The following is a 72,089-nucleotide window of genomic DNA, read 5'->3' on the forward strand; positions in this document are numbered from 1 at the left end:
GGGAGCTGCTATCTGGTTACCTTCCCATTATTCTGTTGTTAGGCTGCTGGAGGGGGAGGGGTGATATCACTCCAACTTGCAGTAAAGCAGTAAAGAGTGAAGTTTATCAGAGCACAAGTCACATGCCTGGGGGCATCTGGGAAACTGCCAATATGTCTAGCCCCTTGTTAGATTTCAAAATTAAATAGAAAAAAAAATCAGTTTGCTCATTTGAAAAAAAAGGATTTCAGTGCAGAATTCTGCTGGAGCAGCACAATTAACTAATGCGTGTTTTCCCACTACAGTATCCCTTTAAATAAATAATATGGTTTTGCTTCCAATAAGTATTAATTATATCTTACTTGGGATCACGTACAAGATACTGTCCTATTATTACAGAGAAAATGGAAATACTTTTTAAAAATTTCGATCATTTTGATAAAATCCTTTCCCTAATTCTGAGCTTTCTGGAGAACGGGTTCCACATCCAATACCTCTATAGGAAATTGCAACTGAAATGTCTTCACTGCAATTTAAATTCAATGTAGTATTTATAACTTAGAACTGATGATAAATTGCATTCCTTTAGGTGGGTAATTAAGTATCTGTACAGTGCCATGGCTAGTGTCACACTCCAGTGGCCGAAATGCCCCTCCTGTCACTGCTTCAATGGGCCAATGCCATGTAAAATCGTTTATGCTTTTAAAACAATGTATAAAGCAGTATAAAAATTATGTTTTACACATATTTTACACAGTGATATAACAATCAGACAGTGATGTACATCACGTCTGCTGTTTTTTATGCAGTTTGACAAATCGGTATGTTAAGGGGACGTGACTGATGTATACGGAGCATTTTGGTGCAAAGGTCCTCCTGTCACTTTTTCTGGCAGGCAGAAAAAGCCATTTTGTCGGCTACTGTTTTCTCCTGGATGGCTGTGGCTGTCCCAATTGCCCTAAATAAATCTAGAACCTCTAACATGAAGATTAATAAATACATTGATGCATAGGACAGTCATTTTCCTGAGAAACCACAGAACAGTGCAATAAGAATGATGCAAATCCTTAGAAGGCAGAGTGAATGTGTGTGGCCCTGCAACTGATTTTATTTGTGGCTCCCATCTCTCTAAAAAATGTTGTATTCATTTAAAAGAATTTGTCTAAAAGGCACGCGGGTAGAAAGGATAACTGATCCCCTTCATGGTGGAAATTAATCATTGTACACACAGTTCATTTGTCTTCTTCATGTGCATGTAAGACACACTTGTGACACATCTAAAGGGAACTAAAAGGAAAGCAAATGGCTTAGCAATTGTGCAGGTTTGCACTGGGGCCGATGGTAAAGTTGTGAAAGACATATGTATAACCTTCTGCATGCATTGTAACCTGCGTTTGACCTGACATTCTGAATTACTTCCAAGTACAGGTCAAACTGCTAACCATATGGGTGTAAAAGTCACAAAGCAAGACTAATTGCAAGTGAAAAGCACACGAAAGTGATACCGTATATCACAATACTTGCATGTGTAATTGCTTCCCATTCACAATCCAAACACATTGTCAAGTACTATATGTGTATTAGTATGACTTTCATATACATGCCTCCACGGGCTAAAATAAACAGGGGACATTAGGAGGAAGAAGCCAAATAAAGCCCCAATGTTGGAGGGATGTATTGCATAATGTCATATTTGTTTATTTATATAGCACCACAATATACACAGTGCTCTACAAGTCTCAGTACACAGTTGGAATGTGATACTTGCTCCAAGGAGCTTGCAGGTAGAGGACAGACAAAATCATAGTTTAGGAGAATAAATTCATAGATGTCGGCCGTTAGGTTTTTGGGTCAGCAGTCAGAACTGAACAGCAGCTGCAGGACCATTTCAGTAATAATAATAATAATACAGGTATAGGATCTGTGATCCAGAATGTTTGGGACATGGGGTTTTCCAGATAATGGATCTGTACTTAATTTGGCTCATCATACCTTAAGCCTGTTAAAAATAATTTAAACAATAAAAAAAAACAATAGGATGGTTTTGCCACCAATATGGATTCATGCAGCTTAGTTACCATCAAGTACAGGTATGGGACCTGTTATCCAGAATGCTCGGGACCTGGGGTTTTCTGGATAAGGAATATTTCCATAATTTAGATCTCCATACCTTAAGTCTACTAAAAAATCATAAAATAAGATTGTTTTGCCTTCAGTAAGGATTAAATATATCCTAGGTCGGATCAAGTACAAGGTACTGTTTATTATTACAGAGAAAAATTATATCATTTTTAAAAATAAGAGCTTAATTAAAATGAATTCTATGGGAGATGGGTTTGCCATCATTTGGAGCTTTCTGGATAATGTTTTTTTTGGACAAGGATACCCAGGATCCCCAGGTCCCTAGCATTTTGGATAATAGATCCCGTTCCTGTATTAGACTTAGTGAATCTGTGCTGTTTCCTATATGGCTTACTGCTTTCAGAGATTCTCCCTGTCCTGCAGTTTGTCTGCAGCATCATGCCGGAGAAAAGTATCCAGACTCTCAGCATCATGCCGGAGAAAAGTATCCAGACTATCAGCATCCCTTGGATTCCCCAGCCCTTGTGCCATTCAGATCCTGTTAAAAGGGAGCGAGGGAGAGAGAGAGAGAGAGAGAGAGAGAGAGAGAGAGAGACGCCCACTTAGGGAAACTAACTCCAAAATGATCTGCTGGTCCCTCCTCCTTGAACACACACACCACAAAAGAAGGAGGGAGTGGGGCATCCGTCCTTATTTGAAGGTTCATGCTACTAGAATTAGTTATTCCCAGTTTTGGAACATCACTTGCATATTTTTCGCTGAATGCTCCAAGGTCCTGAGATGAAATTTAGCTTTCGACAGCCCAGTTTCAATTCTTGCAGAGCCTGAGTGCCAAGCTTGAGTTGCTTCTATCTGGAACACTTTCTGCAGGGAAAGCTGGATGCATTTTCTTGAATTCATTTCAATGGATACCCAGTTTAGTTTGCACAGATTATCTGCCTGCTGCTGCTTCTTGATGTGGATATAATACGTTTTACCATGAAAAGCAGGAAGGATTAACAGTTGCAATATTTCAAAGAAGAGACATTTTTGTATCTGAATTCACCTTCTGCAGAATTCACTTGCGCAGCCTGATAGAGTGTTGCTGTCACATTCTTCATTGGACGTTATGATTTATTGGCAGAAACCTGAAGATGAGCTGTAAGACAGAGCTGTAACTATTTCTAACTATATACAGGTACAGTGCAGAAACAGTTTCTTCTTTTCTTTTTCTTTATCCGAATCCTAATTTTACTTCTTTTCCCCAATTATATTGCTTTGGATCAACTGCAAAATGTAACTACATGTATGGGATCTGTTATCTGAAAACCCATTATCCAGAAAGCTCCGAATTATGGGAAGGCCATCTCCCATAGACTCAATTTTGTCCAAATAATCTAATTATTAAAAAAGTATTACCTTTTTCTCTGTAATAATTAACCAGCACTTTGATCCCACTCCCAAGATATAATTAATCCTTACTGGAAGCAAAACCAACCTATTGGGTTTACTTAATCTTTAAATGTTTTTCTAGTAGACCTAAAGTATGAACATCCACATTATTCGGAAAACCCCGGGTGCCAAGAATATTGGATAACAGGTCCCATACCTGTACTAGCTTTAGACACTAAAGATATACAATAAAATCCAGGTGCATGATCTTCCTCCTTAAAACTGTGGCAGTGGGTGCTGGGAAATGTAGTCCAACAAGGGCAAGAAGGCTGCAGGTTGAATAAACTTGATTCAAATGTAAAGAGATGAAATAGAAATGACATGCCAGTACAGAAAAATGGAATATATGCTTCCTTTAATTGGGGTATGTATTAAAAGTAGAAACAGCATTTTAAAAGGAGTAGATTATTCTGTTATTGTACAGTAAGCAAACTAATTTTTTTTATTAATCTTAGAAGGATTTGGCAAAAGCTGAAAAGTAATAAAAGAAAACACATGCAGGGACTTGTGAATGGAAACAATCATAAAATATACATAAAAATTGAGCATTTTTTATAAGTATTTCCAGTTCTGCCCCCTCCCTTGCTGGGCTGTGTCTTTATTCATCCCAATAGCGGGGTTAATAGTGTTCATTAAAGTTCAGTTAAGTAGCAGAGTTAACTAATATGAATCATATGTCATTGGAGGAGATATCAGGCAGGGGGCAGGTGTGTTCACAGTCTATAATCTCCTTCCAGACGGGGAGTTGGGACCTAACAGGGAAAACTGGAGGAGGAGAAAGTTTCCTCTGCTGCTCATGTAGCTGGTTAAATCATCAGCGCATTGATGTGTTACTGTATTTTACTCAGTTGGAGAGCTTTCTGGAAATGTTTGCCAAGTCATTCCGCCTCCTACTATATTAAATCAAATGCCTCTTAAAGATGTCAGGCTTGCATGAAAACAACTCGACATACAATGTACAAATCCATAAACTGTCATATAAATAAATAAATATATATATATATATATATATATAGATATATATATATATATATATATATATATATATATATATATATATATATATATATATATATATATATATATATATATATATATATATATATATATATATATATATATATATACACACATATAACGATAATGCAGATGATACCCGCACTCCTTCACAATATGCCGTTTTCCGGGTGCTTGGTCAAAATAGTATATAAATAATTGTGAAGAGGACCAGCACTCCGTTTCCAAAACTCAATAATTTATAGTAATATCACAGTGTCTCCAATGTTTCAGCCCACTTTATCCTTGATAAAGGCCCCAAAGTGGGCCGAAACGTTGGAGACACTGATATTACAATAAATTATTGATTTTTGGAAACGGAGTGCTGGTCCTCTTCACAATTATATATATATATATAATTATTATTATGTTTAGCTTCATGATTTTGCGTGTACATTTATTTTATAAAAGTGGGACTGGGAATTTAGATTGCAAGCTCTACAGGAGATGGAACTGCGTGAATGATCTGCAGGCAAATCACATTTTTTAACCGTTCAGAGTAAGGGTGTTGGTCTCATAATGAGAGAAAAGCGTTCATGTAAGGGTCGGGGGAAACACCGGTGACAAATCTCCTCTTCCTCGGGGCGACTAATCTCCCCAAATTGCCTCCCGCCAGCTAGAATGTAAATCACCAACGAGATGGCACTCGAATCGCTTTGTTTTCCTAAGATACCTCACGAGGAAACTTTGGCCGACTTCAGAAAATTAAGCGTTCCGGGTGCCATCCCGCCGGCGATTTACATTCTAGCTGGCGGGAAGGCAGTTCGGGGACATAAGTCGCCCCGAAGAAGAGGAGATTTGTCGCTGGGTGGCGAATCTCCCCGAATCTGAGCGTGTGCCCTGGCTGATAGGCTAAAGGCTAAGCAAAGGAACCATACCAATGTTGGCGCTTCAATATATGGTCCAATAAGAACTGAAAGTTGATCCAGTTTGTTATATTATAAGAACTAATGAGTAGGGTTCCAGATTCAGCTTACAGCAAAGCTTTGATGTTTAAAATCCCGTACGTTGAAATATATGCATTCACCAGTGCAGCATAACTATGTGTTAATACTTCATGCAAATCGGGTTTCAGTAGAGGTGCTGTGATGCTGAAACAGCAAGTAGGTGTTGATTTTGTGATGGGAACACTGACAGTTCCAACGAGACCAGCAAAACACAGAAAAACTACTGACGGCAAAAGCCTTGCTGTCAGCTCCCATTACCAAAGCAATAATTGGTACTTTGGGTGAGACGTATAATAGCAGAGTTTGAGTAAATCTGGTGTAAAGGGGTTTCTTCTAATGTATCCTCCTACATTGTCATAAGTAGCATGAGTTTGCACTAGAATGACACCACTTTTGCATCTTATCCCTTGACTTTTATGAAATCTGCATTCTGAGATATGGTTTATCAATTGGTGGAACTCACTATAATATAATGAAATGCTTCATATTGTGTGTGTGTTGTTTCTCTTGCCATTGCCATCTGTTTACAGAAAGCTCCAGTTAAAGGAGATGGTGTGCGTGGAGGTGACCATGATGGGGCAGCCAATGAAGCTGTGAGTCCAGTATGCCTACCATAGGACCATTATGAGAAACAAGGAACTTGTTTGGGTTGGAATAAATTAGAATAATAATAGTAATAGTACTATATTACTAGTTCGATGGGCTGTGAATTCTTGAAATTATTCTCAAGGTAACCAGAAATACAATGGTGTGGCCAACATCGATTGCCTGAAATTTACACTCATCTTAACTCCAATTTATTTTTACCCTACCCTAAACCAAAATGAGTTATTTTGTGTCAAATAGTTGAGTAGCAATGTTTCCCAACAATCTTTCTGAAATTGACATTATTTGCCAAGTAAGATGGAGGAAGTAAAACCAAGTTTAAGTTGTCCTTAGTTGGTCTAACAGATTGTGTGACTCTTAAAAGCCTCTCTTAAATCATACAATCGGTGCACAAAATGAATACACTTTATTCTGAGACCTTGACTGAGACTTTTCTGTTTTTATAACACAATTATAGCTAATTTTATTCTTGTTTATGCTAGCTTTGCTTAACTCTACCTTTGTGAATGACCTATGAAGAAGAACATCATTAGATAATTGGTGAACTATTGCAGTAGTCTCTCAGGGCAGCATCACACTCTGAAGGGGCTTGAAGAACCTGAGCCACAGCATCGAGGGGGTTGCTTAGGGGGACATAGATTAAAGAACAAGTTATAGTGTGTTTTTTGGGTAGAAAATGTAACATACTATATTGAACAGCAGTGTGCAGGATAGCTAAACTGAGACCCCCAGGCTTCAACTCTATACCCAGTGTCTCAACAACAGGGGCTTTAGAGAACTGTAGATCAACAACAGCCTGGTGGCCATGTGTTACATATCCATGATTTATATATTACAGACAGAGACCACCTGTTCACTAAGTCTAGCACTGATCACTCGGTCCTTTACCAGAAAACTGGTTTATTTTTTGGTTAATTTTATTGTTGCAGCCCATAATGTCTATGGTTTCAAATGGTTTTAGCTCTAACATATTTCACTGATTAGTAAGCTCAAAGCAACAGGTTCTGCATTCCAAAGTTTAAAGATAGCTATTTACAAGCAGATGCATGAAACCTGACTACATTCATGCCAAATTGTCAACTGATTGTAAAAACACAAGTTTATATGGGAAGAGCGGGTTTAAAAAAGAAAAACACCAGCACATTTGTGAACCTTCCTAGGAAATTAGGCACAAATGTCTATGTCTTCATAAAAATCACAGTGTGTTTTTTTAGCGCCTTCTAGAACAAACAACCCGAAGCTAAGGAACACTGGAACCTTGTACAATAGTTACAGATATATATTGTGTATACAAGAGCCATGAATATCCTACAAATTATATCCTTAAAATACACAAAATCCATGTAAATTATATCCTTATAAACGGTGAGTTCTGATGTCATCAGTTATAAACAGTGAGCTCTGATGTCATTTCTGTCACATGACTCACTGAAACGTGTGTATTATAATAAATAAAGTACACCCAGTTGCAAAATATGAGGATAATAGAAGTTACCTCGGAGTTCCATGACCTGTATAAAAACATCTTTAGCCTAGTGTTTTTATATGGTCATGAAACTCCTCGGTAGCTTATCCTTATAATTTACAAGAGGGGGTAATTTATTCACTATATAAATGATGTATAGTGATGTCACCGTTATAATTAATGCTTAGTGATGTCATTTGTCACATGACTCACTGAACTTGAGTATTATACACTTTGGGGGTTATTTGCAAAACTCAATTTTTTAATGGTCAAGGTTTTTTGGACAAAAAATTCTAATTTTTAGGGAAAAAAAAACTATTCAACATTTATTATACCCAGAACCTGCAAAAAGTCTGATCTCTAAAATCTGCTATCTCAAACCTGTTTGAACAATTTGGACATATCGTGATCTGTGCTGGGTTTCATCTGATAATCCAAATAATTCTGGTTCCTATAATAACCTGAAAAGATGGAGCATTTCGGGCGTCAAATCCGACAATTTATAAGATTCAGGTTTTCGCTCGATTTTCTCGAGTATTTTTCCCCACCCGTAGTTGTTTTATTGATTAATAAGATCAAATCATGGATGGGAGTTTGGTTGAGCTTTGTTTAATAAAAATATTAGATACATTTGTGTTTTAGTAAATAAACCCATTGATGTACCCCATACTGTAAAATATAAGGAGATTAGAAGCTACAGGAGAAACCTCTCACTGCTAATCCCTCTCTACTTGCCATTCAGTCTGGGCTTTCAGGAATATAAGGAATATAAGGTAGCATCATTATCTATGTAGTTCAGACATATTTCATAGCACCTTTCAGAAATTATACCACATTCACATCAGTCCCTACCCCAGATTTGGGAATCTATTTAGTAAGGAGAATACCCAAGAATGCACTCTTTGGTCCAGTATAGAAAACCAGGTCAGATTCATTATACAAAGCTGATGGCATTTTGCAAGAACTGTAAATCAAAGTGAGTGTCAGTGCTATGGGAAGCACATTTACTGTCCCAGGGGCAGAATATGTAGACAAAGGAATTTATTATAAAATCCTCAGCTGTGGTTGATCTACAGTTTCCCTAACCGCCTATGTAACTTGTTGCTGTAGTTCAACAACATATCAGTGGTCACCGGTTAGCTACCTTTGTCATTTTTTAAATCCAGAATGGTGTATTAATAATAATTGTACAGGTATGGGACATGTTGTCCAGAATGTTCAAGACCTTGAGTTTTCCAGATAAGGGGTCTTTCTGTAATTTGGATAGCCATATCTTAAGTCTACTAGAAAATTATTTATTAAATAACCCAATAGGCTGGTTTTGTTTCTAATAAGGATTAATTATATCTTAGTTTGGATCAAGTACAAGGTGCTTCTTCATTATTTCAGTGAAAAAGGAAATCATTTTTAAAAAATTTGGGTTATTTGGATAAAATGGAGTCTATGGTCTATATTTCGTAATTCGGAGATTTCTGAATAGCAGGTTTCCGGAGAACTGTAATGTACAATATGCACAGTCCTTACTCACTGTTGAGCCAAAATTGGGTACCCAGTTGGAGCATTACTACAAGAATTAATTAAATATTGGTCCCCATATCATGGATTTTATTAATTATTGTAGATGTAGATATACAGTTATAGTTATGATAGAATTACAGTTGCTGTACAGTTACAGCTAGTAACTAGATCTCATTAAGCTTAGGCACTGTGCTAACTCATGCCAGGTCTTTCCCACATCGTCAAGAAGGTTCCTTTTATAAAGACAGGGGTGCACTAAATTAAAAGAACCTGGAAGAAGTGTATAGCAGAAGAGATCAGGGCATCTTGGATTTCAGTATCCTGTTTTCAACTGCAATGAGGTTTACAAAGAACTACTAAAACATTTACAGTATATTCATGTATAATACACAAAAGCTATGAATATCCTGTAAATTATATTCTTATAAACGGTGAGTAGTGATGTCATCAGTTATAAACGGTGAGTAGTGATGCCATTTCTGTCACATGACTCACTAAAATTTGTGTATTATAATAAATAAAGTACCCCCAGTTGTAAAATATGAGGATATTAGAAGTTACCTCGGAGTTCCATGACCTGTATAAAAACACTCGGCCTTGTGTTTTTATATGGTCATGAAACTCCTCTGTAACTAATAATATCCTTATATTTTACAAGAGGGGGTACTTTATTCACTATATATTGGAATCTTCTTAGAATTACTTTTTCTTTTACTATGCACAAAAATCAGTTTTTGAGTGTAAATCAACCTTTAAGCTTCAGATTAGTATGTGTGCCTTTGCTTTCATGGGATGGGGGACTGTTGAACCCACCTCACCTTGATGTTATTGGCAGAAAAAAGAATTCCAATGTGAAGTGAAATTGTTCTATTGCCCTTTCAATGTTCAGTAGCTATTAGGAAGCCATGGAATGTCCTGTGCTCCTGCTTTTAGCAGCATTTCAACTTCAGAATTCCCATGCAACTGAAGTTCAGAGTAATGCACCCATAATGCTTCCCTGCTTGTTTAATCTGCAGTGTGACCCTTAATGGCTGGAATACCTGGAATGTGTGTGTCACGTGTTTTATGACTCTTGTACACAGTCACAGTTGTCTCCAGAGCTTAACTTGGAACCATGCTGCTATAGACATTCTGTTTGCTGTCACTGTGCAATGTAAAGACTTGCACCTTTCAGTCATCTGGACCTTTAATTAAATCACTATTCTAAGAAAAAGACAAAAATAGTGCTGGGGCCCCAGGCAGCGCGGGAAGGCTGGAACCTTCACTTCACTTCCAGAAAATAAAATATATATGTATTTTTAAAACCCTCAATCTGTTACATAGTTAAATCGGGTTGAAAAAAGACAAAGTCCATCAAGTCCAACCCCTCCAAATGAAAACCCAGCATCCATACACACACCCCTCCCTACTTTCACACAAATTATATATACCCAATTCTATATACCCATACCTATACTAACTAGAGTTTAGTATCACAATAGCCTTTGATATTCTGTCTCTCCAAAATCCAAGCCACTCTTAAAGGCATTAACTGAACTGCTGTCTTGACAATCAACTCTCAGCAGCCTTTTGGCTGCTCTTTGTAAACCAATCGGGCTTTTTGATATTTTCCAGTGTCCTCTAATCCTTTACACAATTCCCAGTACCCCCTGATATCCTTTGCCATTTGGGGGAATGTAGTGCGTTGTTGAACAATGGCTCCAGGCCCAGTTGAAGTAATATTATGTAATCTGCCATTTTTTTAGCAGCAGTTAATAGAAATGAGCAACTTTTTTCATCAGGTTCAGTTTTTTATCAAAAGTTGTGGTTTTTGGGATATTTTTCAGCAATATATAGTGATGGGCGAATTTGTCCCATCTCGCTTCACCGAAAAATTTGCAAATTTCCAGAGAAATTTGCCACAACAACATTTTTGTGTATCTGCTCTAGAATATTTCCATGTGGTCTGTTTTGAAAGAACAAAATGAGGCTTGTTGTCTTGGATAAAAAATGCAGCTCTAATTATTCTCTACCCCTTGCCTTCTACATCAATCAATGGGTTCAGAATCCCCCCACTTCTGTCTATCTAAGGGGCTCTTCAGGCACCATGTTTGGAAGTAATTAGCAACGTGGGAGCCATTTTTTTCCCTATAAGAATAGTTATAGCATAGTGGAAAGGAGCTTCTCTACTCACAAGCATTAACTGGTGGGTGATGCTAGAAAGGTTTTTGGGATATTTTTCAGTAATATACTGTAGAGTGATGGGTGAATTTGTCCCGTTTCGCTCCGTCTAAAAATTTGCAACTTTCCCGCAAAATTCACGAAATGGCAAAAAATTTGCACAATGCTTTGAAGTCATTGGGCATCAAAATTATTTTGACGCGCATCAATTTTTATACACGCACCTATTTTGTCCAAATGCATTAAAGTCAATGAGCGTTCAAATAATTTTGCCGGCTAATTTTCCTTGCAGGATTTCTTCGCTGGCGGCGAAACACGGAAATTCACCGTGAATTTGCCCCTGCTAAGTTTATTCGCCCTTCACTAGTAATATACTAGTGTTAAAAGCTAATTTCTCCTTTATTTAAAGCCATGTAATTCAATAGGAAATGCTTGTCCCCTTCAAGAAGTCATATAGACTAAGACATACAGTATCTATACTGCCCATATCTTGGAAAACCAGCATTAAATTTGCTTTTCTAAGAGGAACATGGCAAATCCCAAAAAAGGCTCGGCTAATAATGTGCACCTATTGGACTAACATGAGACAGTAATTCTGGAAATAGTAGCACGGAGCTTCCATCTGGTAGATAGTTTATAAGAATATATTTCCACAGTTAGCAGTATGAGCTCTCCCATTGAAGGTTAGATGTGGCAGAGCTTGTGGTTGGCCAGTCTAACTATGGGAAACACAGTGTAGGAAGCATCATGGCTGGAAAATGAATTTAGCTTTCAGTGCTAATCCATGAAGAGGTGAGAAAACCTCCAGAGGAAGCTTTCTTTATGCAGAATGATATAACAACATGTTGCTGTGTTTCTGTGACTTTAGCCGGATCCCGTGTATATCAGAGAGTCCGTTTGCTGTTGTTGGAGTTATGCCAGTTGTGTGCCCCCACCAATACTACTGTTCAAATAAAAGGGACCAGGAATCTATAATAATCATGGCTGCTGCCAACAAAATCAGCAGAGGGTTATTCTCTCCATATGGTTTACAGTGCAGGTATGGGATCCATTATCCAGAAATCTCTTATCCATAAAGTTACAAATTACAGAAAGGCCATCTCCCATAGACTCCATTTTATCCAAATAATCCAAATAATTATTTTATTTTTTAATAGTAAAACAGTAGCTTGTACTTGATCCCCAACTAAGATGTAATTAATCCTTATTGGAAGCAAAACCAGTCTATTAAGTTTATTTCATGTTTACATGATTTTCTAGTAGACTTAAGGTATGAAGTTCTGAATTATGGAAAACCACAGGTCCCAAGTTTTCTGCATAGGATGTCCCATATCTGTATTAGAATGAGTAGGATTTAGGATTATTGGGCAGTTCAGGTTTAGTGATTTTTGGGAACTGAGTAAGGAGCAGTGAGTTTTGAAGGGATTGTACCCTCCTAAATGGGCTGTATAACTTGCATACAAACAAATACATATTTATTAGTGTTATTATTTGTGCAACTCTTCTACAAATAAGACTACTACTGTATTATGATTTTTATTTCTGGTTAGCCCTGCTAGTTATACACAGTTCTACACTAAGTAGTTGATTTATAATTTTGAGAAAAACTTTTTATGCCACAAGAACAAATTGGTGTAAACCAACCATAATATGTTACAAAGGGTTATTTTTTATAACAGTGTGCTATTGTTCTGATCAGCTCATTGGTTAATCTGTTGCTGCATTGCTGGTTCACTTGTAGGGGGGCAGCACTTGGCATAATAGGCACAGGCATTAGAGCACAGAAGAGGACACTGTTGAACAAGACAACTCTTCCTAGTGTAAATCCAGGGCAATGGTAAATGAGCCCTATAATGTCTTACTTACAGAGGGAAACCTCCCAAAATATTTGCAATTCGCTATCCTCTGGCAACCGCATGCTACGAAACAGTTGCAATGCTCCTGTGCAGATAGACAGATGTGTATGGGTTTGCTTCTATCCATACCAAGGGATTGTCATATATGATATACCTGTAACTAAAACTAAAGCTAAAGATAAAGTGGTATGAATCTTTGCTTCGTACAATTTTTGGAACGTATGTGAACCTTCCCGACATTTTTCCTATCATGACGATCGTTAGTTTAGTCGATCAAACAGGTTAGAATATTTCTGTCTGCTAACGATAATATACGACGATATCAATGTGTGACTCTACTATTTGTCGGACTTTTGTACGATCGCTGTTTTTGAATTAATGGCAAGAACATTGTCTGATTTGTTCTTTTTACTACTTTATTTAATCTAAATGGTTAGTGGTAGGTCAGGAGATTGCATGAAGGATCGTGCATGAGACAGAAGGATATATCTGCATGTCTATGGCCAGCTTTACGTTGCCTAGAGTGACATTGCCCATATAGATTCATTTATTTGTCCAGGAGGTTTATGTATCTGCTGGGACATTACTGACATGTAGTAAAACAGATTTTTATTGTTGGTACAGGGCTTTAAAGTCATAGAACTCTTGCAACACAAAATACAATCCTCCCCAATACATTTTTCAGCTTGAACGCTGGTTGCTCTGCTTGTCAGTGATTTGCCTTGATGTGCATGACTTGCCATGGCAACCTCAAATTTAAACCATAGCTTCTTAATTAAAGGCAAGTCCTTAGGAATTATTCTTGCTCATTGACTTGACTTTATCATATTCTTATTATGTTTATTTGCAGCTAATCAATTGTATTCAAAGGTCTGCTTGAGAGGTGCTAGAGCATTGCTGTACATTTCACCGTTTTTGGGCCCTCGTCTGTTTTTTGTAGCAATAAAAAAAAACAGACAAACTTGTTTTATTGGATGCTCTTTTAACAATACTTTAATGTATATAATTACATTTTTTTGTATTCAGAAATTTGAAGCATGTTGCAGGAAACATGCAATATAGATAGGCGTTGGTGTAATATGAAGAAGATTGTCTATATAGGTTTGGATTTGGTTGTCTTGTACAAGGTATAGGGAATCATTTTCCCAGTAAATATAGAACTAGGACAATAAAAAGGAATACAATTAAAATCTCTTTTTTGACACTCGCCGCAGTATAAAAGATATATTCATTACCTAAATTCGAAATGAAAATTTGTGCCATAAAAGCCATGTGTAATCCATATCTTTTATAGCTAAATATATTGTATATGAAATTATATATTGTATATATTGTATATGAAAGTACGTACCTTTGTCTTCCCTGTCTACTTTTCTGTACCGTTAAATTATATAGCACTAGTAGTGCTTTATAAATATAGTTATACAGGTATTTGACCTGCTATCCAGAATGCTTGGGATCTGGGGTTTTCTGGATAATGGATCTTTCCATAATTTGAATCCTCATACCTTAAGCTAGACAATTACATATGGGTTATTTATCAAAGTCAGGATTTATCTCAATATCCTCTGCTATAAACTCCGATCAAATACGCTCGTTTTTTTTTGCGTTTATTTATTATTAAAATTTGTTTTGTGAGAAAAAAATGTTCACTTTTTTTTCATATTTTTCATCCGATTTTCACGATTTTTTCATATTTTTTACCTGAAATCTCTGAAAACTTTGAGTTATTGCACAAAACCCAGCGCACATCAAAAAATCATTAGGACTTCTCCCATTGACTTATATGCAACCTCGACAGGTCTGAGATGTCAGATTTTCTGATTTGATCTTTTCCATCCTCTGGGTTTAATAAATTCGAAAGAATAAAAAAATGAATAATAAAATAATGCATTCTGAAAAATTCATGATTTTTTAAAAGTCCAATCTCAAAAAAAAAAAATCATGATTTTTGCATTCAGAGTTTAGTAAATAACACCCACAAACATTAAAAAAAAAACATTGCTTCCATTAATTATATCTTAGTTTGGATCAAGCACAAGGTATTGTTTTATTATTACAGAGGAAAAGAACATTTTTAAAAGTTTGGATTATTTAGATAAAAATGGAGTCTATGGCAGATGGCCTTTCCGTAATTTGGAGCTTTATGGATAAAATGTTTCTGGATAATGGATCCCATACCTGTACATACATACATACCGAGCTCTGTGGCCTCTCTCCTACAGCCATGGAACTCCATAAGTGAGTTCTTAAAATGGTGTACATTATTGTCTCTATTTATATACTGTATAATGGACAGAATTAGTGTGTTGTTCTCTCTATCCTGTTTCTATCCTTCTGAATGACCTTCAGGCAATGCCTATGGTGGTTCCTTGTACACATAAGAGACCACCATCATTAAACTGGACTATGGGAGGACACTAGGAGATTATGGGAGCACAAAGAGTGTCATGTACAAAGGCAAAGTAAATTCTGGTCTGATAATGACCAGTGTCAGATGTTGGTCTGATATTGATCGTGTATATTTGTTATATCTATACTAGGTTTAATACACTCTTAGGGATTATTCACATGCATAGGTAGTAAAATAAACCAGTGTAGCAACTAACCAGGTCTTTGCTTTCATTTTCCAACTTGTAGTAGACTGTTACACGTTAAATGCAAATAGTGTAGCTGTTGTGCAAAAAGTTACTAAAACTGATCTCCCCTTTAAGAAAACTGCTTTGTTTGTCCACATATTGCAATACAGGTATAGGACTCATTATCCAGAATGCTCGGGACCTGGGGTTTTCCGCATAATGGATCTTTCTGTAATTTGGATCTTCATACCTTAAGTCTCCTAGAAAATCATGTAAATAAACCCAATAGGCTGGTTTTTCCTCCAATAAGGATTAATTATATCTTAGTTAGGATCAAGTACAAGATACCATACCTCCCAACATTTTGGAAATAAAAAGAGGGACAAAAAGTTGGCGCGCATATCATGGTGATTTTTTTGACCACGCCCATTTTTGTGGCCACACTCCTAATTACCATGTTAATTTTACAACATTTTTCAGGTTATGAATGTTTGAACATATTTTTGTGTTTTTTTCCCAGTTATTACAGTTTTGCTAATGAAGGTGAATTGCCCTTTAAGCTGTGAGTCTAACTTTTCCCAATCTTATATTGTTACAATTACTTATTTCCTTATCTTGAAATTGTTACAAAAGTACCTTATAAGCAGCTGTGGCTGTTCTGGGCTCTCTGCCAAAAGCTAATTAAGTTAGAAAGTTTGTATCTTTTTCTGGCTGTTCAGTGCAGAGAAAAACGTGACTTTCCAGTACAATTGAGGGACTGTAGGTTGAGCTGTCAAAAGAGGGACTGTCCCTCTAAAAATGGGACAGTTGGGAGGTATGAGGTACTGTTTTATTATTACAGAGAAAAAGGGAATTATTTTTAAAATTTGGATTATTTGGATAAAATGGAGTCTATGGGAAACAGGCTTTCCACAATTCAGAGCTTTCTGGATAACTGGTTTCTGGATAATGGATCCCATACCTGTACCTGTATAATGAATCTGTCCCCTTGCTCTATGATTCCTTCAGTAGAACCCTAGGCACCAGCATTATCAGAGTTGGACTGGCCCACCGGGATACCAGGAAAACTCCTGATGGGCCCAGACTTCAGTGGACCTCTTGCTTCTGACCATTTGGCCTATTTCATGGTCATTGCTTTTTCTTTATGGGAAAAAATGCTTAATAATGGAAGAATAGAGTAAGTAGATATAAAAGACTAGGAGAATAAAGAGGTTGAGTGAGAAGAGGAAGAATAATAGTTTGGAAAGTGGGCCCATGGTCTAAGGTTTTCTGGTGGGCCCCGGGCATCCCAGTCCGACACTGAGCATCATCTTCTGTCAGTGATCTAATTGCCATATATATCTTTCTTCAAGAAACAGTCCTAGTATTAGGTAGCAGAAAGTGTTTCTACTCAGCAGGGTATATTCAATCACTTTCATACTGACAGCTAAACTTGCTGGAGTAAAAAGTAATGTTGAGACTAATGCAGATATGATTAAAGTTCTCTTCTCAAAGAGGTGTTTTTTGGGGGTTTCCTAAATATGAAATGTGAATGCTGTTCTTTAAGAAGCGCTTGAGAAAATATCCAGAGGAAAAAAAGAATCCATACATCAACAATGTTTACACTTGGTCTGTAAAATACCCAGTGCTGCATTATACTTGTCTTTACCATAGCCACCTTCAAAGAAACGTATTCTTTGACACACAGTGCAAGAAAATAACCAGAACGCTACAAAACAATTGTATTCTGTGCTCCCAGATGAATGGAGACCACAGGCAAACATCATCTTATAACTTTTAACTACTATAGCTGTACATGATTTGAAAAATCATGTTTTTGCCTTTCATAAGGCCATTATTGTTGATAGATATATCAACTGAACTGAAGAAGCAGCAGCTCTAGAATTGGGTTTGATTTGGTCTGTGGCATTCAGTAGGATCGTTGGCATATTGTGGATCAGGCAGTTCCTGAAACCTTTTGGAAAAATATATAGATAACCTCTGGCAATAACACTACAGTATATTGCATTGCATTATTCTGGAGCAATCATAAAGTTATGGAACTCAAACAGGGTTTCGAGGGGGAAAAAAAACCCATTAGTTGAGGTATTTTTCCCCCGAGAAGGCTTTCTTAAATAAGAAATGGAAAACCGAACCTGGTTAGCGTGAGAAGGGCTGAAAGGAGCCAGAAGAATAAGAAAAACATTGTCATCTTTTAGGTGCTGAACTTTTTCTCTTTCAAGAAAGCTTACGTGGAGAAATACCCCAACTAACATGGTCGTTTTCCCGAAACCCTGTGTGAGCTCCTTAACTGACACAGGGTTTCCTTTATAATTGCTCCAGCCGGAATTTCTTTTTATGATAGCTCGAACTGAAAGCAGCAGTCGACTGGGCAGGACACTGGGTAAAACCCCGTTGGCCCATGCACACACCCCCGAACAGGCCCCGCAAGCTCAGACCCACTCCCTGCCTGAAACCATTGCCACTACCCCAACCTCCCTCCCTGGCCCCAGTCATGGCCGTGGGAATATAAAGTTATGAGGGGGACGGGGAGGGCCAAAGGCAGCAGCCCCAGTGGGTCACAGGCCCCCAGTCTGATGCTGAGCATTAGTAAATCAACTCAGTGGCAGGGTTATGCAGAGTATTATATGCCCTTCAGATTAACACATTCCTTTCTACTTCCCTCTATTTCTGAAAACCGAGAATATAAATTTGGAATACAAACTAAAGTTTTTACTCCTGACAAACCACAGTAGATTGAATAATGTGGTTCAGATGCTATTACTCGAAATACCAATGTTATTCCTTCCAATCCTGAGACGGCCTTGTGCATCCAGTAATCTGTTATTAGGTGGATATCAGCCAATTGAGCTTTTCATTCTTTACCTTATTGCTTTATGTAGCTTTGTTTCACTCCAGTATTTCTGGAATAATATTCCACATTTGCATTTGCCTATGAATCTAGGAATGTTTTGGTTGGCTTCAATTTAGAATTTATGAATATACATCTGTTTTATAGAACGGCCTTCGTTGGAATTGACAAAAAGCATTGTATAGCTCAATCTGGCAATGGCAGCTGTCCATAGCATCAATGCACAGCCATAGGATATTGCCACAACATGTACTGGAACTGCCAGGTCATCACACGGCTTCATCATATTCTCTCAATCCATCCACAGTTTGCATAATTATATTGGCAAGATGTTCAAGAGTACAAAATGCCTCCCTTATAATAACAGAATTTCCCTTTGCCAAGGTCAATTTATATTTCCTCAGTCCACTGTGAATTTTAATGCTTATTCTACTGATACCTAAAAATATAATGGCATTTTTTTCCTAAGCTGTAGCCTTGAGCATCTTCATACAAAACACAATGAGGAGGGTTTATTCTCTATTCTTTCTCTGTGCTCTGCTCTATGTCCCTCAGTTCGGACTGAACTCTTGACAAAGCTTTCTTATCACAATACAGTTATGGGATCTGTTATCCAGAATGCTTGGGACCTGAGGTTTTTCAAATAATGGATCTTTCCATAATTTGCAACATCATACCTTAAAGGAGAACGAACGCACTAAAAAAGTGGGCTAGAAATGTTGTACATTATGTTTTGGCCTTCTGTACCAGCTCAAGGCAACCACAGCCCTTTAACAGTAAAGATCTGTGTCTCCAAAGATGCCCCAGTAGCTCCCCATCTTCTTTTCTGCTGGTTCACTGCACATGCTTTGTGCTGCTGTCACTTACTGAGCTTAGGGACCCACTCATAATATACAGTACACATAGAATATAAATGTCACAATATAAGGCTGATTAGTAATTAATACAGATAATTACTACATGGCAGCACAGAAACCCGTGTAACTAACATTAAATTTAATAATTAGCCTTGTAGCATTTACTTATATTACAGACAAACCTCATTTTCTGCTCGATAAATTGTGACGACCCCTAAGCTTAGCTTCTCAACAGCTGCTCAGAGCCCACTGAGCATGTGAGTGTCACAGACACTTTCCAAGATGGTGACCCCCTGTGACAAGTTTGAAGTCCTGGATCATTGCTGCTATTGACAAGCTGAAACTTTAGGCTGATGTAATAAGTTAAGTATATAAAATATGGCATTTTAGCCATATTCATTAATAGGGTTTAGTTCTCCTTTAAGTCTACTGGAAAATCATGAAAACATTAAATAAACCCAATAGGCTGGTTTTGCCTCCAATAAGGATTAATTATATCTTAATTGGGATAAAGTACAAGGTACTGTTTTATTATTACAGTGAAAAATAAAATCATTTTTAAAAATTTGCATTATTTGGATAAAATGTAGTCTATGTCCATAATTCAAAGCTTTCTGGATAACGGGTTTCAGGATAACAGATGCCATACCTGTATTGAGTATGGTGCTGTTGGTCCAAGAAAGCATACAATAGAACATAGTTTAACTGGAGTAAAAGGTACTGTTTTGTAGTCTTGTCCATGGGGGAATTTACACCTAAATGATGCAGGACAGAAATTAACCAGATGCTTGTGTACTTCTATGAAGCATCTTCAGACTTGCTAGCACACTAGAGATATAGAATAAAATGAAAATAAAATCTGTAAATACAGGTCAGGAATATTTTTTGCGCGTGGCAATGAAATAAAAGATGTTGACTGGCCATTGTCTGGACCAGTGCTACTGCTCAAGGACCACATTGTTCTCTTTCCACCCAGGGCTAAAGGCTGAAGTCTACCTCAATGTAGGTACAACATTTGCAGTCATTTCTTGCTTTATTTCAATCCTTTCAATGTACAGTGTAAAGTTTTTGCCCTGTCATTTTCTTGCTGTCAGCTCTACAGTAAAATTCCAGCTACTGTTTTTATATTAGTCATAGAGGTGATGAATGTGCCTAGAGGTAAAATAACACTATATCTAACTCCCATGCAAAGTGGGTTGCCTATAAAGATCGAAGGCATTAGAAAGCATTAGATACAGAACAGTGTTTTGCTTTATCGCCTGATATGTACAGCAGACTGGTATTACACCTGTGGCATTTAGTTACAGCCTTAAACATGCCATTAAAATGTTCCCTTTGAATGGCAGATTCGTTTTGCACCACCAACCTCCCAAAAGTCCTTAATCCCCACTGTGAAGGCTTTTTTTTAAAAGCATAATAAATCTAGTGGAAATATTATACAGCATATAATCCTTCTGGGAGATCTCAAAAAACATGGGCTTGGTACAGTAGCCGAAAAGTTATTTATGGAGATTGTATGAAAAGCATGTGTGCCTTTGCCGCTAGCATGTTTAGAGTGCAAGAGTGAACTATTGTTTGGCACTGTCAGGATAAAGAGTGTGTCTGGCTTGCAAATTCTTTGGGTTTACTCCCTATTCATTCCCTATCCATTCCCTATTAATTCTCTTTTATCCACTTCTTATTAATATTCCTATAAATTTCAATAAAGAAAAATATACAATATATGTGTGTGTGTTTCATCCAAGTCAATGAAAATAATATAGATTTTATTATGCTGTATATAATTATTTTTCCATAATAGCAGGATTTATTTCTACTCATCAGGAGATATTTGTTTTATAAATCATTAGTGGATACATTAGCTGCCATTGTTTCACCATATTTGGCAAATAAAGCTGATTTCTGGCCTGGCGCATGAGTGTTTATGGCTATGAGTAAGCATGAAATACTTTGCACGGGACATTCTGCATCCAAAAATATTAAGATTAAATCATAGGAATACTCTTTAACAATTTTAGAAAATGGGCAGTTGTTTCTAGCTCCCCTTACTCTTAATTCACTTTATGTATTAGAAACATATTAGGTTTTTATTGGCCATAATTTGTCAGCAGGTCTCCATTAGCTTTCCATTCTATTCCATTCCATACCACTGACATACTGTAAATAAGTTCTCAGGTATCACTTCTAGTAATATCTCACAGCATACAGCCTTGACACATTGGATTTGTCGTAACATGAATGCATGAACTGTAACTATACTTTTCCATAGTTGTGATTGGTTATAAGTGAGTTACAGACAGCAGACTCTGATTGATGATTGGTGGGAATGTTACAAACAGCACATTCTGATTGATCATTGGTGAGAATGCTACAATCATTGGTGGGAAGGATAAAAATTGCAGCTACAAGAAGATAAAGTGCCTTTTAAAATATATATATTTTCTTAAACTTTTGCTCAGTTACTTTAGTTGCACTGCTTATTACATACATTCTCTCTTCATCTTAAATTTAAGGATAATAATTTTATCATTTGTAAAGTTCACACTTCTTACTCATACTCACCAAACAAATAAAAAAAATGGATTTAAAAATAATGAAGTTTAAAGTTTAAACTTTTGAGTCCACTTGAGCCTGCTGCTAATTATAAATCTTTGCATCTGCAATTTGGGGTGCATAACTTTGTTCCAGGCTTTTGGATGAGGGGCAGCATAATGGCAAGATGCTCTTATATAATTCCATTTTGTAAGTGCAGTCCAAAGTACTTTAAGGTGCAAAGCTCTGGATACTTTTGGATAGAGGCATCAACAGAAAGATGTGACATAATAATCTTTTTTAGTGTATTTTTTCATCTGAATCAAATGGTGATGTAGGTATGGGACCTGGGCTTGGGACCTGAGGTTTTCTGGATAAGGGATCTCTCTGTAATTTGCATTTTCATACCTTATTACCAATGATTATATATTAGGACAAGGTACTGTTTTATTATTACATAGAAAAAATTATTTTTTGGTTTTCAAAAAATTGGATTATTTGGATAAAATGAAGTCTATGGGAGACAGTTTTCCTGTAATTCTGAGCTTTCTGGATAACAGGTTTCCAGATAATGGATCCCTTACCTGTATAACGATTGCTCCCTTTGCATAATGATTTATCCTCTGAAATAGTATTAATTCAGAAAGTGCCGCATTCATCTCAGTACATAGAGCCACAACTTTATGGCAGGCACACTTTGCCATGTATTTATGGCCCCCTTATATTACAAGTACATGTTACACTACATGCATGCATATAGTGAAGACAAATAAAACGCCAGTTCCCAAAACACATAATCCGACACAGAAGCAAAAATCTTCATACAGTAGTTAAAGTGTAAGGGTAAGGCCACACTAAGCGATAGCGCGGCGATTTGACTCGCCGCGACTATTCGCCGCGACTTTTAATCCTCAATCGCTGGCGAAACTTTGGCGCTGGCGTCTATGGGAAATCGCGCAAAATCGCCAGCGTAAAAACACACGCGGCGATCTTTTTTCTATTGTCGCTCGAAATCGCCTAGCGAGGCGATTTCGAGCGACAATAGAAAAAAGATCGCCGCGTGTGTTTTTACGCAGCGATTCCCCATAGACGCCAGCGCCAAAGTTTCGCCAGCGATTGAGGATTAAAAGTCGCGGCGAATAGTCGCGGCGAGTCAAATCGCCGCGCTATCGCTTAGTGTGGCCTTACCCTTAGAGTCTGGTAGGTGGAAGGATATGAAGGGATTACTGTGCTTTATAGATGATCTCATATCATTACTTTGATTACTGTCAACAGTGAGTGAACATATCCTATATGCACTCTGGAGTAACAAATTCTACTCTACTATTTCAGTTTGCCAAGATACCAGAGTGGCCTACATTGTTACAGCCACATGGATCACTTTTTACCTCCATAGCAGCTGTCTGGGGCCTTCACAGGTAGCACACTCTCCTTCCAGGAAAATCACTTCATCTGTTTCCATAGAGGCAAACTATAAAATGTTAGAGTCAATAATGAAGAATTCCATTTGAAGATGGAACTTGGGTAGGAATGTATGAACTTTGGAAAAAGCACAGCAATATTTATCTTTGCCATAACTAGATTACTAAAATCCATATTAGCATTCTTAAATCTCTCTCTCTATATATATATATATATGATTATATAACTCTTATTTACAAGGGTTTGCCTTATTCAAGGCTTCTATTACACTTACCGACATAGTGCTGTCATTCAAAATGATGCTTAGAGATTTCAGGTATTTATTTTACACTAAGCAGGTGCACATTCATGTGATCTATCCACATGGATTTAGTCCATGTAATAGTTCCCATGCTTGCCAAACAGATGAACGGGGTTCATAAATATTGAATAAAATAAGCATATGTAATATCATAAAAGATAGGTTTTTATTTATCTGTTGTTGTAGTTTATAATAATGTTAGAGTTCACTCTTTAGTTCAGTGATCCATACGCAGAAATGGGATACTGTAATTTAACATACAACATACCTGTTGCAACCTAATTGTGTGCCCCACTGATTAAGGGTTAAAACAGCACCATTGTCGTATTGCAAATAAAATGAGGAGGTGCAGCTGTGGACTTTGTTTTCACATTCAAATAAAATATATATTTTCTCCAAATGGTGGTGTTACATTTGGCACACCAACTGGTGCAAATTTATAGATCCCTGCCAAGCTGAAAGGGAGGAGTAAGTGCTGTAGTTTTATCTCCTTAAAGGCTCTACTGATATATTTGGATATAATTAAATATCATATCTTTTTTTTAAACATTTATTACTCCTCTTATTTAAAAAAAGTGCATTGCTATTCTACTTTTTTTGAGATAGCATTTCAGCAATCAGCACCATTGAAGCACCCCAGTGCAAGGGATTCCTTTCCAAAGGACATTGGGCTGGGGTGGGTTACAGTCTCAAATCATTTCTCCATGCTGTGAACCTACATCTCCCTTATCTACACCAGCATGTAGACAACAAACAATTCCCTCACTAGAATCCTGTATTCATTGCCAACATGCAACCTGGCAGGACTGTGGTGGTATAATGGAACAGCATTGTCAAAGGTGCTATTATTTGCAGAAAAGTTAGTTTTACTTATAAATTGAGCATTCTGAATAATCTGCTGTTGGATGAACAACTCTTGTAATAAGAGTTTAGGTATGTTTTCTGTTCAATGGTCTTTTAAAGGAGAGTCCTGGCATCACTGCATATCATTTAAACAGAAATGCAGGGGTTTCAAATGCTAGGGAGGCAATCAAAAGAAGGAGGGGTCCATTTACTAAAGCGCAGTAAAAATATGCGCACAAAATATAGACAAATTTGTCGGCAAATATGTTTATTAACCTGCGGTAAATATAAATTTGCGAATTTTCTTGCGCAAAAATATGTTTTTGCCAGTTATCGCATTCGCTGAAAATAACGCTACGTACACATTAACGCCTGGTTTACTAAACATCGAAATGTGCAAAAGACAAAATTAACGCAAGAATATTCGCAATATTTTACCGCCATCTATGCAGTGTCGTAAAAGTATTTTTCCGTCCGAAAATTCTCAGAGGGCAGGAAATATCACATAATACTTTTACCCATCATTCTTTGCTGACAGGAGAGAGATCTGTAGCTATTGCTGACAGGATGTTTTGGCTTCTGCTTCTATCTGGTGCAACAGCAGCAGTTTCAGCTCAGAGGTGTATTATTGGCAGCGGCATCACAGTCCAAGGATTCGTCAGCCTCTAAGCTTTTTTGGTTTCATTGGTTTCTCAGCGATAACATGCGGAAACTTAAAGTCAGATTTACCGCACTTTAGTAAACGGACCCCTTAGTATAGCCTCCTAAGATTACTACCTAGTGGTTAATTACAGGGTTACCGTAGAGTAGGGGTCCTCAACTTTTATTTCCCGTGATTGACTTTTGGTAGACTCTATGTGGACTACCAGCTTACAGAAAGCTCTGGTTGGCTGTACAGCTGGTTTTTATGCAGCCAAAACTTGCCCCCAAACCAGGAATTAAAAAATAAGCACCTGCTTTGAGGCCACTGGGAGCAACATCCAAGGGGTTGGTGAGAAACATGTTTGGTGAGAGCCACTGGCTGAGGACCACTGCTGTAGAGGGTTGACTCCAAGCAAAGAGTTGCGCCAAGTGAATTGTATGCTAATGCTGTTATTGATGCCAAGTGCCATTCACAGACAAATGCAGAAAACAAGAACAAAATAATTAAATGCATGTTGTGGTCATATTGGGTCACTCTGTGTGTGCTCTCTGAAAAAGCAATACGTGATTTTATAGATCTGTGTTACAGGATTCCTCCAGGCCATTACAAGGCTAAGAAAAGTTTGTTATTATTGAGCTATTTCTACATACAGTATATATAAACATGGCACTACACTAATCAGGCTGCTTTATTTTTGTTTAATAAAAGCCATTTGGTTAGGCCCGATGAGTGCAGTGCCTTGTTAATTTATACAATCTGTCGCTTGTACCCAAACATATTACTGTTTTGTAAATGTGCCCCCATATGTTTACATTTACTAGGTTTCAAGTCATGGTAATTGTTCAGTGGTTCAGAATGCATTTAAATGTTAAATGAATGGCAGCTACTATTTACTTAATATACAATTTAAAACGGTTCTTTTTTTTTTTTCTCTTCAATCAGGAACTCAAGGGAAAAAACTGACAAACATGCACAAAATGATACGTTTATGGCTCATCCTTGTGGTTATTATATTCGTGCCACAAAATGCTCTCTCGTGCCCACATCCATGTGCATGCTACGTCAACTCTGAGGTCCACTGTACCTTCCGCTCCCTAGCTGCAGTGCCATCAAGAATACCAAAAAATGTGGAAAGAATCAATTTGGGGTTTGTATCTAAATTTTATTTTCAGTTCATATCCTTTACATAGTCACAAATTACTCTGTTTGATACCGAGCAGATGTTGAATTTGGCCGTTTTTCATGCACCTTTGAATGATTAACCGTGTGTGTTTACGAATAAAACTTTAATCTGCATAAAACTTTGCCTGCACTTGTCAAAATAAAACCTGTTTCACCTATTATTTTCCGTTGCAAGGAAAAAGATGTCCTGCTGTTCTGGGTTGGATTCAGTGGTTGTTAAACAATTAGTCTATGAATTATCCCTTTCTGTTTCTTGATGTCTTTGACAGTGTGTCTTTACAAGGAGAAAATTCAATTTACATATTTCATACATCACATCTGTGTAATGATGAAGAGTTCATGAAGCGCTGAGATAAATTCCCAACATTATGGCCTTGGTCTGGGACAATAAATAAAGCCTACCATTATTACTCATCATTATTATAGACGGTTCATTTTCCATTTGTGTTTATATAGGCAGAATGTCACTTCGTAATTCGAAATACGATCAAGAAGTGGAAGGCCTAGTCAGTACTGGAAATATGTACAAATAAGCAATGAATAAAAAGCAATGGTACTGAGCAAGTAATATATAAGTGGTACTGATGTACTGGATGGAGAAACTAGATACTTTCATTAAGTAGTTCTCGCTAAAAACACCACAGCAATCAAAATGCCACATGTTCCACTGGAAGTAAGTCCTTTAGAGGGACAATATTAAAGCGTTTCATAGATGCCTGAATAAAATGTGATTTCCATTCCATTATATAGTTCTGCGTATTTTTCCTTAGTCAATTGATTTTCATAACACTCTTAGTTTGAAATATTCAAAGACTTGTACATTCCATGGACTTGCCTTTTGTTTTCTAAACCATTTTCCACAACTTACTTTGTTTTCTAAACCACTTTCTGTAAAACAAATATAAAGGGGCCCATATACTTAGCTCGAGTGTAGGAATAGAGGAAAAATAGTTCAAATTTCGAATGGTCGAATATGGCTACTTCGACCATCGAATGGGCTACTTTGACCTTTGACTACGACCTTCGACTTTGAATCGAACGATTCAAACTAAAAATCGTTTGATTATTCGACCATTCGATAGTCGAAGTACTGTCTATTTAAAAAATTCTTCGACTCCCTAGTTCGCCACCTAAAACCTACTGAGGCCAATGTTAGCCGATGGGGAAGGTCCCCATAGGCTTCCTAACAATTTTCTGATCAAAGGAATATCCTTCGATCAATGGATTAAAATGATCATAGGAATAGCGCTAAATCCTTCGACTTCAATATTCGAAGCCGGAAGATTTGACTTTGACGGTCGAATATCGAGGGTTAATTAACCCTCGATATTCGACCCTAGGTAAATGTGCCCCTTAGTATTGCAAATATTTAGGGGCTAACAATCGAATGCTCTAAAAATTGGAGATTTATTAATAGGGGCACATTTACTAAGGGTCGAATTAATTCAAAGTGAATTTTCGAATTCAAAAACTTCGAATTTTGAAGTAATTTTTGGGTACTTCGACCATCGAATAGGCCAAAATTAGATTCGAATTGAAATAACTTTGAATATTCGGCCATTTGAAAATCGAAGTACTGTCTCTTTAAAAAACTTGCCGAGTTGCTATGTTAGCCTATGGGGACCTCCTAGAACCTAGAGCCAATATTTGGTTTAGTTTGTAGAAGTCAAAGTTTTTTTTTTGAAAATCGTTCGATTCGCACGATTTCTACGATCGATCACACTATTTTAATTCGATCGAAAACAGCTAAATTCAAATTTTTCAATTCGAATTTCAAAGTTTTAGCCCTTCGAAATGCGACCCTTAGTAAATGTGCCCCTAAGCGTAAAAACCATGAAAACCTCTAATACGAAACTTCATCAGATAAATCTTGTCGAGGTCCTATAGAAGTCAATGGGAGCTGCACTGATTCTATTGGAACTTTTTCCATTCAGACTTCTAGAGGTTTTTGGATTTTTTTCGCTAGGAATTGTCTAAAAAAAATTGAATTTTTTGAGGTTTTAGAGGTATTTGGATTTTTTTCAGATCATTCAGCATTATTTTCCATTCACACTTTTTTTATTCTGATTTTTTAATAAATCTCATGACATTTGTGGTTTTAGAAAAGTTGAGTAATCTCTAAAACCACTAAATTTGACCTTTCATAAATAGACCTCTAAGTATTTAGACAGCAAAGCGATTTTAGACATTGACTCAAGTCATTTTCAGATAAATATGACCCAAGACTGTAGGTTAAGATTCATTAGTATAAGGTGTCATTGAGCGTCATAAGTGCCTAATTTTTTTAAACATTTTATAAAGCAACTTCCCCCTCCCCCCTTAAACTGGACTTTCATTTACTTAACTACATACATCATTTTAAGAGATAAATGCATTTAATTATTGGGGGGTTTTTTTGTTTGTATTCTCTGCATTGCCGGTAGGGTTTGTTAAAACAATTTGGCAGTAACCAGCTAACAGACACAGAAATGAACTGATTTCAGGAACACCGTTTCACAAGCCAGAACATTTTTTATGAAATTATTATTTTTTCATCATATTAAAACCATTTTAACTTTGCTATATATTTTTCCAGTTTTGTTAACAAAAGAATACTTATGACAAATATATCTTCTTACGCTGATGAACTAAAATAAAGCCTCTTATTGGTTCTATTATATTTTGCAGGTTCAACAGCATTCATTCAATTGAGGAGGATTCATTTGCAGGATTATCGAAACTAGAGTTACTTTTGATCCATAGTAATGATGTCCGCAATGTTCCCAATGGTGCTTTTAGAGATCTGGTTTCTTTACAGGTAAATTCAGAATAATATATTCCAGTATATTGGTGTTATTATTTTATTCCCTTAAATAGAAAAAAGTCCATGTACAGAACAAATACCCCGTAGCTTATATGGTGCACCCCAGCACGTCCCAGCATTTATATCCAAGGAATAAGTGTGTTGATTGATTTAAATTTAAATTCTTTAGATAAAGATATGATTAGCTCCATCTGTATTAGTTGGGAGCACAGTTTTTAGAGGAAATATGGAAATCTCATGAGCAGATTAATTATGTGGTGTAAAAAATGGCAGAATAATTCAAAACGTGCGCAAAAGCAACGTAAAAATTTCGTAATTTTTTTACAAACTGAGCGGCTTCCATTATAGCTTACTTACAAAGGTCTGAAGCAGTGTAAAATAATGGTGGCAAATCTGGCATTTGAATGGTGTATAATAAAACACATCTTAATTTTGCCATTTATTTTACACAGCTTTTTACACTGTTTTTTTTTTGGTGATTTTCATTTTACATAGTATAATAAATAGGCCCATAAATGTAGTTGTATAGATACTTGATACTTTCACATATACTTCACCAACTTAAAATTTATTGGCATTATATGTGTTTATGTAAGGGACAACAAATCTTATTTTATGGATCTTTAAACTTTTTTAATCATGGAAAAAAAGCATCTACTTGGTGTACTTCACCTCTAAGGCCATGAATATACAAATTAGCAGTGTCACTTACAAAATCAATTATTGGTTACGTATAGTTAAATACAATAAATCAAAAATATCCATACCATCCCAAATGCCACACATTCCCCATAAGCCACCCTCCTTACACGTTTTGCACCACTGAGCACGTCATTTGGTGGGGTGTACACATTTTTGTTTAATTTGATTTAATTATCTTTAATGAATAAAAGTTTTTGTATGTGACACCTCTAATTTGATTTTGAGTTTCTAATGGGAGAATTAAATTTTTGTTGTATTAGACCAAAAACTAAAACTACAACTATAGGATGACAATTAGGGACAGATTTACTACTGCTCAAGCCTCTGGGCTCAAGCAATCATTTATAAGTTCCCAAACTTACGTTTCTATAATCGAAAACAAGAGTAAATCTGGCCCTAATATTCAAGGGGAAAATAAATGAGAATTACTGTGTTGGGGCCAGTACCCTATTTAATGACAACATGTATAATAGGAAGATGGATAGATAGATAGATAGATAGATAGATAGATAGATAGATAGATAGATAGATAGATAGATAATAGATAGATAGATAGATAGATAGATAATAGATAGATAGATAGATAGATAGATAGATAGATAGATAGATAGATAGATAGATAGATAGATAGATAGATAGATTAGTTGACTGATGATAGATAGATAGATAGATAGATAGATAGATAGATAGATAGATACCCTATGCCTTAATGTGTGGTCCTTACATATGTAATGGCATAAACTGTACCATAAACTCTTAACTTGGACTTTATTTCTTATAACAATATCATGTCAATGTTTCAGCTAAGTTTTAGAACCTTTATCAAATGATATATATTTATTTAATCACTAAATTAATGGAATGAGAAATTAATACAGGTAAAGGGTATATTATTCAGAATACTTGGGGCCTGGGTTTCTCTGGATAAGGCATCTTTCCATAATTTGGATCACCATTATTTAAATCTTGTAAAACTTATTTATCCATTAAGTAACCCTAATAGGATTGTTTTGCCACCAAATGGATTCAGGCAGCTAAGTTACCATCAAGTACAAAGTACTGTTATTTATTATTATTATTATTATTATTACTATATTAAAGAAAAAAAAAATCATTTTTAGAAATTAGAATTATTTGCTTAAAATAGGCACTAAAGAAGATGGCCTTCAAGTAAATCAGAGGTTTCTGTTTGATTTCTTGTCATATAAACATGTTTAATTGTAGGTATTCCTATTTTGCAATATTGTTGATAATTGTATGATATTATATAATAAATAAAAATTTCTGTTAATGCAATGGAACAATGGTACATAGTACAACCCAAAAGGACTCTACTCTCTAACATGATAAAACGGACATCTAATATCACAATTATTCACAGTTTGCAAATTGGTTTGAAATTAGAAACATCTGTCTATTCTTAATTCGGAGTAATTATGTCATATGCAGTAGAAGTGTCAATTGTGTATTCGTTCATGTGTAATTGTAATATTATGTTTCGTTGGCAATGTAATTAGTCAGCTGGAATCAATAGCCTTATAATTGTTCTATTCCACTGTGTTTTCAAATGTAAAAAATATGTTTTTCTTTATTTCGTTTCCCTGTAGGTGTTCAAAATGAGCTACAACAAGCTGAAAGCAATTACCAGTCATACCCTCCATGGCCTTCCGGCCTTAACAAGATTGCACATTGACCATAACCAAATTGAATTCATACACCCCAATGCATTCAATGGTTTAACTTCTTTAAGACTTCTTCACTTAGAAGGAAACTTGCTTCAACAGCTACATGCCAATACATTTTGCACCTTCAATTTCTTAGGCTATTTCAGACAATCAACATTAAAACACCTTTATTTATCAGACAACATGATTCGGTCACTGCCGGCAGACATGATAAAAACAATGCCATTACTGGAAAACCTCTTCCTTCATGGGAACCCATGGATCTGTGATTGTAACATCAAGTGGTTACTTGACTGGGCTGAGCAAACGGATGGTAAGGTTTAATCTATTTATATTTTCTATATAAATCTATTAATCTATCTATATTATATATATATATATATATATATATATATATATATATATATATATATATATATATATATATATATATATATATATATATATATATATGAGCAAAAGACTTATGAAAACCCATAAGAACCATTGTCCCATAATAATAATTGCTAATATTTTTTGGACAAAAAATATGACAGTCTAAACTGTCCCTTCTTGTCTTCTGTTGACAGGGGATGGGGCGTTAATGATGCATAGTATTATAAGGCACAATTTCATAAAGTGGAAGCAACACACATACAGTAATTCATGTCTTTAAAAACCAAGTAACACAAGGCATATATAGTACATAGAAGTGACACAGGTCTCCATGTATCTGTTCCCATACTTTTTCTCGTAATTAGTGATGAGCGAATTTTTTCACCAGCCATGGATTCAAAGAGAACTAAAACTGCTCCAAACATTAGGCGCGGAAAAATTTTCTGCAACAAAAAAGTCGCCATAAGAAAAAAGGGCCATTGGCTTTAATGCATTTAGTCAAGAAAGTCATCATTAAAAAAGTCTATTGACTTTAATGCATTTGGACAAAAAAGTTACAGAGACAAAAAAAGTTGCTAGAAGAAAAACTGTCTTTGACTTGAATGCATTTGGACCAAGAAAAATTGTTGCAAGTGTTAAAAATTGTTGCGTGTATAAAAAAAGTTGACTCCCATCAATGCATTTTGAGAATTTTTCACTTATTTTTCCATAGTTTCACAAATTTTACGGCAAAGCAAAATGGGACAGATTCGCTCATCACTACTACAATTACAATCATTTTATATAACATTATACTACTATTAAATACTATCTACACAATATTTTCCATAGCACAATTAAGCCAATCATTTGACCATTCAAAGTGGGGCACCATTATGTACAAACAGTAGACCAATTGTAATTGGTCAGCCAGCTAGCCCACCAGACACAAGTAAGAAGATGAGGTGCAGGGGACACGTAAAAATTAAACAGTCTCATGCATGAATGCAATGCCCATCATTTACTGCAAATGATAAACACTAGTATTGTCAGGTAGACTAGCAACGAGTTGGATAAGCTGCAAATTGTAGTTGGTGGAGCATAAGTTTGACATAAGTGCTCTAGTTCAGGTATTTATTTCACAACTGGAGAGGTCCAAAGGATATTTTATTTTTCATTTTTCAAAAAGAAGGGAATTGGGGTGGTACAGAATAAAGAAGGGGTGGGGATCAGGGGGTAAAGTATAGAATATTGGCCCAAAGGATATTTTAATGTTAAAAGTGTTCAAAAGATGGCTGCTTAATAATGGCCCTTTAGGCTAAAAGTTTTTACTTTGCATATGGGAATGGGCGCTGAATAAATGGGCACCTAGACACAATGGGTTATGGAGAATGCTTGTGTAAATATGTAAAGGTAAAAAATTAAACTGCAAATGCTCAGAGAGTTTCAATTGAATCTGTATTAGAAAATGTACTTATGGTTAGAAATATAATTAGATGACAGGGCAAATGCTGCAGTTGGCATGAACAGTTTAATCTCTACTTCTGTAGTACCCGACATTGATAATTTTGCTATACAAACTATTTGCCATGTCTGAGCTTTTTCATGCTGAGCCAAGTGTATATTTTAGCTCTCTCTACAAATTATGTGTTGGCCTTGTGATCAACCTATAATAACTTTGTTCTAAAATGCACCTGTTCAAAACAATTTGCTGCTGGTGGTTTATTATTCATAGGATGTAAATCCTTTAGTGTACAAAGTAGTGTTATACCTTTGTTTACTTTATCATTGGTACACCTATATGCTCATTTTAATATTTATTGCATTTAGTGCAAAGTTCCCATCCTTGTTATTTTTAACACATTGTTTAATTTTCCTACAGGCATTCTTAAATGTAAGAAAGACAGATCATATGAAAACGGGCAGCTGTGCCCTACATGCTCCTCTCCAAAGTATCTACAGAATCGGGAAATTCAGAGTCTGAAAGATGTTTCCTGTTCTAGACCTATTATATACTCAGCACTTCGGGACAACAGTAGTTATGCCTATGCAGAAGAAGAGAACGGGAATGATCCACCAGCAACAGAGTCTTATCATAACCTGCTAGGCAAAGTCATATTAAATATGACTGATGAGCACGGGAACAAAGTCAATTTGGACTGCGACATGATAAAGCCATCAGACTTCAGCAAAATTACTTGGAATCAACATCATCAAGAGGAAATTGATATCAATGCCACATTCAGTCTTGATTTTGAATGCCCTATGAATCGAGAAAACTATGAAAAACTATGGAAACTTATAGCCTATTATAGTGAAGTACCTGTAAAGCTGGAGAGAGAAGTACAGTTTAGTGACAGTCCCAAAATGACTTACAGGTACAGACAGAATGTAGACCATGATTCATATTATTATACAGGTGTTAAAGCGCTTATATCATCGGAGCCATCTTGGATAATGCAAACATCGGTCAACATCCAGTTGAATAGAAAGATGAGTACAGCTAAGAAAGTCACTTTGTCTTTTTCTACACAATTTTCAGAGGCTATACACACAAAGGAGATACAGTATCCTCAGAATAATTGGGTGTTGATTGAGAAAAATGAAAAATTTAAGACATCCTGCACTGCTATTAAAGGAACTCTCTGCCAGCTTAACTGCCATGTAAAGTCATCTGAAATTCCCTCAATAGAATGGAGTCTTCCAGATGGAACAATACTCAAAGCACCGTACAATAGCCCGGAAAGCAGATTTTCCATATCTCCCAGTGGGCAGTTAGTTATAAAAGAAGTAGATTTTCCTGATTCTGGATTGTATTATTGCATTGCTCGAGTGAAGTATGAAGTGGATATGCAGCTATTTAGAGTGACAGTGCAGTCACCATCAAGGGATATCGCTGAGAGTCAAATTCACATTCTTACAAGAATTGTTGGGGATCCCATAGCCTTGGCTTGCAATGTAGTGGGGAATCCAGATGCTGATGTAAATTGGATTTTGCCTAATAATAAAATTATTGATGCATCAGTAAATAATACTGGTCTATATCTTTTAAATAATGGCTCATTAGCTATTATTAACACCAAACTGAGTGACAGTGGCTTGTACAGATGTATAGCTGTTAACCAACACGGGACAGATCACTACAGCGTTCAAGTAGAAATAAACAGAAAAGTACATGAAAAGCCTTATCAAATAATAAAAACTAAAAAACAGCCTTCTTTTGAATTGGCAACAAAGCCTAAGTATAACATCATAGATGATGATGGTGGCTCAGGGGAAAAGGATACTCCAGAAGAGTCAGGTAAATATAACGTCAAAAATGGGGGACGACTTGTAAAGAAAATTGGTTCTGCTTCAACTAATGTTCGTTCTAAGCAAAACAGAAAGGACAGGAGGAAAATGAAACCATGGAAAGGTACCGAAAGATCAAAAGGGAGCAATATTGCAGAGGGTCGGAGGAAGTTCGAATCAAGAAGGAGAATTAATATGGGAAATAAACAGATTGATCCAAAACAATGGGCCAATATTCTAGCAAAGGTGAGAGGGAAAAATCTTCAAAGGACAACAGAACTTCCCCTTGCCACACAAGCCACTCCCACCTCTACATTAAGGCATAAACCTACACCCCCTTCTTCTATTGCCATGCCTCCACCTGCAAAAGAATCAGAACCTTATGTAGAAGAAACATCCGCAGACGAAGATGGATTATTATTTATCACTTCTTCCCCACAAGTAACAATAGCCCAGAGTATCGATGATGTAACAACATCTCCTGCTGACAGAATTGGAACTGTAATCAATGAAGAAACAGATAATGACAGTGAAACTGTGTTTTCAGAAAGCAATGAGAAAACATTCAAAATGGAACCGCCCACTCCAAACTCAGATCTGACAACTACTGAGAACTCTGGAGCAGACAGTTTCACTTATTCAACAAATGAAGATGAAAATGTAATTCTGGAAGGAGATGAAATTCACAGTAATGCTCCAACAACAAATATCCAAATTATTGAAAATGAATATATAGTAGACAGCGTCACAACCGACAACTATGTTGAGGAGCAATCGAATGAAAAAAAACCAGTGTTTGAAAGCGAGAATGGTTTGGAAGCAGATTCAGAAAGCAGCACAGTGGAAATTCTAAGCGTGGGAACTGATGATGTCAAAGAACTTTCAACTGCGTCTGTTATAACAGTGTCCCCACTGCTGCTTGCTGTGGAAAAAACAACAACAGTAAAAAGTAGCGATGCATATTTTCCAAATGAACCTTTACAGCCTCTAAATCCTGAAAGTGATAAAAGCCTTACTACTGAAAACTTTATTTTATGGACAGAAAACAATGATATTCTTCCCACAATCAACAGAGACGTTCATACAACTCTCATGGTTGAGCAAGAGCAGGCTCTCCAAACAGATAGCATGTCATCTGTATCTAATACTATTGCTCCCACCCCATCTGATGACCACTTGAATGTCTATGCCTTGGTTCCTACCCAAACATTTATTCCAACAACCACTAACACACCTGGAAAAAATGTCATTGAAGTAAGCTACACTAAGGATTATTCTGGAAACACAGGCATTATTTCCACAAAAACAAGCAGTAAAAGTTCTATTTCCCAGGAACATGGGAATAATATTAATAAAGCTGAGACTACAACTACAGTGACTAGATCTACAGAACTGAAGACTACCACAACAATCCCAAATGCTATTATTAGTGCAGTGCCTGAGAAAAGTATGGTAACTCCTACAGTTCAGGAGTCAACAGTTAGAACAAATTATCTTACCAGTCAGGCACAGAGAACAACCACAACAGTTAGTACAAATGGAAATATTAATTTCCATAGACGTCGACCAAATGGGAGGAGAAGACTTAGACCAAATCGATTTAAATTACGTCAGAATCAAATTGTTCCAACTGTACAAACTGTTTTAGATCGTTTTCTTCAAAAGCCATTTGCACCACCAACAAAAGAACAGGTCATCTCTAATGAACACATAAAACCTACTGAGTTCAAAAATGTTTACACAAACACTGCTCCATCTTCTACACCTGCATCTAATGCTAAAATATTTGGATTGCCCATTCCCACCCCAGTAACAACACCACAAATAGTCAAAACCCATAAGGTAGCTGAACATGAAAATTCAAACAATGTCTATACCTTAAATCCTACTTTCAACACAAATTCCAATACCATACAAAATGTCCAGACCTCCACATTGGTTGGGAAAGAAGACAAACTACTCACCAGTCCTATTACATTTTCCAATACCATGCTCATAACTACAAAGCCATCTCAGTATGCAAAACATACAACTATTCAATATGCCAACTCCGTTGCGTCACCTACAAAAATGAAGTCGGAATCTGAGTTGTATCCAATACCTATTACAGAGGAACCTCCAAAATTAACAAGTACTGCTGCTACAACAGAACAAATCTTTCAATATCTAGACAATGTTCAGAGCAGTCCACATCCAGAATCTATGCCTTTAACCACTGATTCCTCAGTGATTACCACAAAAAAACCTGTAGAAACCACAGTTGGACATAAAACTCTGATGTCTGAGAAGAAAGAAAGAAAAATTTCAGCCACGTTCTCTTCAAAAACAGAAAGGAAAACAGTATCTTCATACAAAGGAAATAAGGAAAGTATTACTAAGTCATACATAAGGACTACTCAAAGTGCTCAAACTACATTTATGCCATTTACAGAGAAAGCTTTCATTCCTACTGCTCAATTCCATTTGTCTACTGCCCAAGCTTCAGCTTCCACAAAGACCAGATATCGTGAAACCATGATTCCAACAGCACCATCAAAAGTTAAAATAGCACAAACAAGCACCCCATCTTCCAAGCAAAACGAACTGGACCAGCTTCCACACATTCAAAACAAAATGCTTATTCCACAAATACAGGGACAATTTAAGGACAATTATATGGCAATATCAAATAATAGTGTTTTATATACCACAAAATTACATCAGTCACGAATAATACCTAATAATCAAAATAATGTGAACCCTCCAGCTAATTATGGTCCTGTACGTGGAACCAAGAGACCACCTTACTTTGTCACGCAAGGACCATTACGCTTCTTTGTTACAAACCAACCATTTGTGATGACAAATAAACCAGAGATTACAGCATATACAGCACAAAGCAACCAAGAGAAAAAAACATATCCTCCTCAACAGGTAACAACAAAACCGGCCACAACAACCACAACAGTTGTGCCATTATATAGACCAAAACCAATGACTCCAAGCCGATTTAATCAAGGCCAGCGTTTATCACCCTATTATAGACCTGCAGGAAATACTCTCAATATTAATGGTAAAGACATAGTTGCAAGAATTCCTTATCAAGGAAATCCATATTTCTTAAATCCAAGATTCCAGTACCGTTTTAACAGAACTAAACCCATCCTATTTACTGCTACACTTAAACCTCCTACAACTACCAATCTGGTTTCAGATGGTGCAAATAAAAAAACCAGTTATATATCAGCTGCAAAGACAACTATATCAAGTGCCCTATTTAAAGCCACGGTTGCGCCTTTGCCAGTAATACCTGTAACAAAGCCACCAGCACAAAAACAAATGCAGCTGACTACTCCTTCTTATATTGTACGTACTCAAGCACCCAAATCCAGCTCAACTGTTCAGCTAAACAGGTACTTTAATCAAATAAACAACAAACCATCAATTGTCGAAGGATCTAAACTGACAAACCTCAATGAAATCCAATCTTCAGTAACTCGAAGACCTCAAGGAATCAAGCCACAGATTACAACCACTGGTCTACAGTCATTATCTGTGCCTTTTGAAACAGATGCAGTTATTCCATGTGAAAGCTTTGGAGATCCTAAGCCATCCATCACCTGGACAAAAGTTACCACTGGTAAGGAATTAAGATTTTACTTTTATTGTTATTTTTGTCACATGAATATAAAGGTTATAAGATCGTGCAACAAAAACTGCCTCTTTTGCTCTATAGCATAACAATAGCCCTATCATTTAATAGCATTTTGCGAAACACATTAAAGTCAATACATGGCTGGCGAATTCATCGGTAGATTCAAATCAATGAGAAAACATTTTATAGTTTATCATGTGAAAAGAGACATAGTGTTTGCTAAGATTTAATTTGAGGAGAAACAACTTATCTTCATCAGTTCCGGTTTTTGACATAGAGAATCTTCAAGAGATAAACAGTGAGATAAGTTTTTCTCATTGAAATGCATCAGGACAATATGGAATTGAATATGAAGATATGTCTTTTTCATCGAATTTGGCAGCTTACGGTGGCCATACATGTAGAGATCTGCTCATTTGGTGACCTCGCCAAACAAGCCAATCTCTCCCCAATATGCCCACCTCTAGGGCCCAACAAGCGGAGCCTGGGGGCCTGTCCAAATGAGTAGATCTTGTAGTGTATGTGCTCCCTTTGTATAGACAATGTATTTGAGTAGTCTTTCAAAATATCAGACTCCGACACAAGCTGCATGTAGAGAGACATGTTGATAAGATTAAATTGATTATTTCAGCAATTATATAGAATTCTGTCCAATTTGGCAAGTAATCAAGATATGGATACATGTATGGAGTCTGATAATTTATGTAATAAATATAGGAATATATTATAATCTGATATAAAAGCCAGAAAGAAATAATTAGCAAAATTCTTGTATAATGGGTTTTATAAATCTGTAATTTCTTTTTTTTTTCTTTTTCTAAGATTTTTACTTTGCTTTTTTAATTTGCTGAAGGCATTTAAGTGCATAGAAAATGGTAAAAAAAACTAAGGTGTTAAGAGGAACAAAGTTTAGAGCAGGCCTTGAAACCCATAGCATGCTGTTTGCTGATAGGGTGTCTTTACTTTAATAAAATTGGAGCCAAGTCATTATCTATTACTTCATTTCCACTATAACTAGTCTATATTTCAGTGTCCAGAATAGCTTCATATTCCTTTCTAAATGCTTACGAACAAGTGCACTTTTTTAAACATCTCCCCTTTTTGCCAACACTATTTTCTGCCAAGGTATACATTAAGGGGCAGATTTATCAAAATGTAAGCTTAGATTTTAATAAATAAAAACTCACCCACGTATTCATTCCTATGTCTCTTTGTTATTTCAGGGGCAGTCATGACAAAAAACACAAAGATGCAACGTTTTGAGGTCTTGGAAAATGGTACTCTCAGTATTCAAAAACTTCAGCTACAGGACCATGGACAGTATGTGTGCACTGCTCAGAACCAGCATGGCGTTGACAAGATGTATGTGACCTTGACTGTGGTGGTCCAGCAGCCTCGAATATTAGGATCTCGTTATAAGGATGTTACTGTGTACATTGGAGATACAATTTCAATGGACTGTCCTGCTAGTGGTGTACCATCTGCACACATTTCTTGGATCTTCCCTGACAGAAAAATAATACGGACCATATCAGCTACAGAGAGTCGTATTATGCTTAAGGAAAATGGGACCTTGACAATTAGGGAAACAACCTTTACCGACAGAGGTATTTTCAAATGTGTTGCAAGCAATGTGGCAGGAGCTGACAGTCTGACAGTAAGACTTCACATTGCAGCCTTGCCTCCAATTATTAAACAGGAAAAGGAGGAGAACATTTCCCTTCCTCATAGTAACAGTGTTTATATCCATTGTTCTGCAAAAGGTGCTCCATCTCCAAGTATACGTTGGGTTCTTTCTGATGGTACACAGGTTAGGACATCCCAGTTTGTGAATGGAAATTTATTTGTTTTCCCAAATGGAACACTATATATAAGAAGCATATCAGAGAAAGATACCGGAAAATATGAGTGTGTTGCCACAAACATTGTAGGAGTTGCCAGAAGAACAATTATGCTTGATGTAAAAAAGTACACAACTAATGCCAAGATCACTGCAAGTTCCCCCCAAAAAACAGATGTGACATATGGAAGTACTCTGCGCCTGGACTGCAGTGCGGCTGGTGATCCATGGCCAAGGATACTGTGGAGACTTCCCTCTAAACGAGTGGTTGATTCATTCTTCAGGTAAATTTTTGTATCAGATATTTAAAAATTGATCCAAGTAGTCTAACATGTACATTTTCCTTCCTTTCTTGTATATGGTAACTAGCGCAAAGGTACAGTTGCAGTGTAGGTGGGCCAAAAAAAGAAAGAAAATACTTCTATCTATATCAAAGGAAACGTTTTGTCTTTGAGCCCTGAACGGGTGGTGTAATGTACTTTGCCAATATGTTTTTCATATTACAAAAAAATATAGATGCACCAGATTTGTTTCATTCAGTCCAGGAAAGAGTAATATAGATGAAGATCTGAGAAGGAACTAGTAAAATATAAAGATACAGTGTAACATAAGGTGTCCCAAAACTCAGAGCTAACCCCAATATCCCGGTCACAACTCACACTTTTGCCTATAACCGTCGCATTTTGCTTCGAGAGGAGCCCTTCACTACTTGAATGCTGCCAGGTCTTAGTGAGAGGACCAAGGAGAGAGTTCTGGGCAGACAAAGGAACTGAAAGTATATGAAAAGGACAGAAAAAAAGGAGCGTAGTCATGGTCAGACCAGGTAGATACAAATGAGGCAGAGCAGTACAAAAACGGGAGTCGGGATGTAGTCAAGGTCACAGGGCAGGGTCAACACCAACAGTAGCACAGTTCAAAATAAGGATCCACAAGAATGGTCAGTAAACAGGCAGAGGTCGGTACAGGCAGCGAAGTAGCAGAAGTCAGGCAAAGGGCAAAGAACAGAGAACAGAACAATAAGAGCTCACATGAACTATTAGGCAATAGACCTACGTTGGGCGATGTGAATAGGAACATGGTACCTTTAAATATTTGAAATTCATGAGTCAAAGCCCGGAAGCGGCGCAAGCGCCCCGCATTTGGCCGCATTTGTCAGTGGCGCGCGGACTGCCGGGGGGCCCCGAGGGGGTGCTGGCCCAGGCCCGCTCAGACCCCCTGCTCCCCCGGTAGTTCCAGCACTGTCAGTTTGGTCATCTGAGACTTCACTTGTATTAAAGTGTGGTATGGATTTGGAGAAAAGTCTTTGTTCAAAACAGGGGCTGCAAAGGAAAGAGGGATGTTTCTATGGATGTCAATAGCAAATATTCCTACAGAAGAAAGCTCCATAAAAGTGCTCTTAGTTCAGTGTATGAATGCATACGTATATACTTTAATGACAAAAATATTTGAGAGAAAAAGTGAAATATGAGTAATGGGAATATGTTAAATGAGGAGATAAAAAAAACATACACAAAAGGTGCTCTAATATTTATTAACTTCTCGCCTTGAATGGTAATGTGAAATAATCCCATTACAGAGGATATATCCACATATCTAACTTTTCTTTGTTTTTTTCCTGAAACAGCTTTGACTCCAGAATCAAAACGTACTCCAATGGAACACTTCTCATTTATTCAGTTACTGAAAAAGATGCCGGAGACTATTTGTGCATGGCACGGAACAAACTTGGAGATGATTATGTGGTTCTTAAAGTAAATGTCATGATGAAACCAGCTAAAATACAGTATAAAAATGAAGTGGACCACAAAGTAATGTACGGTGGAGATCTAAAGGTTGACTGTATAGCAACTGGTGTGCCTAACCCTGAGATTTCTTGGAGTCTTCCTGACGGAAGTATGATCAATAACATTATGCAGTCAGATGACAGTGGCTCCAGGACCAGACGATATGTTGTATTTAATAATGGAACCTTATATTTCAATGAAGTAGGGATGAAGGAAGAAGGGGACTATACATGTTATGCCGTAAACCAAATTGGGCAAGATGAGATGCGTGTCAGTGTTAAGGTAGTAGCAGAAAAAGCAAATATAAAGAATAAAACCTACTCTATACTAAATGTGCCTTATGGGGATGTAGTCACAGTTTTGTGTGAAGCAAAAGGAGAACCAGTTCCCAAGATCACTTGGCTCTCCCCTTCAAACAGACCAATACCTTCTGTATCAGACAAATACCAAATTTACCGAGATGGATCTCTTCTGATTCAAAAAGCACAAAGATCCGATAGTGGAAACTATACTTGTATAGCACAGAATACCGGCGGAGAAGACAAAAAGATTGTGCAGATCCAAGTTAATGTTTTGCCACCTACAATAAATGGTTTCTCTAATCAAATAACGACCATAAAACAATTAGCAATTAGGGATTCTCGACTTCTGCTAGACTGCAGAGCGGAAGGAGTTCCAACACCGCGGGTCATGTGGGCATTTCCTGAAGGAGTGATCCTTCCTGCTCCTTACTATGGAAACAGAATTACCGTCCACCGTAATGGTACGCTTGACATCAAAGTTTTAAGGAAAACTGATTCAGTACAGTTGACTTGCATAGGCCGAAATGAAGGTGGGGAGGCAAGATTAGTAATACATCTGATGGTTACTGATCCAACAGAAAAACCTACATTCAGCATTGATAATGAAAATATTGTTGTGGGTGAGGGACAATCGGTAAGTTTAAACTGCTCATCCGGAGGAATTCCAGTGCCTGAGAGAATCTGGTTTCTTCCAAATGGAACAGAAGTTCACAATGGTAAACAGCTTCACCAATTATACCATAGGAATGATGGCGCTCTGCTCATTGGGTCCATAGCAGCATCCGATGCTGGAACCTATCGTTGCAGGGCTACTAACATCGCTGGATTTGCAGACAAATTGGTCACTTTACAGATTGGCCGTAAACCACAAATGAAGAATAATTACAATAATTTAATCAGCATAATTAATGGCGAGACATTACAACTTCATTGTTCAACACATGGAGAGTCCCAGCCACAGATTTCATGGACACTGCCTAATGGTGTGATTCTTGATGGTCCTCAAACGAGGGGTCGTGTGTCCTTGTTACCGAATGGTACCCTTGTTGTGCGTGATACATCTGTGTACGACAGAGGAAGTTATATGTGTAAAGCAACAACGCAATATGGCTCCTCAACAATGAATATTCCTGTGATCATCATCGCCTATCCTCCACGCATTACTACTAGCCCTGCTCCTGTTACTTACGTAAGACCTGGAAGTTCTGTACAGTTAAACTGCATGTCAATTGGAATACCAAAGCCAGAAATCTCATGGGAATTACCTGATAAATCTGTTTTGACTGCAGTAGCTCAATCCCGTTTATATGGAAACAAATTCCTTCATCCTCAGGGGACACTGGTTATTCAACACTCTTCAAAAAGAGATACAGGATACTATAAATGCACAGCTAAAAATATACTAGGGGCTGACACAAAGACAACTTACGTACATGTGTATTAAGACATATCATTTTTACAGGTACATGCCCAGGACGACTGCCACACAAGTGCAATTATACTGAATTGTTATTTGTAAATGGTTTTGATAGATCTCAGAGGTGTCTCTCAGTCATGGTGTTGAAGTAATTCTGAGAGCTGCTTGGTGATTCCAATACCCTCTCCGCAATTGAAATAAAAGTCTACATTGATTAGTAAGGACAATAATATCCAGATAAGGTAGCAAAAACTGGGCCCATCTTGTTATGGTTAGAGAGTAATACCAAGTATTGTTGCCTTTTTTTGCATCTTACTGCCAAAGAAGTATTAATTCCACAAACATCCTACAGTGATATTTGTTTAACTTGTATAATATAATAATTTTCCCTTAACTCGTATAACGTGAACCCTTGTTCTAAAGAGGACTACAAAAGCATTACTTTCAATGCATTTAAAGCCCTGTAGATACAAATGGGTAAACCACCTTTCTGTATGATAGCACTACTGTTTTTAATTATTCTTTTATGTACAAACATATACCTTGGAGTTGAAATATCATCGTGTACCATTTCTATCACACCTCTGAATTGGAATTTGATAAACCTGTCGATATACAAATAGATAAAAGATCCCTTAACTGGTGCTTAATGCATATGTTTTATATAAATTAGTTATCTTCTCATGAGACACAAAAGTCGCTCTATCTATGTCTCATTTTATAAATTATTGGTCTTTAAAAGACTTTACGCAAAACTGTGTTTATATTATTAAATTGATGTACTGTACATTTTATAATAAATATTATTTTTCCGAACAACCACTCATATTGTAGTCTATGTTGCTTTATAAATAGCTGGTAGCAAGAAATACGGAACATGATTAGTTAAACTGGGTGTCTTGTTATTTACTAAACTCTGAATGAAAAAATCACGTTTTTTGTTTTCTAAAATCAGACTTTTAAAAAAATCACAGATTTTTCGGAATTTATTAAACCCTGAGGATGGAAAAGTACGAATCTGAAAATCTGGCAGATGCGCTCCACAATCTGATGGGATTTTTACCCCTGACCGATCGACATCCAATATCGATCGGGGAAGCCCGTCGGGGGGCTCCACACACGGGTCAGTAAGCGGCCGACTCAGTCTGTCGGCAGCTTTTATCGGCCCATGTATGGCTAGTTTAAGTCGGGTTGTCCATACTTAATCAGATGTGTCTATAACAGTGGTTTCTTACTATTCAAGGCGGTGAATGGGCCAATCAGGGCCAATTAGGGTGAGATTTTACGGTAATTGCTTAACTGTCTTCAATATTTCTAAAACTAGACTGTCTCTTTTCATATATCTGTAACCATGTCATAATACACAAGAACCATGAACATCCCGTCAATTATATCTTTATAAATGGTGCTTAGTGATGCCATCAGTTATAATCGGAGCTTAGTGATGTCATTTCTGTCACATGACTCATGCAACCTTTTGTGTTATAATAAATAAAGTAACCCCTGTTGCAAAATATGAGGATATTCCATGACCTGGCCTTCAGCCTTGTACTTTTATATCGTCGTGGAACTCCTCGGTAACTTATAATATCTTTCTATTTTACAATAATGGGTATTTTATTCAAGATGTAATCCTTGGGGGGGGCAGCAAATGCAGTCTCGAGACAAAAGGGGTCATTCCCAATGCCCCATGCAGTGTGCCAAAATTGCCACAATCTGAGTTTTTTTGTACTTTGCCCACTGCGTGGAGTTTTGTGCAGATATCTACAGGTCTTTACATCCAGAGCACAGAGACCTATAAATGGGCTTTGAATAGAAACATTGCCGGCATTAGACAGTGCTCCATTCAGTTTGGATGGTCAGGTGGAGAACATAGTTGTTACCCCTTCCAACACCCTATCCACCCTGTACCCTGCACATCATTTAAAGGGTGCAGTCTGTCCTTTCCGCCTGTCCTTGTACAAGGTGTTTATATAATACAATGATGCAAAATGTTTTGTTTTTACCATGTTTTTGTATGCTTGGTTTTAAGAAATAGTGCCCAAATGATCCAGTGAATTTGACATGTCTGTCACTCATACACAAGCACTGAACGTTTTAAACACGGTATCTAAGCTTTATTCACTGAGTGGGTAAATGAACATTTATGAGGGATAAGTCTTGGTTCTGAGCTTTTATGATGATTGTTACAGCATATGGCATGAATTCTTATGTTTGGCTTTGTTGTGCAGACTGGGTTGTTTTTTTATAGTACTGTACATTCTGCTATCCAGAAACCCATTATCCAGAATGCTCCAAATTACGTGAAGGCCGTCTCCCATTGACTCCATTTTATCCAAATATTTTTTTTAATGATTTCTTTTTTCTCTGTAATAATAAAACAGGGCCTTGTATTTGATCCAAACTAAGATATCATTCATCTTATTGGAGGCAAAATAATTCTATTGGGATTATTTAATGTTTAAATGACTTTTTTGTAGTAGAGTTTAGTATAAAGATCCAAATTACAGAAATGTCCATTATCCAGAAAACCACAGGTTGAGAGCATTCTGGATAACAGGTCTTATACCTGTAATTACTCACATTATTTAAGTAGGTTAGCAAATGTTATATTACTGTGACAACTTATTGGTTTACTTGAATGCATATATCTGATTATTAGGGAATGTGTATGGTAACTAGGGATGCACCAAATCCAGGATTCGGTTCAGAATTCAGCCAGGATTCGGCATTTTTCAGCAGGATTCAGGTTCGGCTGAATCCTTCTGCCTGGCCTAACCGAATACCAATTAGTGTATGCAAATTAGGGATGGGGAGGGAAATCGCGTGACTTTTTGTCACAAAAAAAGGAAGTAAAAAATGTTTTCCCACCTCTAATTTGCATATGCAAGTTAGGATTCGAATTCGGTTTGGAACTCTGCCGAATCTTTCGAGAAGGATTTGGGGGTTCGGCCCCCCCAGCGGTGCATCCTTAATGGTGACATAAAGTGAAGTGATATAGTGAAGTAACAGCAGTAGTGATGGGCGAATAAATTTTCCGGCATGGATTTGCTTCAGTAACGTAACTTGTGGGGGGTGGGCCCTGGTGCGGGTCGTGCAGAAGGGCCCGCCCCCACCCTCGTCTGCGCAATTTTTCTCTGCGCCTGCAGCCGACTCCAGCCGGCTGCAGCGTGGGGGGCCCTGCGGGGGTGCGGGCCCTGGCCCATTTGCACCCCCTGCTCCCCTGGTAGTTACGCCCCTGATTTGCTTTGAATTTCCACGTTGCGCCTCCCGCAAAATTGCGGCAAAAGTTTGCTGGTGAAAAATCCACCATAACAAAAAAAAATTGTCAAGCATAAAAACTGTAATGCGGATAAAAATTGTCGCGCGTCAAAATTATTTGGATGCCGGTTGACTTCAATTCGTTTTGTGAATTTTTTTGCCGTTTCGCGCATTTTTCCCGAAACAGGACAGATTCGCCCATCAGTAAACAGCAGAATTGTGAAAACAGACAGACTGACACAGTACAGTTCTTCTGCAACGTGACACTGTAGTGTTTTCAGTCAGCCAAGGCCAAGGTCAGAATGTCAGACAAAGCAGGCTCAGGTCAAGACATAAAGCAATAAAAATCATCCATCAAGGAAGATGTAGCATGAGAAAACTTAAAATGACACATTAAGCACATTCCACAACACAAAGTCCAGGGTTTGAGGTCAAAAATGCTCAGAGCTACCAGTCACATCTGCTTGTTAATAAAATGGATAGTATAAACAGTATCTATTCATTCTTGCACATAATCTTAAATATCTTTGGTTATAAAAATTCAAAAAAAACATGTGCAATACGAATGCCTATGCTAAACGAAGAGCACTCAATTCCCTGGGTACTGCTGCGAATACTTGGAAAAATAGTTGTGCTAAACTAAAGGCCATTAAACTGAAGATTGTCATTTCAAATTCAAAATACACTTAAAAATTACTTAAAAATTAAAGTTGATATATTTTCCTGAAAAACTAAAAGCATGTTCAGCATACGGCCATCTGTATCCCATACAAGAACATCTTGGGTGACCTTTTACACTACTCAGGACCAAGTTATATTTCACTCCTGTCAGTTACACAGGCCAGACGATATTCTCTGCAACCAATAGGCATTACTCCCCCCTGTTATATCTTACAGCAGTCAGTTGTTCTGCAGCCTGATGCATTGCCATGAGTCCAGTTATTTTATTTTGCATCTTCTTTGTTCACCCCATTATCAATTAGATTACCCAGCACCCAGAAATAATTGATTACTTAGCATTCACATATATTGCATCTGCAGCCCCTGACATTGTTCTAAATAGGGATGCACCGAATCCACTATTTTACTTCCTTATTTTGTGGCGAAAAGTCACGTAATTTGCATATGCAAATTAGGATTCAGATTCGGCCGGGCAGAATGGATTCGGTGCATCCCTGGTTGTAAAATATAATACATACTGGCCAACATTTATTGACCAAGCAGTACCCATTTATACAGGTATGAGACCTGGGGGCAGATTTACTAAAGGGCGAAGTGACTAGCGCTGGTGAAGATTTGCCAGTGTTACCATTTTAAGGGACTTTGCAGATTTACTAACAGGTGCAGGAAAAACTTTGCTAGTGAAAGAGACAGACCCTAGCGGTGATTCACACTCTATCACCAGGCGACTTTTCACTCCTGCGAATGGACGTTACTCCACAAATTCACTAAGATGTGGATTTTACTGAACGTTACTTTTGCCAGACTTGCCTTCACCAGCTCAGACCAGGCGAAGTGCAATGGAGTACATAGATCTTCCTCAATCTTCTGTTACTTACATCGTATTTTTTAGTGGAAAAAGTTTCTAATTTCAAAAAACGCAGGCGTCTTTTCCTTTCCTTTACTGTCAGGGTGATAGGATGCAAAAGTCCTTAAAAAATTTTTTGGGTTCCCCCCTACATTTGCTAACTATACATAAACTATACAGTGGGCACATGTATAGGGCATTATAACAACTCTGTCTTTATTAAGGTTTCCTGGACTTGTGTAATGTAATGTATTTGCTGCAACATATACGTCCATTTAAATTTAAATTGAACGCTAGCGCATCTTCGCTTTGATTTGCTCACATTGCCGAAGTAACGCTAACAAAAATTCGCCATCGTTCGGCACCCTGGACCCAACTTTGCATTTTAGTAAATTAGCATTGTCTGAGCGAATTTTCCTCTGGCAAATTTTTGCCACTTAGTAAAGTTACCCCCTGATATGCAGAATGGTTGGTACCTCGGGTTTCCAGACAACAAATTTTTCCGTAATTTTGGTCTTCATACCTTATGTATACAGGTATGGGATCCATTATCCTGAAACCAGTTTTCCAGAAAATTCTGAATTACAGAAAGGCCGTCTCCCATGGGGGTATATTTATCAAAAAGTGAAGTTAGAGATCCAGAATGCTCAGGACCTGGAGTTTTCCAGATAAGGGATCTTTCTGTAATTTGGATCACCATAAAAAAATATTTAAATATTAGGGGGCACATTTACTAAGGGTCGAATATCGAGGGTTAATTAACCCTCAATATTTGGCCCTCGAAGTAAAATCCGTCGACTTCGAATATCGAAGTCGAAGGATTTACCGCAAATACTTTGATCTACAATCCAAGGAAAAATCGTTCGATGAAACGATTAAATTGGATTTTAATCCATCGATCTAAGGATTTTCCTTCGATCAAAAAAAGCTTAGAAAGCTTATGGGGAAGGTCCCCATTGGCTAACATTGTAGCTCGGTAGGTTTTATGTGCCGAAGTAGGTAGTCAAAGTTTTTTTTATCGAATGATCGAATAGTGGAGCGATTTTTAGTTCGAATCGTTCGAGTAGAAGGTCATAGTAGCCCATTCGATGGTCAAAGTACCCAAAAAAAACTACGAAATTCGAAGTTCTTTTACTTCGAATCCTTCACTCGAGCTTAGTAAATGTGCCCCTAAATAAACCCTAGGATTGTTTTGCTTCCCATAAGGATGAATTATAGCTTAGTTTCGATCAAGTACAAAAAAGGAGATCATTTTTAAAAATGTAAATTATTTGATTAAAGTGGAGTCTATGGAAGCCAGGCTTCCGGTAATTCTGAACTTTCTGGATAAGTGGTTTCGGGATAACAGATCCGATACCTATATTGGAGAGTTCCTTAGAATTATTTTTGGGTTTACAAACCCTTCAGCACTGGAAGGTATATCGTACCACTCTCCCTTGGGTGCAGCTGCTTAATGTAAGGCATTTTGCCATATGCAAGCGTTTGCACAATATTGCACTTAGCGCTGTACCCACAGCACAGCCTTTGTGTTAAATGTAAATACTGTATGTAAATTAAATATGTTTATTGCCCTGGGTTCTGCAAATGAAATGCTCTCTAGCAGATTCTGTCATGCTTGACATCTCCCTTCCAATAACCAAATGCAAGTTCTGCTTTTACCCAGATTTGTGGAATGAGAGCCACACAGACAGCCACATTTTTTCCTAATTTAATTTACATTACTCAGAGAGCTTGAAATGTGATATCCTGTAATAAAGTGCTCCTTCTGTATCACTGAATCTCCAAATGTGCAGTGGGTGATTATTCAAAAGCTCTGCCGGCTCTTTCACTTGAAAGGACACTTCACAGATCTCCACATTCACAAAACACATCAATTCAAGCTAATTTCCTTCCTTAACATACGGTAGATTCACAATCAGCCTTTCATGCCATGAGTTACAATAACAATGCTCACATCTTCATAAATTAACACTTTTTCATTCTCCCGGTATGAAGAATAGGTTTGGGTTATCCGTTTTTTACATTGCACGTGTTTACTTATTTTTCCATATTATGTAAACTCAGATTGCACCTTTTATTTACAAATGGAACTGGCTCCAAACTCCAATTGCAAAATGCAATATAAAGCTCTTTGAGTAATGGCCTTTGAGTAATGACATCCCATAACTGTAATGTATCATTTAATGGATTTTCTTACTGCTTTGGGCCTGATAAATCTTTTAAAAAAAAAAAGAATCCTTCATATGCCATAAAATGTACTTTATTTTGCTTGTCCGGGTGTGGAAGCTTATAGCAACCAATGAGACGTACTTCATATTGCAGCACAGTGACACACTATGGCATCTGCATTTCATTTCTTAACGCACAGGGCCCTCTGAAAGTTATCCTGGGCAAGCGTGGGTTCTGCTATTGATGTATGGACCAGCCCAATACCCCTGAGGGTTGTGCAGGTTCGGCCTGACCTCTGTACACCATTTGCAGGTTGCGACCTTACACTGACACTTTTTGGTTTTATATGGCTATAAATAGGGGCAAATTTACTAAAGGTCGAAGTGACTAAAGTGGGCGAAAATTTGCCAGCGTGACGTAATTTCGGTACTTCATCTATTTAACGGTCGCTGGCATAATTTCGCTAGCGAAGGAGATAGACTCTAGCGATACTTCGCTCCCTACGCTCTGTCGAAAGAACGTAACTAAGCAAATTCACTAAGATGCAGATTTTACCGAACTTTACCTCTTGCGCCAGACTTGCCTTCGCCACCTCAGACCAGACGAAGTGCAATAGCGTAGATAGGAGTTCCTCAAAAAATAGTTGAAAATTTTTCTAAGTTCCAAAAAACACTAGCGTCTTTTCATTTTTCAGGGTGATAGGCTGAAAAAGAGCATACAATTTTTTTGGGTTTACCGGCTTCACCTCTACATTTCCTAACATATGGCACATAAACTATACACTGGGCTCATGTGTAGGGCAATATAACTATTTTATTTTATTAAGGTTTCCCGGGCTTGTGTAGTGTAATGTATTTGCTGCAACATATGCGTCCAACTTAACTTCCCACCGTATGCAAATTCGATTTGCTTGCCGCAGTAACGCTAGTGCAACTTCACCAGCGTTCGGCGCCCTGGACACAACTTTGGATTTTAGTGAATTAGCGTTGTCCTGGCGAATCTACGCCTGGCGAAGTGTTGCGCTGTGAGCGAAGCCGTCACTGGCAAAGCTTCGGAGGTTAGTAAATTTGCCCCATAGAGTGAAGAAGGCAGATGCAGAAAGGTTCAGGTCAAGTTTTTCTCAACCCGCACATACCTCTATATAATTGAAAATCCCTGTCCCTGCTTTTAATTGACGTACTTGTACCTGTGCAAGCATGCAATGGTTTGGCAAGTTCCACGCTGATTCATTAATAATTCTACTACTTCATTATACAGAGGGACTAAGTTTTACCTGCAACTTGCCACTTTCAAGGCTAAAACTCTCAAATGGTTGAACTTTTTATTGGCCACCACTAGGATCAGCACTCAGGTTTAAAAAGCAGATTCTTCTCCCAGATATAACAAGGCTTATTAAAGATCAGGCATGATTTAGCATTATATTCTGTAATAAAAGTAAGGGCACTACCTGCAAGGAGTTGGTATGTTCTCCCCATGACTGAGTGGGTTTCCTTGGGTTCCTGCGGTTTTCTCCTACCCTCCAAAACACACAGGCAGTGTAATTTGCTCTTGATAAAATTGTTTACATGTTACATAAACCATAGATTGGAAACTCCACTAGAGCATGGACTGACGGGAATGATGTATACCCCCTGTAAATAAATTATCTAAACAAAGATACAAATATTTGTAACTGATGAGCATTTTGTTTAAAACAGTTGTAAAGAGGAGACTGAATATAATTTATACAATAAATAATCTGACAGTACTTAAGCAAGGGAAATTGCAGAAAAGCATTTGTTATTGCAACAAATGAAAAGAATCGCTTTTTCAGTTCAACCACCCAGAAAGATGCGTTGTTCCTATACGCTACAAATACACTAAAATTACTATGCTGTAATGGTATATGAGATGCAAGACAAATAATCAACATTGTTAAAGGGTTGTCAAGTAAGATTAATAAAACAGAGCAGACGTCATAAAACCATTTCTTTGATTTCCACCGAAAACAACAAATTCAACAGAAACAACATGTACTGTTTATAAGAGAAAAGGAAATTGCCCTGTGACTTATCGCCAACATGTTTATTTCTTATACGACAAGGGCAGAGCCAGGACCTTAATGCTGGGGCAGAGGGTATTGAGTTTCATTTGCTTTTGCCCAGACATCAAAATCCAATTCTTCAAAATAAATAACGGCTTTGCGTTCAAGAAATCTGCAAAAAGAAATATAAATACTTCTTCCCAGTCTGCACAAGTTTGTTTAAAGAGGTTCCGAAGCGAAGACATGTGAGGATAAGCTGGGGTTAAGTACTAAATATGCAAGTTAAGGCCTTTCTGGATGTGGTTTTTAGACTTTCTCTGTTCACAGTAACTGATTATCGCACAATCCAGGCACATTGCCAGATTAAATGCAATCAGCACTCTATAGAACAGAACAATAGGGTAGATGTACATCTGCATTGCATTTGTTGTCCCGGAACAAAGACACATCAAGCAAGATGCATCTATTATATGTTGTGTGCGGCTAAAGTGAAGTTAAAAATACCTTCTGCAATATTAAGGGTTGGATATTATCAATATGTGCAAAAATGAATGGCGTACATCATCTGTTTTAAAGCATGTGTGACATCAAAACATGAAAGTTGATCATCTACATTTGGGGGGTGCCGCTCAGGGATGTAGCTCTGTGTGTCTCATTAATGCTATGAAGTTGTCACAAGCATTTATAGCAATAAACACACTGGGGGTTATTTATAAACACTGGGCAAATTTGCACCTGGGCAGTAACCCACGGTAACCAATCAGATGATTGCTTTTAGTGTTCAACCTACAGCTGGCTAAAAAAAGCTAGTCACTCATTGGTTGCTATGAGTTACTGCCCAGGTGCAAATTTGCCCAGTGTTTATAAATGAGCCCCACTGTCCATGGTGATACATGCATGTCCTTTAGGCCTTGTGGTATAATGTAGAAATGCAACACTTGGAGCATGGCAGCCAAATGATGGCCTAGTGATTCCGCAGCAGCTGAGGTTGTGGATGAGAAGCACAGTCAGGCATCAAACAGGATTAGGAGTATATGGCCTGGAGGGTGAGCCCTACAGTTCCAGAGTCGGTGTAGCAGAAGTAGCACTGGGCAGTTCTAAGCAACTTTTCAAGTGGTCTTCATTGTTTATACTTTATATTTGCCTTCTTCTCTAGACACTTTCCAACTTTATTGTCACTGCTTCTTTTTATTACATGTCTTTATATTCAGCCTGTCTCCTATTCATATATTAGTCTGTCGTTCTAACCACTCCCTGGTTGCTAAAATGGAAACCAGATAACTGATGAAATTCCAAACTGGAGGGCTGCTGAATTATATGAAATAATGAAAAGAAAAAAACAATTAAAATAAAGACTAAGGGGCACATTTACTTAGCTCGAGTGGAGGAATAGAATAAAAAATACTTCGAAATTCGAAGTCTTTTTTTGGCTACTTCGACCATCGAATTGGCTACTTCGACCTTCGACTACGACTTCAACTTCGAATCGAACTATTTGAACTAAAAATTGTTCGACTATTCGACCATTCAATAGTCTAAGTACTGTCGACCTCCTACTTTGCCACCTAAAATCTTCCGAGCATCAATGTTAGCCTATGGGGAAGGTCCCCATAGGCTTTCTAGCCAATTTCTGATCGAAGGAAAATCGTTCGATGGATTAAAATCCTTCGAATCATTCGATTCAAAGGATTTAATCTTTCAATTCGAACGATTTAATCGATCGAACGAACGAATAGAGATAAATCCTTCGACTTCAATATTCAAAGTCGATGGATTTAACTTCGAGGGTCGAATATTGAGGGTTAATTAACCCTCAATATTCGACCATTAGAAAATGTGCCCCTACTTGCAAACTTGTCTCAGAATAACATTCTCTACATCAGTTGTCTGTAACCAGTGGCTCTTGAGAAACATATTGCTCATAACCCCTTGGATGGTGCTCCGAGTAGCCTCAAAGTAGGGTCTTATTTTTGAATTCCAGACTTAGGGGCCGATTCACTAACTTCGAGTGAAGGATTCGAAGGTAAAAAACTTCGAATTTCGACGGTTTTTTTGGGCTACTTCGACCATCGAATGTCGAAGTACTGTCTCTTTAAAAAAAACTTCGACCGCCTAGTTTGCCATCTAAAAGCTACCGAAGTCAATGTTAGCCTATGGGGACGTTCCCCATAGGCTTGGCTAACTTTTTTTTATTGAAGGATATTCCTTCGATCGTTGGATTAAAATCCTTCGAATCGATTCGAACTAAAAATCGTTCGACTATTCGACCATTCGATAGTCGAAGTACTGTCTCTTTAAAAAAAACTTCGACCCCCTAGTTCGCCATCTAAAAGCTACCGAAGTCAATGTTAGCCTATGGGGAAGGTCCCCATAGGCTTGGCTAACTTTTTTTGATCGAAGGATATTCCTTCGATCGTTGGATTAAAATCCTTCGAATCGTTCGATTCGAAGGATTTTATCGTTCGATTCGAAGGATTTTATCGTTCGATCGAAGGAATTATCCTTCGATCGTTCGATCGAACTATCTGCGCTAAATCCTTCGACTTCGATATTCGAAGCCGAAGGATTTTAATTAACCCTCGATATTCGACCCTAAGTGAATCGGCCCCTTAGAGTCAAGTTTTGGTTGCATAAAAAACAGGTGTGCTGCCAAACAGAGTCTCCTGTAGGCTACCAATCCATATAGGGGCTACCAAATCACCGCCCTTATTTTGCATCCCTGTGAACTTTTTTCATGCTTGTGTTGCTCCCAAACTTTTTTATATTTGAATGTGGACCAACGCTATAGTCAGTATTTCACAAATTTAAGTTTAATGTGTAATTTAAGTTTAAAGCTTCTACTATTAGTCATACATATCTAGAATAGAAAGTGAACAGGTGGGATGTAGCTCTCCATAGCTAGGTGAAGGTATTTTTGTTTAATCTGTTTGTAATTCCATATGGGTGCTATTGAAACACTCATGTAAAGTATCTGGAAAATCTGTCTTTTGACATGGAATACAGCTTCAGTGGCTAAAGTTGCTTAATAACTTTTAGGCACTTAGATTCTTTTTTGAGGCAAAATACAGATTTTGCTGCCAAAAATGATTTTATTTGAGGATACACTGGAAGATTTGACATGTAAATAGAAAGCATTTGATTTCCTGGCAATACAAGTCCATGAATACTTAATGCAACATCAGATTATCTAATCTTTATTAATATGTTAAAACATCCAGTTATCAGGAACTGCTGCTACATGCACATTTTTTATAGTAAAAATTATCTTTAAATGAATTCTTTCAGGTTGCCAATTGTTGCTGACCCCCGCAGCTAGCTATCATTTTTATATGGAATGAGTAAGCGGTAAGAGATTACATGGCAAACAATAAAAGGCACACTGATTAAAGTGGAGCAATAGCTGCCGTTTTTACTTTTCGAGCTATTAACTATTTCATAAACTAATTAACCATTAAATGTTACTAATTCTGTACCTAGCTTCAATGAGCCACTTATTTTATTCCAAATTAGCTCTGCCTGTAGAGCCTGTATCATCACTATGAAACTTTGCATTTTACCAAACCACATTCACATCCAACTGCACCAATAATCAGGTTTTTCCATGTTTAAAAGTAAGTGAACCCCAGGGGGCCAGAGAGCTATTCATACCTCTTCTATACAGTCACCTGGGATAGAGTCTGTCAATATCCAGTTGTTTTATAGCTTACAAGTGATAACATCTGCCCTTTTATGTCATTGAGGGGAGAGAGATATAATCGAAAGACAAATGCTTTAAAACTTCTAAGAAATAGAAATATGAATGCCTACTACTATGTAAAATACTACCAGTTTAAGAAAGTCTTGCATTATAAATGTTCAGCCCATGCAATATCTAATATTCTTTGCAGGGACTAGTTGCATGTGCTACAGTAGCACGCAATCCATCAAAATAAAAGCTGTTGCCTGTATGTGTTTTTGTAAATCAGGAACAATTTGCAACTTAAAACCTAGGGGGCCCGATTCACTAACTTTGAGTGAAGGATTCTAAGGTAAAAAACTTCGAATTTCGAAGGTTTTTTTGGGCTACTTCAACCATCGAATAGGCTACTTCGACCTTCGACTACGACTTCGAATCAAAGGATTCGTAGTAAAAATCGTTCGACTATTCGACCATTCGATAGTCGAAGTACTGTCTCTTTAAAAAAAACTTCGACCCCCTAGTTCGCCATCTAAAAGCTACCGAAGTCAATGTTAGCCTATGGGGAAGGTCCCCATAGGCTTGGCTAACTTTTTTTGATTGAAGGATATTCCTTCGATCGTTGGATTTAAATCCTTTGAATCATTTGATTCGAAGGATTTTATCATTCGATCGAAGGAATTATCCTTCGATCGTTCGATCGAACTATCTGCGCTAAATCCTTCGACTTCGATATTTGAAGTCGAAGGATTTTAATTCCTAGTCGAATATCGAGGGTTAATTAACCCTCGATATTTTCGACCCATAGTGAATCGGCCCCCTAGGAGTAGGGATTGTGTCACTTCCAGTGCAATAATACATGCAGCATCAAAAACAACACTTGGTGCAAGTCAGTAGTGACTAATAATGCAACCCACTGTAGGAACCATGGAATTACCCCTGCTTTTGGCATAAATTCCACTGCCTTTACCTTTGAGTAAACTGGTATTGTGCAGACAGGAGTTCAGGAACCAAAAATGGGTTAAGAAGGTACAGGAACAAGATCAGGGTGATGAAGGGAAGATTCAGTGTCTGGCAGAATAGAGACCGAGTGGGTGGAGATCCAGTGACAGTGCGGGTGAAGAGGCAGAGAGTTGAATAGCAAAAGCATGATGGTGCAGGTGAAGAGGTGGTGCCTGGAACAGGATAGGATTGGAGCAAGGATAAGCACAAGAACATGACTGAGCAGGACTAGTGTGGGGAACAGGAAGAGGTCAAGAACAAGACAACGTGAAGACAGGAACCAGAGCAAGGAAGAGCCAAAGACATACAGTACCACAGTGCTCAAGAAGCAGAGGAAATGCTCAGGCATAGTGTAACACCTATTTGGGCTGCATAGCACACAAATAGTTAAACTGTCCAGCTAGCAGTAGAAGCATGGGTTACACGCGACTTCACACAACAGGGTCAGGGCCTTCGCCATGTGGAAGTGTTTCCTCTATGGTGTAGTGCAACTACATCCCCAGGCTACTGTGCATACAACAAAAGATGGGCGCCAGGAGGTTCTTGCAGTAAAACAGAAAACGGTTTATTTAACTATGCACAAGGCAAGTGACCACAGGTTTAGTACTCACGCAGGAGCTGAGGCAATAGCACATTTCTCACACAGAGCTGCAGGCATTAGGCATTTCTCACAGAGGAAAGGTCTCCATTAGGCATTTGCAGTATTCACACACATTCCCTCCTGGAAGTTGTCAGGAAAGCAGCTTCTACCCTACAGTCCCTCTTCACTGAGGTCCCTGACTGGAGGCAACACATAAAGCCTCTGGGAAGCTACTCCCTTACTGCAAATCCTTGTTGGAGCTTCAGCTGCTCTTTCTCTCTCACCTCTCTGCCTTTCTCTCCTAGAGAGACTATAACAAGTCTGCCCTAGTGTAACTATTCCTCATTCACGGGGTTACCTGGTCCCCGACTTCTTCTCCAAAGCACATGGGCCTTTCTGGGCCTAGCTGTGCCCAGGCTCCCCTGAGCACACCCAGCTGGATCACCATCCACAGGCCAAAGAGGAAGTGGCCACTCCCTACACACACTATATAGCAGTGTAGCAGGGGAGTGTCATTCTCTCCTGGCAGATAACTCTAAGAAAAAAGGTGGGGGCCTTAAAGCTGCAGGGCAGATTACCCAGTAGGGGTCCCTACAATAGTTTATGAGGAGGCTTGGGCTTATATAGAGCAGGGTCAGTCCTGATTGGCTGACCCTGTCCAACCAATAAGGTTGCTGGGACCAGATAGGAAAAGCCAAGTGATATACAATGGGCACACTTGCTAGCTGCACACATAGCCTAGAGCAGGGATCCCCAACCTTTGTTACCCGTGAGCCACATTCAAAAATAAAAAGAGTCGGGGAGCAACACAAGCATGCAAAAACCTCCTGGCGAGCCAAATAAGTGTTGTAATTGGTTATTTGGTAGCCCCTACATGGGCTGGAAGCCTATAGGAGGTTCTATTTTGCAGGAGCCTTGGTTTTTATACAAGCAAAACTTGCCTCCAAGCCTGGAATTCAAAAATAAGCTCCTGTCTTGAGGCCACTGGGAGCAACATCCAAGGGGTTGGTGAGCAACATGTTGCTCGCGAGCTACTGGTTGGGGATCACTGGCCTAGAGGATACGGTACAAAACCAGAATCCTAGAGGTTGAATCCCAGCAGGGCATTACAGTAATGTATATGGATATCACATTTTAACTGGACTGACTCTCAGTGGTTATGATCAGTATTATAGCATGGGACATACATTTTGGGTAATTTTTGTTTACTATTTATCTCCAGTGTTAGTAAACACGACCCTATGCTTTGGTTATTTGAGTTTCAATCCAGAATATGTAAAGGACTTTGTTTCTGAGTACTTTGCATCTTTGTTAATATTAGAGATTGCTAATTTAAAATTTGCTTTACATGCTAGAAGGGATTCTAAAATAGCAGTGCAAACTTTGTTCAATTTCATGCAATCTACATTAACTTAACATACCCTGACTGGTCTGCTATTTAATAGCAAGCATCCCTTAGATTTTTATGGGCTACAAGACCTGTAACCAAGTCTTTATTTGAGAATGCCATTTAATTACCTGTATGGCCCTTCCAGCATTCTAAAAACACAACTGACCATCCCAGCAACACTTTCTTCCATAGCCCCACATCCCTTATTTTATGTGATTCATGTTGATTCACCAGCTTAAATGGGATATGTGTGTTCTTGTTAAGTAGGAAAGGACTTTTGTTATATGTGTGCATATAAATTTAAAATAGTGCTTTCTGTTTAAACTACCCCTAAGGTCATAAATAGATTAACTAGCATTTAATCTATTACATCTATGAAATAGGAAAGTGTACCCCCTACTGTAATTTATAAGGCTATTGGAAGTCACAGAGCATTGCTGAGATTTCTAATAGCCTTCTAATTTATGGTAGTGCTATATTATGCTTTGTAATATACAAGAACATCACCCATGGCTGTGCCTCTCTACAATCTTTTTACGTTTCTTGGATTTCATTTACAAGTTGGTGCATTGCAAAATTCCCATTTTGTAGATTATAAAGTGGCCATAATAGATGTTTACAGGAGTGATCTAATATGTTTCTATTTAAGTGTAAAAAGTCAAGTATGCTAATAAAGAAAGAAGCCTAAAGCTATGTAAATAGAAAACAAAATACAGATGCAGCGTTATGACAAACAGTAGACACTGGTGGAGTAATAAAATAATAGGCACAGCCTATGTACTAGGGGGCAGATTTACTAAAGAGCGAAGTGGCTAATGATATCGACTTTTCGCCAGTGTTGCCACCCGCAGGGACATGCGCCAATTCACTAGCGAACGGGACTGTCACTAGCGTTCATTCACACTCTTATCGCCAGACAACTTTTTGCTTTGGACGAACGATTGTTACTCTGCAAATTCACTAAAGTGCGGATTTTACTGAACGTCACCTCTTTCGCCAGAGTTGATTTCGCCACCTCAGACCAGGCAAAGTGCTAAAAAGCAGCTAGATCTTCCTCAATCTCCTGTCACTTACATCATATCCTGTGTGCCAAAAATGAATTAAAGTTCAAAAAATGCTGGTGATTGGGGATTGGCTGCAAAAGTCCTAACTTACTTTTTTGGGTAAGCAGTTTTCTCCACACTTTTTATAACATATGGAACATTAATTTTACAGTGGGTTCATGTGTAGGGCATTATATTAACTCTCTTTTCTTTATTAAGGTTCCCTGGACATGTGTTATATAAACCGGTAACTTAAACCATTTGCAACATTTATAATAATCTATACATCTTTAAATTTCCTGCTCTAGTCAAATTGACCTAAGCGCAAGATCACTAGCAAATCTTGCTAGGCACAAATGAATGCTATGAATGAATCTTCGCTGCGAAATGCTCGCACAGCCGAAGTAACACTAACGAAAAGTCGCCAGTGTACGCCACCCGGGAAAAACTATCCTAGTGAATTAGCGCCTGGCGATATGGTGCGATGAGTGCGAAGCTGACGCTGGTGAAAAGTCGCACGTTAGTGAATATGTCCCCAAGTCTAGGAACCCCTATCTAGTGGCGTTTATATAAAGGGGTTGTTCACCTTTAAGTTAACTTTTAACATGTTATAGAATGGCTAATTCTAAGCAACGTTTCAATTGGCCTTCATTTTTATTTGTTATCGTTTTTGAATGATTTGCCTTCTTCTTCTTCTGACTCTTTCCATCTTTCAAATGGGGGTCACTGACCCCATCTAAAAAAACAAATGATTCAAGTCTCTTATTCAAATCAATGCATGGTTGCTAGGGTAATTTGGACCCGAGTAATCACATTACTGGAATTGCAAATGGAAATTTGCTGATTAAACACCCAAATATCTCAAAATCCACAAATAATTTAAAAAAACGAAAATAATTGCAAATTGTCTCAGCGGTGTAACTACATTACAATAAATTTAAGCACAGTGAGAAAATGAAAAAAATACAATATGATAGAAAATGTCATTTAGGTTATAGTGTCAGTTCTACTTCTGCTCTGTGGTATGATTAATCAATGTAGGTCCCTTTGGATTAATGTAATAAATAAGATGTTGATGTCTTTAATTTATACAGAATATTTTTATTCATACAGTGGGCCCTGTGGGATTGATTTTAAACTGATGATGTCATAGTCTGATGTCCCTGGGGTCCTTTGTTTCCTCAAATTGCCACTACCATGATTGCAATGGAAAAATAGCTTGTCCTTGATTTCCCATTTCCTTGGAATGTATTACATAAATGCAAAACTCCATTAGACCTTGTCACTCTTTCATGCTAGGGCTAGATTATATCATAATTCTCAGGGGCACAGTGTGATGAAAGCAATTAAGATCAAGCTTTTGTTGATGTAATTTGCATGACTTTAAATCACGACATGCCTAATACCTCTACGGAGGTTTCTGGGATTTGTGTATTTTTAGTTCTTTCTTTATCTGTTTTAAAGTTGAATATTCTGCTATATTGAAATAATCCCATGTCCTCATGCAAATGAATTGTAAAGGGTATATTTTAGGCTTGAAAGGTAGGAGAAAGGTGCAAAAATTGCCAATTATTTTGTACCCTGCCTTCCACTTGATTTGAATTTCAACTTTTGTATTTGCAGATGGGTACAGGGTGCTGCCAGACCTTGGCTTTCTTGTACTTTCTACATAAGCCCTAAAGGATGCAGTCTCCTCTTGAATTAAGGGACATATTTATTAGGGCTCTGTAACACTAAATTTGCCGAAAAAAACAGTGCAAAAAGCTTTGTAAAATAATGGCAAATTTATCAATGTATGTTTAAATTTTATGCCATGTGAATGCCAGATTTGCAGCCATTATTTTATATCGCTTCCGGTGGGAATCACTGTAAAAAAAAAACACATAAAAAATGTACACCGTTTTTTACATGACGAAGCCTGTGTATGTATCCCGACATTTTTTACACCACATAATAAATCTGCCTTTAAGATTCAAATGGTAAATTGAAATTCGAATTTTAGAGTTGAATTTTTGGTCAAAACTCAAAAATTTGAGTTGAGAAATATCAAACTCAAATTCGAGATTTATCATACCTCGGCTCTGGAAGTAACTCGAATTCGATAGGTTGCCACCTAAAACCTGCTGAGTTAATGTAGAAGTCAATGGCAGAGGTTCATTGACGCATTTGAAGATGTTATTAGCCTTACTGAAATTCATGTTATTTTCAGAGAAAATATTTGGCAATTATAGAAATATATGGAGCATTTTTGAAGAACTTAGTGGGTGGAATTTCAAAGCCATCGTGTTCTTGAATTCTTCACCAAGTGATCTCGGCTATTAGACACGTGTCAGCAACATATGATGTTTCCACCCCACGTTGCTGATGCTTTTCCTAGCTTCTGTACCACAAGCTTGGCTTAGACCACACCTACAGTATATCACTGGTTGTAACTCACTAAATTCTGGAAAATATCTTGGAGACTTTGGGGGTTATTTATTAAACCTTGAAACTCAAATGTTTTGATATTTATTATACCCCTATGCTGCAAAATGCCTAAATCTGAAAATCCACCATCTCAGACCTGTGGAGTAGGGATAGGCGAATTTAACCCATTTCACTTCGCCGAAAATTCGCTGCTGGTGAAAATTTGCTAAAATGCATAAAAGTCTATGGGCGACAAATTTTTGTTTTTCATGCGGCAAATTTATTTGACGCATTTTTTTCTCCCATTGAAGTCTATGGGCGTTATTTCTGCTGCAAAACGCGGCAAAAAAAATCGCCCATCCCTGCTGTCGAAGTTTAGTATAAGTCAATGTGAGAGGCGCCTATCTCAAATTGAAGTTATTGTGGTCTTTGGTGGGTTAAGGCTGAAAATACAACTTTTTGGGGGGTTTTGGGAAAAAACTCAAAAAGGTGAGCTTCTCAGGAGAAATGCCTAAAAAAAACGTACGATTCTGGTTTTCTGCTTGATTTTTTCGAGTTTTTACAGATCCTATTAAATAGAGTTAATTTATTAATAAATAAGGCAGAATTGGGCAGAGGAGTTTGGTTGTGGTTTTTAATAAAATATGAAATACATTTGGATTTGTGTAAATAACCCCCTTTATGTTAGAGGATATTCCTGTATTTGTTTGATATACATATATATATACAGGCAGTCCCCATTGAGTACCTGTCTTGTATAGCAGGGAACCTGTTTTCCTCTATTGCTCCTCTGTTCATTTCCCACTTATTCATTATTTTCCCAGTGTTGCATATTTATGCCAGTGCATATCTTGCTTCAGAGCCATATAAGGAATATTATTTCATATAATTTTTTGTACTACAGAACTTTGTCCGTGCTAAAACTATTTTACACAATATTCATTATTGCTTTGCCTTTTTGCAGTAGTTAGATAAGGTTAACTTCAGTTACAATAGGCACCATGCATTTTTGCCTAGGGGAAAATAGAACCCGAAAATATTGCACCTTCAATCTATAGCACTTTTAGGGTTAAATTCCTGCTCCCTATTCCTACCATCTGCTCAAAGCAGGAGCAAATATTTCCTATACCCTTCATTACAAGGCGAATTTGTAGTAAACACAGATATCCTGCAGGCCTCCATTTCACATGTGGCTTTATATTTACATTAAACAATCAGGACAAAGGATTTATTATAAAAATGTTATGGTGTGTTGTACATTCCAGTGATTCTTGTGGCTTCAGGTAAAGATTATTTCCCATGGTATTGCAGACTCACTTCTTTTCTTCATTTATTATTACAAATGCTAGTAAGGAGGGAGCTGTGTAGTCTCAGTCCTTTATTAAACTCACATTTGTTTTCAGGCCTTTGTCAATTACCTAGATGTCTATGTGAGATGATCCTTATGCCTAAACACTAATTTAAACTAACAAATGAAAGCATGTAGAGTACTGTAAGTTAATATTTCCCACCATCATTTGTAGAAATACAGCACCCAGTATACTCTTCCAATCTAGAATAGAGAGTTAGTTCTGCAACGGCTGTGGCACTGAAGGTCTGGCTAAATCTAATTATATTTTTCCAATTAAGATTGGATATATTTTCTAGGATGAGATTGACTCCAGTTGGATGGATAAATTGTACAGCATTATACAGGCCCTACCATCCACTAAGTTGCATTGCAGTCACATGCATGAGAAAATCTGCAGTTCAGATGGTACAATAGGAAAAGGTTGCAGCATGGCTAAAACATTAGATAAAAGGCTGCCATGGCAAAGGCGTAGAGCTCCAAACCATCCTCCGAGATGCTTTGTGTTATTTTGGTCCTTTTATCCAGTTAACAGCATTAAAGAGATAAAGGGAACCTTTCCGTTTAACTCACTGTATATGGCGATACAATTGAAATCTGAATATTCCATCCACCCGGAAACTCTGCTACTGTTCCTTTTAGCTTGTGCATGATTAGTAGGACTGATTCCATTATCTTTAAAAAAAAATTTCCCTGAAATCCTTATTAATAGGTATGCTGTTTTCTGTTCCTACCAAAGTTAAAACCAACAAAATGAAATTGTTTGACCACATAAATCTCAGTGTTACAGGACAGTGGTTGTCAAACTGTTTCACTTTAAACCTTTCTTGAAGGTCCAGCTTCAAGGACCTTCAAGACAGGCCCCCCTTTAGTTAATGAAATGTGTACAGCAAATACTGTATATATTCACTCCAAATCTCAATATTTAACTAGCTCTCAAGATGGATTTTCAACAAGAGCAGCAAATGGCAACCCAGTCTGCCACCTGGCCCCCCTGTGCGTGTATGTGTGAAAGATTGCATTGACAATGGGGGTGGGAGGTGATTAACAAGGAGCAGGCATTGGGGGACAAGGGCTAGGACTAGGAGTAGGCAACAGAAGATAATAATGTTGTGCTCTGGGTACTTGCTTTGTCTGCCTACACTAAAATCTGGCCCAATTTTCATCCTAAACGGCCTTGTGGCTGAGCACTTCCATTGCTCCAAGTTCCCCAGGGCCCAACCTACAGTTTGGTAACTTTAGGGGGTTATAAAATCTAAATCTCCTTGCTAGAAGTTCTGGCCTCTGAACATCATACCATAGAATCTGACTTAAAGGAGAAACAAACCCCTTGTTAAAAAAAAACCCTATCGCCCTACCCCACATAGATCTCCCTCCTTCCCCCCAGCCTATCTGCTATTCCAGGCAAATGCCCCTAACTTTTTACTTACCCCTCCGTGCAGATTCAGGGATCGGAGTTCACGGCAGCCATCTTCTGGGTCTTTGGTAATTTGAGAACGAGACTGGCATGGTGGTGCATGCGTAGTTGGATCAATTTCCTGGTTTGCGACAACATGCACCGAAATTGACGGAAATTGCCAAAGCCCCGGAAGAAGACACAAAGGCCCGGAGATGGCTGCTGTGAACTCTAATAAGTAGAAAGTTAGGGGCATTTGCCTGGGGTAGCATCTAGGCTGGAGGGGAGGAGGGAGGGGGTCAATGGGGGGTAGGGGGCAGGTCTGGACTGAGAATTAAAATAGGCCCTTGCATTTTAGTTACACAGAGGCCCGATCAGCCCACACAGAGGCCCAAACAGCCCCCACCAGCCCACTAAATACCGACTTTCTATGGGAACTTATAGCAGCCCCTCTGGCATTTGCCAGGACCCACAGATTGCCAGTCCGGGCCTGGTAGGGGTTTTTTTTAATAAGGGGTTTGTTTCTCCATTAAGGTCTCTCTCTCTCTTTTAATTTAAACCTGTAAGAGAAATGATTATTTCTTTTTCTCTATCATTTTACTCCACAGTTAACTGACATGTGGTCAAAATCAATAACACTTAGGTTGCTGAACTGCTTTAGGACCCCACACAAATCCCCTCAGCTATGTGCTAAATTTAAAAAACAAAGTTCCCCATGAAATGAAGTTAAGGCACAATGTAAACAGTGCCACTCAACCATAATTTGCCTGTGGCTTTTTGTTTGTGGTGACAGCATTCACTAGCTGCACTTTACTCCCATTTTATTTGGTTTAACCACCAGAAAATATGAAAGTACGATATGCATCACTGCAATGCAATCTTGTATAAGGCGACTCTCAGTTCCATACTGGGAAGACTGATTGGAGGATAAATAGGCAACAACTTGAACAAAATGTTGTCAACCCTGGTTGTACAGGCAATTTCCTTTTTGTAAAGTATTATAGAGAAATATAGCGGCCATGTATAAATTATAGCATAATAATAAAAATGACTATTTTATCTTGTAGGTCTAAAAATCAAGTGTGGATCCTTATAAGAGTCTCATATTTGTGCTCAGGAAAATTGCTATAAGATTATATTTCTGGCCAGGGGGCTGTTAGGTCTTGTATGAAATACTTTGCATATTTATCACTGTGAAACAAATTGCATTAAGTCTCATGGCTTGATAAATTCATTCAGTCACCTTGATCTAACACCTGGCCTGCACATCCCCTCCTGTGATCAGCACTCTTCTCTTCAGAGCATCTGTCTACAAAGGGAAAGATAAATGGCCCAACCAATGTTTGTCACTACAAATTGTGTGATATTTTGGGTGTATTATGCCTTTTTTTAATGTCTGGACATTTTCCAAAAAAAGTAGTAATGCAAAGATTAGACGGAACATTTTATTTATGCAAAATGCTCGGCTGCTTTTAGATGTCTATTTTGTCAGGCATTATTTGTGTCTCTAGGGGCATTTGAACTATGCAAATCATTTGACAAGTTAGTTGTAGGCAGAACAAATCAAACACCCAAAGTATCTATGTACTGTTTCCAATTCACAAAGTCACATGTTAATATAAACATACACATTGGGACTTAGAACCTACATGTCATTCATTTTTACTGTTTCAGTATTGTTTAATTTGATGAGTAAGAATGTTTGGTAACTGCGGTGTTTATACAAATGGCCTGCGGGTGTCACTGTGCACAGGACTTGTACTGTGCATACACAGGACTTTCTGTACAACTTGAGAGGTTAGAGTTTAAATTACTGTTGTGTAATGGCTGCAAGAGAGCCTGCTAATAAAGCACTGTTATACTCTACTCATCCTTAGCTACCCAAAACATAGCAAATGGCGACAAGGATGTCTCTTCTACCTCTGCAGCAGCCTGCACCTTTTCTTCCAAACCCTGGTGAGCTTACTTTACCTTTTACTGCTTGGATCCGTATGTTTGAAAATTACATTATTGCTGCTGACCAAGGAAAGATTTCTGTTTCTAGAAAGCATGCTTTACTTATTCACTTCCTGGGAGCAGAGGGACAGCCTATATTCTATACATTACCATAACCTGATGATACTTATGAAACTGCTCTTACTGTTATAAAGAACTTTTTCGTGCCAAGAGTAAATGTGATTGCTGAAAGATATAAATTCCGCCAACGTGGAGAGCGTAATGGCGAATCCACAGAACAATTTGTAGCAGCTTTGAGAGAGCTGGTTGTTACCTGTGAGTTTGGGAATCTAACAGGTGAAATGCTAAGAGACCAAATAGTGGAAAAAAACAAACTCACCTAGCATTGAGAGCAGGATTTAACCCTTGCAAAGGCTATTACAGTTGCTAGCCAAATTGAAACAGCAGTGGCAGAGGCTAAAACTCTCAGTCAGGGAACTGCTGGGAATCTACAGACTGTGAATTCAACACTGTGGCCTAATAATACACAGGCAAAATACAGTGCTAAGGAAACGGATTTGAAATTATTTCATAATCTGGAGTCCATATACCTGATTTACGTATATCTTTAGACATAGCCAGAGGGAGATGCACAAGTTACATGTTGCAGACATCAAACTTCCACAAAATACTGTGCCTACAAAATCATCTACTGCTGACATTATGAAACGTCAACAAGCCAAATGCAAGCCTTACACTGACAGAAAATGTGGTACAAGAGAAGTACACCTTCAGCCTGGATCTTTAGTCAGAAGAAACCAGGAATACTGAAACAAGGACAATCTAAATTTACTACACCACTTGAAGTGAGATGCCAGCGGGCACCATACAGATATGAACTGTCTGATGGACGCATATGGAATGCAAGTCATCTTGCTCCTGTTAGATATGACTTTGGAGAAGCTCCATTTGATGAAGGACATTTTCCTACTCCTGATGTCAACTGCAATATGCTTGAAGAAAGTGAACATATAAGGCATACTGAGAGAATCAGAAAACTATCTGCATGGACCCAGGACTATATGATGTGAATAATGTATATTATTGCTTTAAGATGCATTGTTGTTGTTTATTACATTTGTCCAAATGCTTTCCTACTATAGGGGGGAATATGTGGTGTTTATACAAATGGCCTGCGGGTGTCTCTGTGCACAGGACTTGTACTGTGCATACACAGGACTTTCTGTACAGCTTGAGAGGTTAGAGTTTAAGTTACTGTTGTGTAATGGCTGCATGAGAGCCTGCTAATAAAGCACTGTTATACTCTACTCATCCTCGGCTACCCAAAACAGAACAGTAACTTTAATGTGGAACTTCAAAACATTAAAGGAGAGGAAGAAAATGGGAATATTAAATTACCCTGTGGTCTTCATGTTGAACTTATATTTTTGTGAAAGCCTAATACCATCTCCTCTGGAGTTTGAAAATCTGGTAACATCAAAGCACAGTCAACATTGTGAAAGACTCTGTTCCCATCAAATGGTCCTGATTTTACACATAAACATTAAATGAGCCCGTAACTGACTCTACTGTCAACACTTGACAGATTTACTGATCACTATCTGACCCTCCATAAATATTTGCCCTACAGTTTATTTGGCACATAAGTGCCAAACAACATTTCACTACATTGTACACATTGTCCGTTTTAAAGAAGAGACCTGATCAGATTCTTCTATGCGAATGATGGATTGTGCCCTGCCTTGCATGTAGTAAATGACTTATATATTCAGGGTGTATAATAAAACTGGGTGGCATTGGAGTTACTCTATAACCCCCATGCCTGATAAATGGACCTTTCTAACAGAACAATGGTTCTTCAAATAAAAATCTGCTCAGTTAACAATAAAGGATAAAGGGCATTATTTTAACTTTTGGTTTTAGTTAGTAACACATTACACAGATAGCATATCCTCTAGCAAATAAAGTTGTATTGGAGCATAGAGTTCAGCACTAATGTAGATTAGAATAGTGTAAGGAGGAGTCAGGGCAATGTTGCTTTAAATGCTACCTGGCAGGTAACATCTTTTCACCCATTTAACCATGAAGACATCATACACTTATGCTTAATCTGCACACTCTTGTTCCCAGGTTCGGACTGGGGGGCCCAGGGCCAACCGAGACTAATGTCCAGGGCCCCTTCCGACTTCCAGACCCCCTATATGAAGCGCCTATGTGAAGGCGCCGCAGCGATCCTAAATCAAAAGGTGCCGTGCCCATGCACCTGAAAAAGCTTAAGGATCGGGGCCCACCGGGTTTTTTCCCGGTGTCCTGCCGGGCCAGTCCGACATTGCTTGTTCCTAAAATTGCTGTGCACCCCCCATACATTTTTAACTCCCTTTCTGCCTATGATCAGAGAGAAGGCATGGTCCAGGTTGGGGAGAGTGGATGGTGTGGGTACAGGAGTGAGCCTGGGTCCAGGAGTGGAGAGGGGACGATGCAGGTGCAGGAGCGGGTCTAGATCCAGTGGTGGAGCAGGGCTGGGTTGACGGGGCCCACCAGATTTATGTCCTATCGGCCCAGTCCAACATCAGCCTGAAATAATACATTAATGCTTATATTCAACTTTACACATTAAGGGTCATTTACAAAGAGCCGGGATAAAAGTGCAAGAGCATTAAGGGGCCCCTTATTACTCATTCAGAGAGCACTTTTGTTCAAAGTCCAGCTGTGTTCTGCACCATAGGACAGGTGGTAAGCACAAGGCCAGACTGCACCTGCCACTGTTTCCTAACTAGCAAGTCTAAGGGGCCTATTTACAGTACTAACATTCGAAGTTCCTTTTTTTTCACGAATCATATTTTTTCCTCTAAAAATTCATGTTTTTTTATTTCTCTAAACCTCAAAAAATTTGAGATTTACTGCGAGGGTTATCAACGTTCAAATTAAGATTTTTGCCACAATTCAAATTGTTTTGCACAAAAACTCACATAAGCAAATTATATTTTCAAAAACTCTGTTTGGTATTTATTAAGCTTAAAAAACTTCAATGTAAAATGTATTTGTTCATATAGTAATTGTCCTAGGCAAATGTCCTAGCCATTTTTTTAAATTCCAGTTTGAGTTTTATTACGCTTGTAAACTCACAAATTCAAGTTTTTGGAGTTTGTAAATTCCAAATTTTTTTGCTATTGTATTAAATCAAGCTTTTCATATTCAGATTTTTAATAAATAAGCAAACATTTTAGTTCTCTATTATCTCAAAAATTCTAACTCTGATAAATTAGCCCATAAGTGTAAAAAACACAAACATTTGATATATTTTTGATCTTTTAATAACTTTGATGGCATTCGTGGTTTTAGAGAAATAAAGTTTAATTGTGGTTTCAAAAAGCTCTAATACCAATAAAATTCAACCATTAATAAATGGGTCTCCCTATGACAGAAATTATGTCAAAAATGATTAGTTATGGGCGAATTTGTGAAATTTGCCAGCGTCTTGTTTTGACAATTTTTTTTTGACGCCAGCGAATTTGTTCACTGGAGGCGAATCGCGCAAATTCACCCATCACTAGAAATGATGCCTGTGTGCCTCCCTCAGCTCGCCCCTTCAGTGCTACAGAACACAGGCAGCACTGTATTCACGGGGGAATGTAGGTCTTTGCTCTCTGAAACGGAATGCAGAGACCTGGAGCAAATATGCTACTGGTAGGGCAGGGATCAAATTGCACAAGGGGGGTTGTGCTCATTTTTGTACTTTGTACCCTGCTTTGCAGGTAGTAAGCGCTATAACCTACAAAAGCATAAGAACACAAAATACGGACTTGGTAGGTGATAAGAGAGCCAGTTCTTTTAAGAATAAGCACAATTTAATTCTGTGTAATTTAATAATTTTATTTAATATGAAATATTAGGTTCTGTGTAGTGATGGGTGAATAAATTCGCCTGTCATGGATTTGTGGCGAATTTCCTCAGTTCGCTGCCGGCGAATAAATTCTCGAATCTCCCGAGAAAATTCGTTGGCGTTAAAAAAATTTGGACGTGCGTCAACACTATTTGGACACCCATTGACTTTAACGCCAACGGCAAAATTGACGTGAGCGACTTTTCGGACGCGCGTCCAAAATTGGGCGTGGTTTCACTATATTTTCTCAAATTTTTCGTCGCTTCATGAATAACGTGGGAAATTCGCTAATTTTTAGGTGAAGCG

General features: G+C 37.8%; 1 protein-coding gene across 1 annotated transcript; it reads left to right on the plus strand.

Annotated features, from left to right (window-relative positions):
* Window positions 1–2,718: 2,718 nt before the first annotated feature.
* Window positions 2,719–44,942, plus strand: mxra5.L (matrix-remodelling associated 5 L homeolog). The gene is made up of 7 exons (XM_018246162.2): window positions 2,719–3,238; window positions 26,071–26,275; window positions 28,978–29,107; window positions 31,423–31,813; window positions 33,737–38,764; window positions 40,003–40,903; window positions 42,244–44,942. Exons 2-7 carry the CDS (start codon window positions 26,097–26,099, stop codon window positions 44,147–44,149), a joined length of 8,535 nt encoding a protein of 2,844 aa, XP_018101651.1. The 5' UTR covers window positions 2,719–3,238; window positions 26,071–26,096; the 3' UTR covers window positions 44,150–44,942.
* The last annotated feature ends 27,147 nt before the right edge of the window (window positions 44,943–72,089 follow it).

Source organism: Xenopus laevis, chromosome 2L (assembly GCF_017654675.1).
Source record: "Xenopus laevis strain J_2021 chromosome 2L, Xenopus_laevis_v10.1, whole genome shotgun sequence".
NCBI lineage: Eukaryota > Metazoa > Chordata > Amphibia > Anura > Pipidae > Xenopus > Xenopus laevis.

Bases quoted from the DNA above. Each gene is read 5' to 3' on its own strand.
- mxra5.L (XM_018246162.2), top strand. From the start codon at position 26,097: ATGCACAAAATGATACGTTTATGGCTCATCCTTGTGGTTATTATATTC. The intron at 29,108-31,422 runs GTAAATTCAGAA...GTTTCCCTGTAG, and splicing joins GAGATCTGGTTTCTTTACAG to GTGTTCAAAATGAGCTACAA. The intron at 40,904-42,243 runs GTAAATTTTTGT...TTCCTGAAACAG, and splicing joins GTGGTTGATTCATTCTTCAG to CTTTGACTCCAGAATCAAAA.